General features: G+C 43.5%; 2 protein-coding genes across 2 annotated transcripts; one reads left to right on the forward strand and one right to left on the reverse strand.

Annotated features, from left to right (window-relative positions):
• Nucleotides 1-23,433: 23,433 nt before the first annotated feature.
• CMPK1 (cytidine/uridine monophosphate kinase 1) lies at nucleotides 23,434-37,840 on the reverse strand. Its single transcript, XM_056355237.1, has 6 exons — nucleotides 37,614-37,840; nucleotides 29,331-29,477; nucleotides 28,093-28,245; nucleotides 26,480-26,556; nucleotides 26,301-26,397; nucleotides 23,434-25,822 (listed from the first exon to the last, which is right to left on the reverse strand). Exons 1-6 carry the CDS (start codon nucleotides 37,686-37,688, stop codon nucleotides 25,781-25,783), a joined length of 591 nt encoding a protein of 196 aa, XP_056211212.1. The 5' UTR covers nucleotides 37,689-37,840; the 3' UTR covers nucleotides 23,434-25,780.
• A 232-nt stretch (nucleotides 37,841-38,072) lies between these two features.
• On the forward strand, nucleotides 38,073-59,222 carry STIL (STIL centriolar assembly protein). Its single transcript, XM_056355233.1, is given in 20 exon segments — nucleotides 38,073-38,927; nucleotides 40,026-40,133; nucleotides 41,785-41,900; nucleotides 42,002-42,189; nucleotides 43,124-43,371; nucleotides 44,147-44,230; nucleotides 44,355-44,441; nucleotides 46,097-46,244; nucleotides 47,440-47,549; nucleotides 48,335-48,449; nucleotides 49,285-50,337; nucleotides 51,720-51,888; nucleotides 52,642-52,867; nucleotides 54,817-55,009; nucleotides 55,606-55,834; nucleotides 55,837-55,858; nucleotides 57,692-57,743; nucleotides 57,746-58,355; nucleotides 58,358-58,428; nucleotides 58,430-59,222. Coding segments are annotated over 20 exon segments (3,942 nt in total). The 5' UTR covers nucleotides 38,073-38,904; the 3' UTR covers nucleotides 58,520-59,222.
• Nucleotides 59,223-60,948: the final 1,726 nt, after the last annotated feature.

Genomic DNA, 60,948 nt, shown 5'->3' on the forward strand with positions numbered 1-60,948 from the left:
ATATTGAAAAGCGTTCATCGTCTGCCTCAGAGGTGTGTTGCAAGGGTTAACTCATTAACCTGCCCATCCGAAATGGTACAGGGAGCATGAAGAACATCCCTGCCCCGTGTCAGCACCATTTACTGAATCACACCTGAACTTCTGGACCAAGAGTCTGGGAAGCAACAGAAAAAAACCACGGCGAGGTACCACTGCCAGCCTACACCAACAGTGCCAGACCAGAGCACAAGCGGTCACATCACCACTGGCCTGGGCTTCACGTGTCACTGATTGACTCAAATTTTAATTATGCCCAAATATCTCCACGTCTCCCAAAACACAAAGCTTTCAGCCAGGCAGTTCCTGCCAGCCGAAATTTCATAAAGAGCAGCTAGTGACTAAGACAGCCCAACCTTCAAGTCAGATGTTAACAGCTTTGGACAAGTGTGGGATTTTTACACCCCTATCTGCAGGAAAATCTGATGTTTAGTGCCCTGACTGCGAGCGGGTCACTCTTAAACCCCTGAACATCCCAGGCAAAAAAAAAAAAAAAAAAAGAAAAGAAAAGAAAAAAAAAAGGAAAAAAAAAAAAGAAAAAAGCGCCTGAGGGGAATTGTACTGGCTCTAATCCCTTCTGCCATTCTGCATATTCATGGAACATTGTCATAACACATCAGCGGGACAAAAGGTCTGTCGGCACCTCCTCCTCATTCCTTTGATAAACCACGAGACAAATGCTGAGTAAACACTTGGAATCCATTCACTGCACTATTCTCATCGGGATGAGAAAGGGCTCCTCTTTCTTGCAGGCCCAGAGCTGCTCAGCCTAATAAAGTACGGCCCACGGCCCGTGAAAAGAGAGGCCTATGGATGATGAAAACATGGATTATCTCATTTCACCCTCCTTGTATCAGACCCTGCTCACATTCTGAGTGCACTTGGTCTGACACGCAATTACACACACAAAAAAATAATAATAATAAAATTAAAAAAAAAAGCGCCAGGGGAAGGGAGTGTTTGGCGAATGGAGGGACTGTCCGTGAAATTTCACAGATGACCTTTCCCTAGTGGGAAAGTAATTTGTTTCTGCCCCAGCCATCGCCAGGAGCTTTTTCATCAATACCAGCATTCCCTCGAATATTGCAGTTGGTGGGAGAAGAGATAACACTTCAGACACAAGCTTTGCAGGTCACTTTAATGGCTGGCGCTGAGCCCCCCGAGAAGTCAAAGGGAATTGTTCCTGGGCACCCCGTAAAGAGCTCCCTGGCCGCACCGCTGCCTCGGCTCTCTGTTGCCTGTTTGGCAGCGGCTGTAGGCAAAGCCTCGTTCTCCTTGCACTTGCATGGCTGTAAATCAAGAGTCCTGAGGTCAGCCAAGTGCCTGGAGAAGGAGGAGTGACTTCTGCGCCTGTGGAGGGATGCAAGCACCTCAGCGGTTTGGGACCTCTGGGTGAAAAGCGTGATGCGAGCCAAGTGGATCAGGGCATGAGATCTCCTGTGCTGGAGGTCAACGAGCTCCAGTATGGAGGTGAAACCATCCAGTTCCCTCAGTCAGGCTTGGAGCCCACCAGAGCACAGAGCAGACTGGTGGGGCTGGGACCAACACAGCTCCTTCAGCCTTTATTCACACCCCACAGGCAGGCAGAGACACTAGAGACATGTTGTCATACATCTAATAACCCCGAAAAAATCAGCATAAAGGTCCTCCTTACCATTAGGCGTCCAGTGACTTGACCAAGGACGTTGATCACTGAAGTCACCCCCAAGAGCTTTCTGACACCTACAGCAGCCTCCTCCATTGCCCAACTTTCTGGAAGCTGAGCTAAAAACGCCTGCAATAAACCAGAAAAAAACCTCACTTTAATAACCCAAAACAAGGCAAGGAACTGGTTCTTTAAAAAACAATCATCTGAAGGAAATATTTTCCACTTAAATATGATCCTTTATTTGGAAAAATATGAGCAGTTTTCAAAGTGAAAATTAATTTCAGAGGTAGTACACAGGGAATGAGCATACTTAATGCAATTGTGCCCACAATAGAAGACAAGACACAGTTATGGATTGCTGACATGATTAAGAAACAATAAATAGACTGCTGATTAACTAGGGTCTCTTATAAATAAATGTTTCCAAAACCTGTCCACTAACCCAGGGATGAGCGTACTGGTTGTAAACAGTGTATTCCATGCTTTTGTCTCTGACAAATCCTTAAGTTCATCCTTAAGTTTCAAACAACCAACAAAAAACACAAGCAGTTGTTCCTCATGGAACGTTGCTATTCAAATATTTACATTTTACAAGGTGTTTGTTACAAAACCTCCCAGAGGACTCGGCACAGTCTCACAGCAGCTCCAGTTGCTTGAGTAAAACCCATGTGAGCCCCCAGCCAAGCAGGCGATGCTGTCTGTTTGTTTTCCCCAAGCGGGTGACTCCTCTCCCTAAGCAACCAAGACGCAAAAGCAAGTGTGAAACTTGCAGGACTTCCAAAAGGCTGTTTATTTTGCTGCCCGAAAGCAATTTTCAGGCTAAACTGTATTTGCACAACGTAACAGCCACATTGCTCTGCCCCAGAATGGGTAACGAGCAGGCTGCTGCCAGCCACCTACAAACACCTACATGTAACCTGCACAGCACTTCATTAAAAGAGTATATTAATGCAATGATTTCCTTCCTTGGATGATGCTTTCATTTCCCAGTCACTGCATTTTAAATATAAAATAATAATAATACTAAAAAAAAAATATCAGCCATGCTGTTAAGCCCAGGACCTCTGGGATTAATTAGGCACACAACTCCCATTCATGTCCAAATGATCCCAACAGTCTTTGGGATATGAGCCTCAGGGAGCTCATCGCTCAATATTTCTTGTAGACATAAGACTCCATGCAGTTACTCTGCCTGCCCAACAGCAGCTCCAGCCTGCAGGGCTTTGGGGCTCTGAATTCAGCCCCAAGGGATAAATATTGGTTTTGAGCATGCAAAGATGCAGAGCAATCTCCCTTCTCCCCTGCAGCCACCGCCAGCAGCCACTGGTACCAGCCACCCTTGGCTCCCTTCCCCAACTGGGTCCCAGCTGGTGGAGGACAGATCAGTTATGAGGGGGAGCAGGAACAACCCTCAGCCTGTTCTGGGCTTTTCCAGGGGCTCTCATATACTTTGCACCAGGTCCCACAGCTTCTGCACTGTTCACCAGTGTCAGGATGCAGGCAGCTGCACTCCAAACAAGTCACCTGGGGTTTACATTCAACCCAGGGCTGCTCCGAGGATGCTCGGTGCTTGGCCAGGTAGGGGGGTTCATACATCTCACCCCAGCCCGTTGCTCTCCATAGCTGGCTCTGACACCCTGAAGAGCTGCCAGGCCCTGGGGAAGGGTCAGAATTTGGCCCTGAAGATTGATGGCGAGTTTTTCCATCGACTCCTGCAAAAGCAGCTTTGGTACCTGTTGCGTCCTGTCAGTAGCTCTTGGTTTAGAGCATCCAGCCTTAAATCGACAACGTTCCTCTCAAAACCCGATAAGTAATTGGGGGATCTGCTAATAAGGCTTGTCAAAATCAATTGGGGTTAAACACCTTTAGCTACAATAACAGTCATCTGACCCCGGGCTCCAGAAACCGCTGGGCTCAGAGGAACCCTGGGGGGTTATTCCTGGCTTCCCATTGCTTTGAGACAGATAAAAGAGCAGACGATGCAGAGCTGGGTAATCCGTTCAGCCCATCCCAGCCATGCACTGAAGTGACAGCTCCCAGAGTTTCTGCAGAGCTGGCTCCTCCTGGGAATTGTGTGTGGAGGGGCCAATTTGCTCAACAAAACCTGGGCAACCAGAGTTTTCTTAAATTCAATTGCCTGAAGGAGAAGGCAAATAGCATTTAAGCAGAGGAAAGTGCATTAAAACCACATCTTTGATACAATGGCTGATACACCCCATGCTGCCAACGCCTGAAATGATAATATTTTTTTTCTTAAATAAATAGCTCAGCAGCAGGATCCCAGCCTCCCCTAGCACAGGGAGGCTTCACGCTGCAGCAAGCCGCATTTCCAGCCCTCCAGGCCAAACTGCTTCAATGCTTCCTCTCTTTGCTGGGCTCATTACCAAGGGTGGACCAGCTCAGGAGGGACTGACAGCAATGCCCATGCTGTGCTGAGGATTCACACATCCAGAGGGCACTTTCAGCTTATGTTTCCCACCAGCTCCCAGGAGGCAGATGGAGGAACATCAGTTAGCACGGACATCCTTCCTGGAGTGGTATGAAGGGCTCTTCCTGCCCTTGGGAACTTACTGCCTTTAGAGAGCTGCCAGCCCTCGTCACAGAGGAAGGCAAAGCAGGGTGGGTCAGAAAGTGAAAGAAATATTCAGGGTTGGGGGCACTTCCATAACCCAATGGGCCTCTTGCTGTTCCTCCAGTTATGGGATGCACCACCACCACCTCCTCCCCAGGAGCTTTTCACCTGTGCCTTCCTCCCTCCTCCATCTGGGAAGCGCCTGTGACTGTGGGGGTATTGGGGACCTCAGGAGAGGGTCTTTGGGTATCCCAGGGGAGGCTGCCTGGGGACCCGAGACCCTGGGCTAGACAGAAGCTGCGCAGGGGAAAGGGACACAGCTCTTGCGCTGCGCCCCAGGCAGGATGCTCAGTGGCTGGCTGTCCCTTTGCACAGCAGCAGCTAACTTCATCCTTAAGCACAACATGTGATATTTGAGTGAAGTCAAGCCTATAATGAGGGATTTCAAATTGTCCTGTCTGGTCTCAAAACTTCTGTGAAAGTACAAGACAGTCAAAAAAAGCATCCCTTGCCATGCCTCCACAAACTGTAGCGAAAGCTGCCTTCAGGTTTCCCTCCCTGGAGATTTCAGTTTCTCCTGCTTCTGCAAGGATCCTAACAAGGTTGTCTCTGCCACACTGGTCAGTTAAAACTTCTTATCTTGGCTGGGGCCCAAAAATCCAATGCCAAGGTGAAGAATAACAGTACAGAGAGAAAACAGTTATGCCAACATTTCCAAACAGATGCATGTGAAGGCAAAGGGAGGGCAGCAACAAAACCTGAACAGAAGAGGAGATGAAGGGGGTGATAAGAGGGAATACCAGCAGGGAAAATGGGAAGGAACTAACTAAATAAAATCTTTCCTTCAACACTAGGGAAGAGCTTGCATCTGTGAAGGATGTCACGCCAGGGACATCTGCATTGTCACCAAGAATCAGCTCCTGGCTTCCCCTAAGCCACTCTCTGCCTCTCTCCTGTGAGCCCAGCCCCAGCCAGCAGAGACCAGACACTCGCATGTGGGACCCCAGCACGTAAAACCTTCACTCCTGAAAAGTGATTATGGTCCCAGTGGAGAAAAAGAAGCTTTTCATAGGAATCTGAGAAGGGAAGCATGGGTTGTGATTCAACACAAAAATCAGCTGAGAAAAACCTGGGGAAGGCCAGCATGGAAGGTGCTGACCCCGGGGAACAGCAATACTTGGTCCTTCCTGGGGATGGGATGCAGCCAGGACCACCCATGAAGTCCTAACAGCCCTCAATGTGTATATTTATCTGCAAGCCCAACAAAAGAATTTAAAAAATAAAATCTCAAGATCTCCCTGCATCCAGAATCATCTCCCCAGAGCTACTGCAGGACAGCTGTACCACCTGTCCAAAGCATGTGTGTGCTGCTGTAAATCAGGGGTTACAACCACCCGCACAGCAGATGACATTATTCTGCTGAGATGGCTTAGCTCCTTGGGTGACATCAGAGGGGATCAGGCTTCAGGCAGCATCCCTTGGATGCTCCTGGCTGTGTAGATAGGGGCAGCCAGGGTGAACATCAGCTGCTGGGTTCCCCTTTTCGCCCACCCTCAGGGTGCAGGAGGACAGCTCCGGGGCTTGATCCTCTCACTCTGGGTCTGCACAAGGGAAGGGGAAGGACTTCTAGTCCCTAGCCCTCTCCTGAGCAGCTGCTGAAGGGGATGCGTGTGTCCCTGTGTGGGAAGGAAAAGGCTCAGTGGGTATTGGGGAAAGGCAACACCAGCCACACCACTGCTTGGGACAGATGTCAGCTCACGTGTGTCACATTTTATAAATCAGAAGTGAATCCACGCAGTCCAACACACTTCTGGTGCCAGCAGCAAGACCCTCTGCAGGGACACTAACTTGCACCTTCATCTGGGCTCTTTTTTACTAAAACCCCAGAAATACTAAATGTGAAGGGAAATTCAGAGCAAGCTGAAGGACTCTGCACAGCTCCACTCGAAGGAGACTAATTTCTAAAGAGAGTCTAAACCAACTGTCATCGGCTGAGGGGCACATTGTCCCTCAGAGCAGTGGCTGGTGCCATATAGGAGGTATTCAGTCTAAATTAACTCTCTCCCTAATACCTGAGCAAACATTTTCAGCTTGAGACTTAATATCCCTGGACATGTCTGCTGTCTCCCAGGTGAATCCCCAAATAAACAAGGTCAGCTCAGCTCTAATGCGGCTGTAAAAAGCTGTCAGTCAGCCCAGGAGGTCTGGTTGCAAGGTCAAACCAGTTCTGAAGGTTGCTGGGGCCAAACCTGGCCTGTCGCTCATTTTAAGTGCGGGAAGGTTTGTTTTCTCATTACGATGTCAGGTATCCCAAATTTAGGATTAGCTGTCGGCCGCCACAACATTGTTCTTAAAAAAAAAAAAAAAAAACAAAAAAAACCCCACACCAAACCAACAAAACCCCCACATGCACACACACATCCCCAGCCCCAAATAAATCTGTGTGCCGAGCCTGCCTGCAGCTGGGAGCTGAAAAGAAACCTGCCCTTCAAGGAAAGGGAGGAGGGATGTTCTCACACATTGTGTGACTGTTTCTGGCACAAAAGAACCCACAGTAGCACAGAGCAACATCCTTCAGTCAAAATACACACTTGAATTATGGTTTCTCCACCAGAATAATCCACTCCCTTTGCCCAGCACATGGGGAGTGAGGCAGGGCACTCTCCATCTCAAGGGTAACACGTGGAAGCTGTCCCAGGCCAGCTGCGGGCACAACAACTTTGCATGGGATGGATGCTTGGTGCCACATGGGAAACGAATGCATCATCTTCCCCACACCTCACCAGCTATTTAAGAGTGCAAACCAGTTTGCCTCTCTGCACCCTTTCTCCCAGCTACACGTCACTGTGACCAGATGATGCTCTGGGAACAATGGCCAAACCAAACAACCCACCAGAGTCCAGTCCAGCCTCAGCTCGGTCCTCCCACCCGCCTTGCGATACCAGCAGCACGTCACAGGGATAACATTCACAGGCTGGGGGATGAAAGGGAACATACAGATGTGGTCCTCAGGAAAAAGACCTCCATGGTGCTCCCCAACCACAACACTGTTTAAGCAGGGAGAGGTAGTCTGTCTGGGGTGGATACTATGGAAATAAGTCCACAGGGAGAGATTTATTAAAAGATCTCTTAGGGTAGCTCATCCCTTTCATAAATCATGGAATCATTTAGGATGGAAAAGACCTTTGAGATCATCAAGTCCAACTGTTAACCCAGGACTGCCAAGTCCATCACTAAACCATGCCCCCAAGCACCCTAAGCATCTACGTGTTTTTTAAACACCTCAGTCAAGAAATTTTTCCTAATACCCAATCTAAACATCCCCTGGTGTAACATGAGGCCGTTCCATCTTCTCCTGTCGCTTGTTATCTAGGAAATCAGACCTACCCCCACCTGCCTACAGCCTCCTTTCGGGGACTTGTGGAAAGCGATAAGGTCTCCCCTCTGAGTTTCCTCCTCTCCAGACCAAACAGCCCCAGTTCCCTCAGCTGCTCCTCATAAGACTCGTGCTCCAGACCCTTCACCAGCTCCATTGCCAACCTCCACCATAAAACTCACTTGAGCTTTCATCTCCCACCAGCTCCTACGTTAACTGGCTTCAGCACTTCACCTTCTCCTGCTAAAAGCAGCATAAATTGATCCACGGCCAGTTTAATCCCTTCTTGGGGAGCCTAAGCAGCCCTCCTCCTCCTCCTCTCCCTTGGTGTTAAGGCACAGTTTGCTCCTGCTGGTGTTTGGATGTGGTGTTCCTGCTGGCACAGGAGGCTGGCTGGGCAGGGACTGTCCAGGGCAGCCCAAGGCATGTGCCAGGGACCCCGTCCACAGTTGAAGAGGAGGGGGATTTTTCATCCTGTGTCTCAGGAGGGAAGGATGGGGAGCAGGGAGCTGCCCTGGCCCCTCAGCAAGAGAAAGAAAAGACAAATAAGCTCCTTGGAGGAGGAATTACCAGACTGCACACAAAGAGGCAGACTTGAAGAGACTTGTGCCAGGAATGCCTGGAGTGAGACAGGCTGACGACTGACAGCAGCACCCTCCCTCCACAGCAGGCGTTGAGGCGAGCCTGTGGCAAAGAGCTGGAGAGGCACGTTCCCCTCAGCCCCTGGTGTCCCCACACACCAGGAGAGGCTTGGTGTCTTGATGTCCCAGCGCACAGCTTGTGCTGTCACACTCCAGCCGTTATGGAGATGAATGAACCAAGTGGACTTTTGCTGTGATACCTCAAAGAGGTCCATCAGCACCCACCCCCATACTAAGCAGATTCAGTGGAGGTTCTCCAAATCCCCCAAGAACCCAGCCAGTGTTCCCAGGGCAGTAGAGAGGGCAGGTAACCTTCAGCTCTCTGGGGCACACAACTGTGCTCGCCGAGGCTGTCAAAAGACCCCCTTCACCTGCAGCGCACCTCTAGGTTTTGCTACTAAGCAGCTATTTCAGCACGTACATGACCGAGGAAAGCATCTCAGCTGCTGGGATGATTTATGGGGAGACATCATCTGGACGGCTGAACATTCATGTGTAACTATATAAAACCTTGGGTCCCAAGTCACGACCAGATTAAGAAATTGCCATCCTCCATGCCTGCAGCTGAGCTACAGTTCATTGCCACACCTCCAAAAGGGATCAGTTTTTAACCCAGACCATTTGGTTACCCAGCTAAATGCTCAGCCATGTAAAACAGTTACAACTGCACAGCACATGGGATGGGGAACTGGGGCATTGCTGGAAGAGCAGTTGGGCCAGGGAAAAGGTCATTTTCAACAGAATCAAGTGAATCATCTGCAACTTAAATGAAACTGAGTTGACGCTATCTGCTGCCTAACCCGCAGCAAACTTCCAAAATTATATCTCATGGTGAAAGAAACCTTCAGAAAGCAGACAGACAACAAAACCCTGTAGAATGCCTAGGGTGACCATTCATCACCTGCAGGGCTACAGTGTTTCCCCAGAAAGCTTCTTCAAGCTGTCCATCCTACAGACAGTTAACAATATCCAATACTGTTGCTTTTTCCCCTTCTTTCAATTTTCAAGGTACGTTAATTTCAAAACTAAGAACAGTTCTTGTTTCTTTAACATCCCCAGTATTTCAAGTGCAACTTTGTTTCAACATCCCCAGAACTGTGTTTTTTCAACAATTAATACCATTCATCTTTTTCAGATCCACTCAGGACCTTACCTAGATTTAATATTTATCTTCCTGATCTCAAAGCCAAGGAGAAAAACGGGAATTTCTGTCTTCTGCTCCTATAAGACAATACTGTTGCAGCATTTGCTGCCACTTCCAACCCAGGCTATCAATGCATTCAGACTTCAAGCTTAACTCATGTTGCAACTCAGCCTAAAATACCTGATTCTCCGTTTCATCCCATTACATCACACTCTCAACATCCTTAAAGAAATCCAAAAAACCACCCACCTAACCAGAAATTCACTTCTTGCTGAGGACTGCGAGACACTCCCTCTCCCAGACTGCCCCAGAGATGTCTCCAGAGCTGCTGTCACAAGCTCCTTGCTCTGCTGGAGGTCACTGCATCCACTGAGGAAGGGAAACGATCCACCCAGACACCCACTGCTTAGCCTAACTCATCACCACTTGACCATCAGAGCCTTTACTCATTCCTACAGCAGCTTACATGTAGGTGCTGCTCCATCTTCTCTCCTCACTTCTCCACGAGTTTCAGCTGAATCCACCTTCCAGCACAGGCACTGGTACACCGCAGCAGTAGAGAAACTTTGACCAAACACCAGTTCTCTTCCCTTTCCCAAAAGGCATCATTCCCAATTCTGGAGCATAGCATGATGGATGTTTTCACCACTATCAACAAACACAACACATGATGAAACCAAATGCTCTCACAGTTTACAAAGCGTGTTCCTCCCCTCTCCTCCTGCCTTCCCTGCTTGAATTCAGAGATGGCCAACAACTATTAAACACATCAATGTAAATGTTAGTAGATGGCTTCTAATAGGAAACAAAAATGTTTTGAGCAAAGCTAATTGCCGGGAAATAAGGTCGTTCCAATATTTCAGTGGGGGGTTATAAATCTCTTCGTTCCTGCCTCCTCCCAATGTTAAGGTTTTACAGATGTTGCTGTCAGAGGGAGAAGAATGATTTCAGATGCTTGTTTCCACTTTACATAAAAAAAAGGCATAAATGCATGCAGCAAATTGCTGTGCGAGTTTTCTTTCTTGTAGAAAAAAACCCCACAAAAGTCTCAACAAAATACAGAAAATCTGCACTGGGACTCCTAAAATCTTATAATGGTATAAAATATTCAACACACCAACAACTAGCAAACTTTAACACATAATGCAACTTGTTCAGTTGTGTTGACTGCTGAAACGCTTCTTCCAGTCCTATGCTCCTTTTTACCCTTCTCCACCATCAAGTGTTCTCTGGAGGGACCCTCTAGCCCCACAAGGAGATCAGGAACCAGGCAAGTTCTTCCTGGGCTGAAAGAGGAAGAGGAGAAGGGGCTCAGCAGCCATGTAGGAGAGAGCTCTCTCTGCCAAAGCTAGATCTAGACCCAAATCCAAATGCTAAGAGGATGGAGAGAGGGAAGAAAGCCTCTATTTAGTACAAGAGGATGGTTAGATAAGAGGAGGAGACCTGGTGGCTGTCTCCGAGTTGACTGGACAGAGGAATTCACCATTTCCACAGGAAATATCCATCAGCAAAGGGCCTGGCTCAGCTTGTTGCCCCTGGCACAGCACGGCTGATGAGCTCTTGTGAGCCCCCAGGACCCCCAGGATTAGCCCCGCAGCCCCGTGCTGACACCCCACGGCACACACCGTGCATGGACACACAGCGTGCTTTCTTCAGAAACCATTCCTCAAGCAGCAAAATCTTGTTGAGAAAAATGAAAACAAGGCCTACAAAAATAAAGCACTCAGCTGCACAAACAAATCTCTCCCTGGGAAATCAGCAGACACATGGAGAGGACCAAAGGCAGACCACCACAGACCAGGGGTTAGTCCCCGCAGGAAGGTGCCCAGCGAGTTTCTCACCATTGTGTTAACTGGGGTAGTGCAGGCATTAAACAGGAGGATTATGCCGTGGTTCCTGCTTAGCACCACCACAGGACCTCAACCACCTCCCCAGCCTAGCTGGTGTCCATGCTGTCAGCCATGTCTGCAGCCAGCATCCAAACAAAGACTTGAGGGGGCTTTGGATGTCCACATCCAAAACTGCCTCCGCAAAACCCAAGGTAGCTCAAATTGCGATGGAGACACATACACAAAGGCATACCAGTTTGCTCAGCTTTGACTCAATGAGATGATTTAACACTCACAGGTGTCGGTGTCACACATTGCAGTGTGTTAATGTGACCCTTTTTCCCAGCAAAGCTTAATCCATTATTCTCCTTCAACTTCATTTACCTTTAACTCCTTGATACCACCCAAAGGAGGGGAGGGCTCTGCTTTTGCCATGCCTTCCACCCCCAGCAACCTCTTTGGAGCTTACTGGTATCCCTCCCAATGCACCAGGCTTGCTCCAAACATGCCTGATACAAGCCAAGGGGCCAGGACCTCTCACACGAAGCATTTGGGCTGCTCTATTTTTCCATTCCAGCAGAAGCTGTACCTCTCCTGCTGAGAAGCCTGGAGCCGGCACTGAAGATGATGGGTCTGTTCCAGATTTACACTATTTTTCCTTACTCTCAGAGATCACCGCTGAGCTGTCTCTCATCCTGCTTTGGCATCTTCTCGCATTTTAAACTGCAATCATACCCCACAGAAAAACACATATCCAGGCAAGGGAGCATCCAGCTCAGCTCCTCCTACATTCCCAGGACAGCAGTATGACTTCTCCAACCAATGGTGGGGTTACACTTTGGATCCAATTTCCACGAGACCCAAGTGGCACCCCTAAAATATATGCCAAGCCAGAAATAACCCACTGGGACAGAAGAGTCGAAGTCCAACATCTCTCTCATTCAAAGAGGGATCACATCTCTCCCAGAAACCAGACAGCCACCACACATGAAGCAGGAGGTACAAGTCTATCTTAAAATCTCCCGATACAAGTGGCTGGCCCCCGGCAAGGAGGGGGCTGTACAGGGGTGTGCTCCTGCAGCTTGTGTGGCTGTGCTTCTCATTTCCCACCACATGGACTACTCTGCAAGACCCACAAGTGGGGGGCCAGCTGGACCTGGGACCAATACCTGCATTTGCGGAAGAGAGATAATAGAATGGCCCATTTCAGGATCAGCTTGTTAGATTGCAGAGGCCAGCATGGCACCCCCAGGCATCCCTGCATGGCAGGTCAGCACCTCCTGAGCCATGAGCTCAGGAAACCCACCGTGAAGGAGAAGCCCCACCACCTCCATGCAGGGAATGGCTCCAGGTCCTTGCAGGAGAGGTGGCACAGCCACCAGGTGTGCACCCCAGCGTGCCTGTTTTGGGAAGGCTCCTCCGCCCCAGCTATAAATACCAGTCCTGACTGCACGATCCCCAGAGGCTCGCTGTGTTCTTCCAGCAGATGTGCCAAGACAAGCCGACGTGAGGCTCCGTAATCGGCAGTTTGTTGGTCTCCTGGGGCTAGCGAAAGCCCAGATTAGACTTTACAGCTGACTCGAACGCGCAAGCAACCAAGCTCTGTTAGGGCCACAAGCAACAGTGGAATGATTTAGGAGATGGGACCTTGAAGTTGCCAATTATTTATCTAGTTGATGACTCAGACAAGCAGTTTTACTGTCCAAACCTTGAGGGAAAACATGTGGAACTAATCAGGCTACGCTGAAAAAAAAAAAGTTCAAATTAATATAAAATAAATTGAACAATGCACACAATACCAAACCTGATTTTTCCTTCCAAATAGGCATTGTATCTAAGAGAGATGCTTTTTCTTGCTCATTTATTATTCTTTTGCTTTTAAAGGGCAATGCACGGCAGCAGAAGTCATTTCTGCAAGCACAACAAAACATAATCTCTTCACAAAGAAAGGCAATGGCTGTTTATTCAGCAGGTCCTTTCTATTCATGACGTTGCCATCTGAAAATAAGAATGTCATTGAAAATAATAATAAACCAATGTATTTTTGTGATTACCCTGGAAATACACCAATTTCAGTGTTAAACCAACCCATAAAAGCAAGGTTTTATGCTTAATAGGTACTGTGAGTTTGTTGCCTGTTAATGTAGACTAAAGAGGGAGACAAGATGTTTTAGTAGTTTAATGTTGGCTGGATGATTTGAGGTCCTCTATCTTTTGTGCCCCAGAGCTCTTGAGAAAGTCACTTCAGCTCAGGCATCCAGCTCCTGATGAGTTCACTCGCACAGAGATGCACATTTTGGGATCTTGCGGGATTTGGGGCCACCGTGCTGCATAGTGATGTCCAGAGCCCTCACCCTTGCCCAGCCAGGATGTATGCCGTGTTAATCTCTAATTTCAAAGGTGCACATATGGCTAAACACTGAAACTTTTCTTAAAAATTATAAGTTTTGCTGAAAATTCATTCCTGAAGAGGGAGACTCAAGTACCAACCACATTAAAACAAGATGCTTAGAAACAGAATTGAAAACTATTGCACCCAGCATCAGAGAGGGCATAGATAAAGATGAGTCGGCTTAAACCCGACTCAGCCAAGCCAGCACTCAGCCTCCCACCAGCTCTCCTCTAACCCCTCGCATCCCTCCCCAGCACAGGCAAAGCCCTTCCCCCCTCCCATCAGGCACCCCCCACCTGGGGACCCCAGGGCTTGACTCCTAGCCAGAGGCTCCCGCTTGCCTGCCTGTTTCCCTGCCTCCTCCTCAACACGAAGCCTCCCAGATAACATCAGGCCAGGGCAATTATGTCCTCCCCAGGCCAGCAAACTAGATTTTCTGAATGACCTGCCCAGATCACATCTCATCAGCCTCACGCATCGGTCGGTGCCAGGACTCTTCCTCTGCGCAAGTTGCCAAGTATTGTCCTGGAGCCAGACGGTTTCCCCCTCCTCGTGTTCACCAGAAGACTGACCATGTCATTGCTGGAGCCATTCATTTCGTGCACGCTCCAGTGACTCGTGTCCCCACCCCTGCCCCAGGTCACTCTGAAACTTGCCCTGCCACCATGCCCTTCTCATTTGCCTTCTCCTCTCCACCACCCCTTGACTGACTTGCTTGAAGATGCCCCTGCCAAGTGGGCTGTGGTCGGGAGTTGGGAAGGGAAAAGCCCACAGGTCAGCAGGGGAAGGTACCTGCTGCGAGAGCTCAATTCATCCCTGGCAGAGGGATTGTGTCTCACCCGAGATATGTCTCCCTCTCAGATCAGCCCAGCGTTCTCCAGAGAGGGCTCAGCAGTGAACATCCCGCTGCTGGTCCATCCCCAGCAGCTTCCTGGCAGCTGCTGGTGGTTTGTCTCGCTTAGGATGGTATTTCAAGCCATTTCACGATTGTGTTTTCTATCAAAGAGCAGCAAGAGCCCAATTGCTGCCTGCCTCACCCTCCTCCAGCCCACAGCCGTGCTTTCACCCAGGAGACAAGGGGTGACCTCAGGGGCTCCTCTCGCCTGCAGAGAGAGGGGACCAGCAGGCATCCCGGGTGCCTACTGTCCACCTCCTCCCTACCAACGGGTGCCGGATTTAAGATACAACAACGGCCTCAAAAACAAGTCTGTTGACAGACCTGCTGGCCCTGCCACCTTTCCCTGCTGTCACTAAACCAAACCTTTCATCAAGAACGTGCCTTCACTCAAGCCACATGACAGAGGAAACCAGGCAAACACTGAACAGCGAGCAAAGAGCACACCTTAAAACAGGGCAATGGCCTCGTGCAGCAGCCTAGAGACTTTTTATTAAGGAAGAGAGCTAACCAGCACTCAGGCCAACTTAAAAGATTGTGCAGCATGATGGCAGCTCCCGTTTCAAGGGAGAAAAGCAGAGGGAGAGGGGATTTGGAGTCAGACTAAACCCTTGCGGCAGGTACCCATCAACACGTACCCCAAGGTCACACGTGGGAGGCAGCTTCTTTAAAATAGCAAGACAGCTTGGGGCTTTATTTACATTCAGAAAGGCTTTTTCACTCTGCTAGTGGTAGCTTCACCCCCAGGGACCTCATAGGTTGCTGGTAGTTTCACTCCTAAAGAAGCAGGTTTTGGGGACTGCCACACCCATGCAGAGCCCAGACAGAGGTCCCATGTCCCCATGTCCCCCCACCTGACAAACCCATGCCCAGACAGGCTCTCACCACTACAACACACAGCCCAGTGTTGTCACCCCACTGGCGTCCTGTCCCTCGAGCGTACATATCCTAAAGGTGGGGGTCAGGCTGATGCAGCCTCTGCCTGTGGCAGCCAGCAGCAGCACACCTTTCCACCTCCACGCAGCCACTACTCACAGGCACATTCTGATGGATGCCTAATTTTAAACACACCAGCAGCTCATTTCCTCTGCTCAAACCATCACAGGCTTAAAAACACAAGCCTGGGATTGTGAGTTTGCTGGGGAATGGTGGGTCTGTCCCCACAGCCGGCCACAGCAGCAGACTGGGGAGCCAGCAGCAGCTCAATGTGGTGGCACGCAGTTCTCATCTCTACCCTGCCTCTCGAGTGTTAAAACCACCTTTTTGAGGCAGAAGAGCCACAAAGGCATCACCTGCACATGAGCCAGAGAGCAGGGCTGGTGGGGTCACGGCCTTTGTGTCCCAGCTCTGTTGCCTGCAGAGGAAGGGTCAGGGTTTACTCACGCAGTTCACTTGCCCATTGCTTAGAGCTTGCTCTGACTTAAAACTGAGTCATAAAAAGACCAAGTAACTCAACTCCCCAGCATCACAGACGCTGATCTGTGGGCAGGGCTGAGCCCTGGCAGGCAGAGCTTGACTCCAGCCTGATAAACCAGGGCAGCTCTTCCAGCAGGTTTGCTGTGCTAAGGAGCTGCAGGTGCCCGGCAATGCATTTAACCTTCAGCATTTCTCTTTCTCCCCTCATCCTTTGCTCATTTTCTCAGTTTAAATTTAAGGTCTGTGGTATAAAAACAGCATGCAAAATTTTCCAGATACTACACAGTGAGTGGAGCTAGCAATGCTTCCTTAAAGCTTATAATACAGGAGTTAGAGAGAGTTGGGTAGAATTTTTTTTTTCCTTTCACTAAAGCTCCAGGAGGTGATACAGAAATCCAGTCTGCTTTAAAAAGAAAAAACCCAAACGTTTGTATTCCTTGCGGCTACTGGAAAGAAAAAAAACAAACGAAAAAAAAAAAAAGGGAAATCAGAAAACAAAGAAAAAAAAATACAAGCTTCAGATGATTTCTAAGCAAATTTCATGCTCTCTGAGTGCCTGGCAGGCTTTCCAGTCACGCAGGCTTTGGGGCACCAAAGTCCCCTTGACTAACATCAAGCTTCTCAGCAGCTTGGGAGTTTTGGGACATTTACTGGCGGGGAAAGGGACCCGCAGGGTCACACAGGACAGACCTGTGCCCAACAGAGACCTCTGGCCAAGGGATCCCAGATTCTTGTGCTCAGGTGGCCACTCTGCCTCCAGCAACACCCAATGCAATACAAAGAAACTACTCAGCCACACGTCCTCGGCACTGCCGAAACCCACCCCCAGCACCTCCCCCTGGCACAACCCAGCCCCTCTCAGACAGTCCAAAGGAGCCAGCAACTTTTCCCCTGAGCAAGCCAATGCAGTAATAATTAAATCCAGATCTCTTACCTCTGCTCCTACCCTGGACCCCAAAGCAGGGGCTGCAGCACCACCATTTTCCTCCCTGGGCGTGAGCGTCCTGGGCTCCGCTCAACAATTCTGCACCAACTTCTGGGGGCCGCAGGAGCCCAGTTAGCAAGTGCCTGTCCTTACCCATCTAGGCTGTGTTCCCTTTCCCTGCTGGAACCAATTAGACCAATTAGTAGCACATCAGGGTTACTCTGTGTTTGCACCAAGGACCGACACCTGTGGGTATTTGCCAAAGATATTACCCATTTCTGCACCCTTTAGCCTCGCCTTGGCTGTTTGTGGGGGCTCTCATCTCCCTATTTTTATCCTTTTCCCCAGAGCTCGTATTTTTATGGGACTGCGCAGTCCAGAGAGGACAGCAGGGTAGATAAGGCAGGAGTTAATTAATTTCTCATGATGGAAGCATAACAACCAAGCTAATTAAGGCTATTCATATGCCTCCTGTCCTTAGCTGCTGTGGTGATCCTGCACCTACTCAGCGAAACCTACCTGCTCTCCCAACAGGACTTAAAATCTCCCTTCTCCCCATCACAGTGTCAATTAATAGATCAGTCATTTTTTCACTAATTTTCAAAATTAAGATTATGATTTCTTACTATTATCACTAAGGTAACTCATGCCTTATAATTTTAATTAACTGATCTTCTTAAATTTTAAAAACACACGTTATCTGAAGCGTAATGATCTAGTCTTTTATTCTACAGCAGAGATGGATGTTAGCAGGTTGGATGCAACTGCTGAGAGATGTCACATCCTTCGTGGAGGACAGGACTCCCAAACAGGTCCTAGTTCTCAGACTCAGCCCACAACTATGTTAACTTGTTCTTGAGGCACTTCTCTATGAGCATCAGAAGGTGCCCTAAAAAAATTGCACTGATGAATTTCCCTGAATAAAATACCTCCTCTCAATACTTTGGACAAACAACAGACCTTGTTTAACATCCTGACCTAAACACCAGGAATAACTCTGGGGGTAAATGACTCTTAACTCGTTGCACTGATGCAGTGAATTCTTCTAAACCACAGTAAGCCTGACCTTCCTAAGGGACCTTGTCCTGTTAACTGCACTGAGTTAGCAGCTAGCGTGGTCAAATCTGAGCAGCTTCTCTTTGTAAGCAAAGGCTATTTCACCTTTTGCCACCCATTTGGGCTGTGTTTCTGCTGCGTTTCCGAGTCCCTTTGTGCAGTAATCTCCCCATCTGCAATGCAGGTTGCTTAGAAAATGGGAACACATCTAAGCACAGAGGAATAGATTTACTGTGAAGGGGCTGCAAAGCCATCAGTGCTCAGTCCCCAAGGGTTCTGCTCTGCTGTCTGCCAGTGAAGTGACAGAAGACCCAGGTGTCACCGGAATAGCAGGACACGCTGGGCCTACATAGGGGGCTGCTGCTGGTGCTGGTACTGCTCACACCCTGTGCTCAGAACTGCTGGCCCCAGCACAAGGCTTTGTCATTGTAACCCTGCCAGCACCTCCAGGCCCCTCTCCTCCACCCTCCACCAGCCAAGATGCCAGCCCCATCCTGCCTCTTCCCATTGCCCTACCCTGAGCTCCTCTTGGGAAGCACAAGGCTGTTACTGCTGGAGGATCCCCAGGTAGTATCTGCACAGCTGTGGCTGAAGAAGTAAACTAGTCCACGCTTTTCCATCAAAGCCCTTTGGAAGGAATAACAGGATGGAAGGGCAATTAGGAGATTTTGCCAAAACCCATCAATCAACAGACAAAACTCTTTAGGTTTTTGACTGTGTAGCTACAGTTGTTTCCCTCTAAAATTCCCCAGTGAAAGGGAATGCAGTGCTTACCCCTCCGCTTTTCCCAGCAGCTTCACTTTTAGCGCTCCCTCTGCCAGCCCAGGACAGATGTCACTCCTGAGGCACCCTGGGATGGAGCAAGACCAGGAATACTTCTCTGTTGCGGTACCAGGTATGCGACTCCTTTGCTAATGGAAAGCTCTCACCCAAGCCAATCTCGGAAAGTTGCCTAGTTGGTTCAGGATGGGAATGACAAACCTATCACGAATGTAGTGGCACAGAACAGCCACAATAATTAAGTTGGCCCCATCTAGTTGTTCTCATTAGATGCAATTAAATAAACTGACAATAAAGCATGACGTTCACCGTTGCCAAGTTACCAATATAGCAGATCTCAGCGCAACAAAATAATCCATGCAAAAAGAACTGTTTCTTTGTGGGGACTTTTAAAAAATGTTACGCCAGTTAAAGAAAAGCCGTCTTTTTTTTTTTTTATTAGAAATCAGCCCTTTCAGCATAGGGGAAACACTGTGCAGCCTGAGAACGACGCTTGGAAGCTGCATCCTCCTCTCCGCGAGCCTTGCACCCCTCCTCGTGGTCGGCTGCAGCAACTGTCGTGTGAGCGAAATCCTCTGCTGGGCTTTGGCTTCCAAAAAGAGCGCAGCTAAATAAATGTCCGAGACACGCTTCCAGCTCTGGCACCGAGTATCGCCTTCTCCAGGTTGCGAACATCTCCGAGCTAGAGATGTAAACAACTTCTCCTTCTCACTAGACGTTAACTATAAGCATGCGTTTCGAACGTAATTAAACTGGAGGGTGTAGATATGTGTGACACATTGGAACAGTTACACTACCCAATCTTAATGTTTGTTTAAAGGTTACTCTTGGATGAAAGCTGGTTAGAGAATAAATAGCAGATGCTGAAGGCATCCATTATGTATTTTTGCAATTAGCAGAAAATCTTGGTACTTTTCTTAAAGAACATACATAATTTTGTGGGATGTTTATTGCTGGAAGCAATCTGCTCTCGCTAGCAGGAACAGCATCCAAGAGCCCAGGGAAGCGTCACAAGAAGTCACACATGGTAAGCCAAATGCAATGCTTGCTTCAGGAACAGCACTTAAAATCCTGAGCTCTCTGTCTCAAGGAAGTGGTCAAATGCACTTTCTTTCCGCAGAAAATTTTAAATTAGAAAGAACATGGTAAAATTATCCCCATTTCTGTTTTCCATGGACATTTTGACTACCCAGCAAAAATGTGGCTGCTGATTATGCTTTCATTTTAAAAATGCATCCAGGTCGTTTCATGCCATTGTCTTCTATGCCCATGGGCTTCTCCCATGGTCCGGCTACCATCTTCCCTCTTGGGGTAGGGAGATACTACTATACTCTGGAAAATCTTGTCCATCCAGGATGCATGGCCTGGAAAGCAAAATGGAAGTAAGGAAGCCACTACAGCTCCCAGAGAGCATCTCCCTCTCACAGAAGTTTGTGTGTGTGTGGAGTATGAGGTGAGGGAGCAGCTTAACTTTGGACTGTGCCAGTCCCTCCCCTGAAATAAAGGCAGCGATGAGTTCCATCATATCCAAATGAAACCAGAGGAAGTATTCAGCCAAGGACCGAGGTATTTGGGTGAGAACATAACATGGACCTCAAGACACCTGGTCACCACAGCTGGAGGCTTCAGCTGGTTCTGCTTTAAGAAGACAGTGGTATTAATGCCCCAAACAGCAACCTAAATAGCTCTCTGCTCAGTCAGGAAAGAGGACCACCACATATTACACCCTCCCAATCCTCTGACAGATCCTGATAGTGCCTGAAGACCTCCACGAGAGATTAAGTTTCACTCCTAAGACTTGATCCAATTGAGAATCAATTCTAAAATCTCTTCTCACATCTTATGGTACTAAACAAAAATGCATGCTGAGCACAAAAAGTTGTACAAGATACCATTTCCACGTACCATCCATACTCACACTTCAGTAGTTGCACAGCTATCTTTGCCATTTCTTACCATGAAGAAACTGCATTGTCCTAAAAAGCCCTCCAGAAGAAAGCAGATAGTATCTTTTGGGATGGCGCCTTGTATTTTCCAAGAGCTGTCTCACTGCAGCATCTATTAGAAGAAACTGAACCAAACCCTCCTATTTGTAAATTAGAAAGAAAAAGCGCAACTCGGACTGAATGGTTCGCACTGTGCTTGAGAAGCATTTTAGACAAAAGCAAGCTTTCTGCCAAACATTTGAGGGGGAAAAGAAAATTTCTGCTTTGCTGTCTGAATGCAGTTATAAACCAGGATGACAAAATAGTCTGGCATTGCTGCCCACAATGAAATAAGCTGTGCATCTCATCCTTTGCAAGCACAACTCAATTTGTCTTCATCCTGCCCTGTTTAGCTTCTACAGCTTCACCCTGAAGACAAATTCTTTTCTCCACAAACCCTGGAATTCAAGGTGGCAGAGTCAATGAAGGGAGACAGGCAACCTCTAGGCAGGGAGTGCTTTTGCATGCATTTCTAGACAGCATAATCATGAAATAGCTACACTAAATGCAAGCATTGTTGCTGTGTGGAACAGATATCTATCTAAAGCTCAAGTCTGACTAGCAAAGCAGAATTGACCGAGCTTCTTTAAGCGTCTTTGCTCCCCTCCTTAATCATCTCACTTGCTTCCATTGAAGCAGAACAAGTCATTGCTAGTTTAACACCTAGTGACTGAGGAGGTTTTTTCATCCAGCTGCTGCTAAGCACTGTGCTGAAGCCAGCCAGACACATCTGATCTCACTCATAGAAAAGAGCACAGGTACTACGCTGAGATTTTCTGTAGCCGGGAGAGAAAAAAAAAAAGCAAAGCACAATGTGTTTGACGTCAGTTTTGCAACAGATTATGTACCAAGCTCATTGGCAGAAACAGGTTCCGATTGCTTCAGCGGAAGGTATTTAAAGATTTTGTTCCTTTTGCAAGGCACATAGAGATTGGTAAGAGCACCCCCTTCCCCATCCCAAAGAGCATCTGCAATTCAGAAAGGTAAGGAAAAGACATCAAAAGGCAGAAAGCAAAAGAGGATCAAGAATACATCAGCTGAGCAGATTAGAAGGCTCAATAAAGACGCCTATTGTTACCATCAGAAATACTCCACAGACCACAGGCTGAAAACCACCATCTTACACTAAGCAATCTTTGAAAAATAGCAGAGCACTGCAAAATTAAATTCATCTATGCCCCCCTGTCTCCACCGAGAGATTTATAAAGGTCTGCAGATCAAGAGTGTGAGAACTGCTGCTGGATGAAACCAAAATTTTGAGAATTTTGTTGCTGCCTCCTTTGTTACCTGATTAGCCGAATCCTCTTTGCATCATCTCGCAGCCTTCCGTTATTAGCAGTTAACCCCGGGATCTTTGGACTGTGGCAAGCACACAGCACCAGGTGCCCCGTCTCCGAGTCCTCTGCACTGTGTCTCGAAGAAATAACCTGACTGTGCCAATGGGCCCGGTGTTGCCCCCCCCCAGCAGAAGGCCAGCCGATAGCCACACATCATAGCTTTCAGATAATCTGTATCACAACAGGCACCGAACTGGTATTGAACTTTAAGCAGAACAGTAATCCCCTAAGCTGCTACTTTCCTAAATGCTGGCGGCTAGAAACTGCCAACCAGTAACAACAGCTGGCAGCTCCAGTCTGAATGGGGAGGTTTTTCCATTTAACTCTCCCATTCTCCCCAGTTCAGCCCGGGTAGCAGCACACAGATGTCCCCACTGTTGTAAGACACATCCTTCTGCACAAGACCTTGGCACTTCATCATGAACCGTCTCTGCTTATTAAGGACAAATGTTTCTAGCAGGGAGCATCTTACACCAAGGCAATCCTCAACCGTGTACTTGCGGTCTCCACCCGCTCCCACTCCATCAAATTGGCACCTTTTGGGCAGGGCTTTTCTGTTCAACTTCCCCACTTGTGGGAGTGGGAAGCTTGCTTTGGGGCAAGCTGGCAGAGCCTTGCCGCTGTCAGCCAGCCCTTGAAGAGACACCACAACCTCCGGGGGAGGTTTTAGCAAACCAGTTTGGGCTATGTAGTTTTACCAGCAGAAAGATACCTACCACTGCTGGAAAATCCCCTGCTTCCCCCAGCCCTTGCAGGCCAGCTCTGCAAATCTTTTTTTAGAGTAAGGTTTCAAGTTAAACATGCTGTTTACTGGAAACCTGCACATGAATTAAACAGCCCATTTTGGGACAAACCTTTACACAAAATGTGAAGTCTTACTTAAAAAAAAAAAAAAGCCTGGCAACCTCTGTTTGTATTATAAAGAGTCTTATGCTGTGCCAATCTCCTTTAAGGACACAGTCTGGAGCACAGCACATAGGCACGTGCTGCAACGCAGCAGAACGACATTCAGGAAATCAGCTGGTGACTGAGCAAGGAAGCATGAGAAATTAAGACAAAAAGCATCTCCAACAGCAGCTGCGCAATAGGTTTGCATTTCCTAGTCCACTTTCCTTCACAGATGTGCCAAATGAATTGTCACCGCACAACTATATGACTAGAATAATTTGATAAACCTATATAATCGAGAAAAGGTCCCAGTTCCACAGGCATTTGCCTGAGATCTTATCCTGTGCCTAACAGGGTCTTCAGGACTTCAGTTTTGATGGTGAAAACTGAACTTTTATACACATACCTGTGTGTATGCGGCCACACAAGCTATCTACACTAAGAAATACACACTTTATATAGATAGATATGAAAAATATCCTGTGACAGATAACTGCAAGCCAAGCACTCATATTAAGCCACAAAACAAAGTTTATTGGATCTCCTCAAATTCTTTGTACAGTTTTGCTGCTAAATAGACAACACATTGGCATATCACCTTTAATCTTTATTTCAATCAGAAGTCCAACTTGAAAGAACCGGTAACACATTTAATGGCATCTTCAATAAATAAAATGACAAAAAAAATCTATAGTCTTTGCACAGACACATTACAATCCACTCCAAATTCAGTATTGCCAAAACACTGGGTTTTTTCTAAAAACTTGCTTCAAAATGTTTTTTTTTCTCTTTGTTTCAGCACTTAAATACACGGGAAAGTATATCATGAGAGAAAACAGATACTCCATTCTGAACAGAACTTGTAAAAACCAGTAACTTAAAAACAAAAGATAATTGAATCTCTCTAATTAGATTAAATAATCCTGTTTGAAGCCTTTTGGGAAAAACCCTGATTCTAACCTTCATATCAAAACATGCAGTTTCACTGGATCCTATCCTATGTCAGCATACTTATACAATAAGAATTAAATTCCATGATTTCTTGTTTTTTTTAAAGGGGAGATTGGTAAAGCAGAAGCATTAGCCTACCACACACACAAAAGTAGTCATGGTCCATATATTCTGCAGCAGTAAACAGCTATTTGTACTCGGTCCATTGCTTGAACTCCTACCGCACTGGAAAAGATACTGTAGTTTACCCCTCGTTTCTGTACTCGTCTCTTCCCCAGTCCAGCAGCCTCAAGAGCCTCAGTGAGATGAAGATACATGCAAATACAAATCTGCCTGCGCAGATCAGATTGCAGGATGAGGACCAACACATCTGACTCTAATTAGAAGCTAGGCCTAATTTAAAGCTTTTCCTAAAGAGAGAAAGCCATCAATAAAGAAAAGCTGAACCCCAAGATTTCCAAATTGCAATTCCCTGTAATTTGCAACACCTATTAGCATATCACAAACCAATTACAGTGTCAGTTAATGTAGGTAGAACCACTCTATCACTAAAATTAGTTAAAAGACTCATCTTCAAGCCTTCTGGAGCCTTCTTCAGCGAAGGCTTAGGGCATGCAAGGAATGCATGGCTGGGCCCCCACCGACCTATGCATACTATATAGGGAGAGAAAAGGTTACTTTAAACAAAAGGCAGAATTACACCACATCTGTGCAAACATTTAAACCAGTTTGTTTCAACCAGTTATTTGCTTATCCCAACTACTGCTGCTGACTATACTCGGCTAGTTCAAGAGAACATGATAAAGCAGGGCCCAATTTGTTTAACAGAACAAAACTTTTTTCCTGCAGGTATCTCCCTGTCAGCTAACATCATAACAGAAGTGCAATAATTTACAATATTTTCGAACAGTTATTAAAATGATACAATTTTAGGGAAACAAATTCACTAGTTTAACCATAAAAATATTTCCCCAGGTAACAAATCTTAAAGCATTCAGTAACACAGTATTTCAATAATAATAATAATAATAATACAGAAAATCCCTTCCAATTCTTAGAAAAGACAGAACTCTTAGATTTTTCTTCTTGTACACTATTTAGGAGTTTTGCCACCTTGTGAAGACCATGCTGTAATTAAGAATATAACTACCATTTAAAAGAAGTGAGAATGGAAATACTGACCTGACTTTGAAATTATATTCTTAACCTTTTGCAAATGAAGACAAGGTAAAGCCCAGAGCCATGTCATCCAGGTACTCAAGAACTTACAAGACAGTTTACATCCAGAGTCATAAGAAAGCACCACTTTCCATAAAGTACTTTGTATGTCTATTGCTGAACAGCATATTAAATAATTCTGCGAGAACTGCTAAAACAGATTCTCATACTAACGGGAGCTTGAATTACAGAATTCAGGTTTGGGGATAACAGGGAACTTTGTGACAAAATTAAACTCTGATAAAATATCTGCTAAATTTGGTCCAGGCATCCAAAAAACAAACAAGGGCACATGGGTCTCTCATTGCTTAATGCTGTTCAGTTGATCCTTTAAATAATAATAAAAAAAAATTATATGGCAATAAGGAATAAGAAGGGCTGCCCACAACAGGCACAGAACTGTGACACAATAAATAGTCTCTTCAGAGAGATGTTTTAACTGTGGCTTTGCCATGTGAATAACTGAACTTGTACTAATGGAGAACTCTGAAATTTGTGTACCATACCCACAAAGAAATGATTTCCTATTTAAAAAACAGATCCATTTGTAATTAACTGCTTTTCCAATCATCATTAGATATGTGAAAAACAATTTAAAAAAATCTTTTAAAACAATTACAAGAGTGGACTGCAGTAGCAGCTATTCAAGCAAGATTCAAGCACAGGTTTAAACGAACTTTCAAGACAGGAATTAGCCTTCTTTGTCAAAAATTTGTACAACTTTTTCAAAAACCTGAAAAGAGAGAGAAGAATATTAATTTCATTAAGTGTTAGTCAAACAGGTAGTTCAAGTTAAGCCAGCACACACGATAATTGACAGTATTTTTTAAAACATGTAGATTTTTCTTAGAACATTCACAGTAACTCATTATTAGTGAAACTGGCATCAGTTCCAGGAAACTGAGACAGAGTAGCAATACTACTTCAGAAAAGCAAAAGCTCATGAAAGAGACAAGACACTGTAGAACACAGAAACATTGAAAATTTGTTTAGTCCAGCTCATGTTCAAGCAGAACTAACTGATTTCTTAAAGTTATTCACATCTTAATCAGTTCTTCAAGAGTCAAAATGACAGTTCCACAACCTCCCTCAGTAATACACATCAGTACTTAATTAGCACACTAACCACATGCACACACATCTCGGAAAAATGCCAAAAATATGTACCCTGCCACTGTCATCCTCATGGCTTTTTTGGCTTATATACTTACTTCATCAACAGATTTAGAGGCATCCACTTTTCTGACTTTTCCCATTCTCTCATACAAATCTATTATAGGCTTAGTAGACTGGAGATATGTATGAATTCTAGGAGAAAGCACAGGGGGAAAAAAAGCATTACATAGTAAAATATAAACAGAAGGGAACTGAAAAGTTTTGAAGATAGTACCTCTTTTCCAGACTCTCCCGATTATCATCACTTCTACCACTGCTCTTGCCTCTTTCAAGACAGCGGTCAATACATATCTACAAAAAAACATGAAAAGAATGATCACAACCAAGAACACAAGGTGCTATCTTGAAAGCAGGAACAAAACAAAAATCCTGAAAACCTAAATAGGCCCGACGCACAAAATACTGTCCAGATATGGCGGATGTAACCAGAATTCACGTGGAAAGCTAGATTCGTCCAGAGAAAAAGGATGATAGCTTTACAGTTCATCAGTTTACAGAAATGTGGGCTCTTCAAATGGGATTGAGGTCAGTGGAAGTAAAAGCAACGTCAAGCTCTGTAGTTCGACTGGGTCTCTGCAACTTGAGACGTTTAAAGAAGAAAATTACCCGATTTTCAAGGGTGTGTTCAGACTTTCTGAAAAGAGGCATGTCAAATTAGGCTACTAACACATGCCTGCACTGAAGGAAAGTCACTGTATGTTCTCTGAAGAATTTTTTAAGGCTACGTACTAAGTTATTGTAAGTTAAAGCGTTCTTACTTGACGTTGCTATAACAGACTTAAAAATCAAAATTTAAGTAAAAACTGAAGAACTAACCATAGTTAAAAGCTACCCAATGAACTAAGTTTTAAAACCTAAAGTAAGGAACACTGATCCATGTCACTTCATGAATACATTTACCCTACTTGTGCAAGAGGACAATGGTTAACAATTTTTTCCTACAAAGTACACCCATAATAAAAAAAAATAATATTTAAAAATCCAGAAAATCTTGTAGGCATTTGTCTATTTGTAGATCTAGTAAAAAATTAGAAACCCAAAATTAACACCCCACCAAGTGAAAAAAATTAAATTTTATTTAAGTTTTTAAATAGAAAAAAATCTACCTCACTTGCTCTTTGAGCATAAAAGATAATGGCAATTAAGTTAAAAAAAAAAAAAAAAGGTTAAAAAACCTCTTACAGAATTGGGAAAAACAGTAAAAGGAAGAAAGTCAGCTTAAGGTGCTGGGATTCTCAGTTTTTATGCTTCAAGGGCACTGACATACTAAAAAGACAGCATATCATGGCACTTGTTAAATGAATGCAATGTATCACTGTCAAAATGCCCTTGTAATCTAATGGCTTGCTGAATAAAACGTTAATTACTGGCTATCCTACAGCACAGCTCACAACTATGAAAATAAAGACTGCTGCTGCCAGCACTTTAGAATTAAAGCAGACATTGCTATCAAGTTCATTTTGGACTAAACAACAGTTACTAAGAGTAAACAGAGTAACATGTTCTGAAAATTAACCAAATCATTTTCTAGAATGTATTTAAAGTTTTTATAAATTTTCCTTAAAAATGCAATTGCCTGAAGTACTTCTTCAATATCATTTATTTGTACATGATTATACCCAAGGGCAAGTAGCTGCCTGCTATTTCAAAAACATGCAGTTTTTCACCTGCAAAAACAGGTTGCGAGAAAATCCTTGAAATTCACGGGCGAAGTTTTTCTTCTACTCTTACACTAGTCCATTCACTGCCCACCAGTTTCATTGTTGTTCTTGAATGATTCTCACAAAAAAGCAAGAAAGGAAATTATAGAATAACACACTTTGTTACCTCATTGTCACAATCAAAAAACAGAACAAAAGAAACATCCGCCTTTCCATCCATAGTCTTATTCCAGCCTTGAAGATTATCTTCATTCCTGGGAAATCCATCAATCAAGAACTTGTTCTTCTGGGAATTGGCAGCCATTGTTTGATCCATAGCCTGATAAAAGAGAATTCAATTCATGATCTCCTGCACATACAACCATTTATCTACTTATTAAATTAACCCCAACAAGTTGACATGCTAAGTTGAGAACCATTTATCTTGGGATTATGCAATTTTACAAAGTGTAATTTTGTCTCTCAGAATCACAGAATGGTCAGGGTTGGAAGGGATCTCTGGAGATCCAATCCCCTGCTAAAGCAGGTTCATCTAGAGTCTGCCTCTCTTGACCTGGGGAGCCCAGCACAGCACTCCAGGTGCAGCCTCACCAGGGCAGAGCAGAGTGGGAGGATAACCTCCCTCAATCTGCTGGCCACGCTCCTGCTAATGCACTCCAGGATACCATTCACCTTCAGTGTATGCTAATTCCTTCACTGATGCACCATCTTTCAAACTGAAATCAGTGTTTCATAAAGCTCAAAGTCTCGTGACTCACAATCCCAGCTTTAAAGTTGATTTTCTACAGGATACTGGAAAGCGCTGTTACACAGTAAGATGTTAAAACATCCCTGATCTAGAGTTAATTCTAACAGAAAAATGCCAGATCAATTTAGTGCCATGAGCAACAGAAGCCTTTTCTGTCTTAAAGGAGATACTGTGGTTGTTTTCCTGAACATCTAATGAAGGCCAGTGCATTTCCTTCCACAGGAACATTAGCAGGTGCACTTCTTCACCTGGCTATCTGCTTTGATAAAACTTACAGAAACTTAGTGCCTTTAAGGCCCCTACCCTCCGGTCAAATATGACTGAGCTTATCAAGACGTCCAAAAGCTAGTTAAGGGAAATAAGAAACAGAGAGTTTCACCGATTCCCTACAGCTACTGAAAAAATAAATAAATAAATAAATAAAACCCCCATTCTCACAGATCCCCAGGTATCAGAGGCCATCACCTACTGTCCACCAACCAGCCAGAAAAACATGAGTAATTGCCAAGAGAAGTTCAGTACACAGTGCACACACCTACGTGTCTGCCATTTCATAAGAGTCATACTGAAGGAAGGGCAATTCATCCCGAACGCAGCCACTGCTTTGTCACTTAGTCTGCAAGAGTGAACCAGCAAGGAAACAGCTCGCTCCTTACCCTCTTCAGCAAGCTGATTGTTATTTCAACTGGTACAATTTCCCCTTCCTTAATGTAGTTCTCAATGAGTTCTCCATACTGTGAGCCTGGCCTTTTTCGTTCATCCCGAAGGAGGTCACCAGCAGAAAGGTGCGTGTACCCGTATTTCTGAAACATACAGAACAAACAGGCGTAGATTCCCATGAATTAGTACACGTGCAAAATTAACATCAGTCAACAGTGTCAACCACATTTATCTTCGCATTACAACATAAAAATGCAGGGAATAGCATCTTGCTGGTGATGAATCTATTCAGTCTTCAGCACAAACTCTTGACAACTCAGCATACTCTGTATACACAGAAAGCACAGCAGTACAGTGTCCTGGGTAAAACGCTCAATGGGGTTTTGGTCAGGTATTCGTGTACTGTTTTCAAAGACAATTTTGTCATGTTTGGAAACGAGACCATCTCAAAGTCCCCAAGGCACTTCCTAATAAGTTACACTGTGCAATGAGATGTTTAACAACCACCAAATTTGATACAAACTATATTCCACCCTAACAGTTCAACTACTTGAAAATTGTAAGTGGTTATCAGCTACAAAGTCTTGATTTACAAAGTGAAGAAGTTGAGATAGCGCCTTTCCTTGCTATGTTTACACAATAGGTTTGTAATTTTATCTAATTACCTGGTTAAAGAAAAGCACACAAAGTGATTCCAGGTCCTTTGGAGCTGGAGGACTGTTTCAAGCACAGCACAAGCCAGAAATTCTACGTTCCTGTTGCAGTTCTGGCACAAACTTCCCGCTCTACCTCAGTCAAATAATTTATAACTCTGTGTCTAACACTGCAGCTACACAAACAGTCCTACACATGCATTCCTCCAAACCCAGCCCTGCATGCCTGCCCCTGCGACCTCCTTCCTTGGGATGAGCGTGACAACTTGGAGGGCAGCCCTCGGGTGAGGCTGGTGCCTTCTCCTAAGGATGATGTGGCAGATGAAGGTAAACAGTTACACTGGTGCCACCCTATGTCACGCCACGTACAGTAAACAAAAAGAGAGATCAGGGCCAAATCTATCAGCCAAATCTATCAATTAGATATCAGTACGCAGGAAAACAGCAAACACTATTACTCTCTTCCTTCACCTCAACCTACACCTAAAAAAAGTTGCTAATGCAAAAACCCTATGAAAAGTACCTATTACACTTGAATTTCTCAGGCATTTACCATCATAAATAGACAACTAGTGCAAACATACAAATACGCTATGACCAAAGAGAAATGCATTGCTGTAATGGAGGCTTCAGAGCACAAAACAACCATTTTCTCAGCTCATTTAACACCACAAGAAAACTAACCAAACGTACTATGCAAATATAGGCATAAAAACAGGCAATAAAGACAACTCTTCAGTTATTACCTAAGCTAGCTATACATCCAAAACAGAGTATACCTATACATACTCATCCTAAAGTTTTTAAACAACACAAAGGCAGCAGCAAAAAACTTCAAGGTTATCAGCTTGGTTACAGCAACACCCAAAACAAATTTTAAAAAAGGTGTCTGAGCAGCATAACAATGTGACTGCACACTTTTTAAGTCTGTGAACTTGGGATTTAAAAACTTGGCTACTGGACTAAGTACAACAGATATATTACACAAGCCACTAAATGACTTTAAAACCATTTCAGTTGCTTTCCAATTTCACCCACAAAAGCGTGGAAAGTTAGTTCTGCCATAGTCATAATTTAAGAAGGGATATAATTACCTAAATCTCCAAAAGTCTACACAGCTGGCAAAAAAAATGGAAGCAAGATCTTGCTCTAAATAACTGTGAAGAAAAAGCTCCACAGACATCCTCTATAAGCTCACTGTACTCCTGCTTTAATGTGCATTGCATTTGGATATGCCTATTTAATTGCAAATCTAAATATTAACTATGAACTACAGAAGCTGTACACCAGAATAAATCTTTCCTTATAAGCAAGAAACCTTACTCTGCTAAACCCTAAATTAACATGTAGTAGTTCTTGCTAAAGTTAAAGAATGATGATATTTTTAACATCAACTTTCTACAAAGGAGAAAACAGGAGGAAAATATAATCCCTTCGGTTTTAGAGGATTACTAAACCATTTAATTTTCCTTGGCATTTCCCTTTTCATGCATGAAAACGAAATGGAGTCAGACAATTTTTGGAATTCTTGGTCTTTTGCAACAGCAAACTACAATACTTTTTAACAGCTGAGCAGAAAAGTAAAAGATAGAAGTGTTTTAAAGTGCTGTTGTATAAATAGACTTGGTTTAGATAATAGTAAATTGTATTCTACAGTAACCTTCAGAATGGATTAACCAGGCAATAAGAAAAACAAACCTCTCCTGCAGGGGCAAAAACATCTATTTGTTAACTGTACTGAGTCAAGAGCCAAAGAAAACATGTCAGTTTAAACAATGCAAACAAGCACAGAGAAAGGCCTGGCTGCTGCTCCATACACCGAAGGCTTCAGAGATGCAGCGTTCACACTACTCTTGCCAGTTTTAATCAATGCGTACAGGGCACGAAGTTTTCTTTCATCTCAGGCAAGATAAACCCTCAGCAAGTGTCCTGAACTGCAGCAAATCACATCTTCAAGAACTCACTAAAAAGACTGTGATGTAACTGCACGAAAAAAAGGGGGCAAAACACTCTCACGCCTTGCCAAGGTCTGCATTGTGCCAGCATGACTTTCCAGCAGTGCCAAGTACATCTTGATGCAATCCCCAGAACAAGACTTGCTGCAACTACTGCCTAATTCTTCTCCTCCGAAATCAGAAAGGGCGCAGGACAGTGGCTGCCAAACAATGAAAAAGCAGTTTCACCAGTTCTCAAAGGACGATATATGCTAGATTCGGAATATCAGACTGAAAGGAAGACCTGAAATAGAAACTAGGTTAAAGAAAAATTCCCAAATAATTGGATGCCAAGCACCTAAAATCTGGACATATTTTTAGATTACACAGAAGAAAATAGAATTAACTATTCTAAAACTTATTTCAGAGGTACTGTTTTCTGCTATGCTAGCAGACTGGTGTGACGTTCTATAAGAAGAAAAAAAAGATTAAATTGGTCAATTGCTATTACACAAGTTCTCATTATTTTAATAACTATTTTTATATTTGGAGAACCATAATCCAAGTTTCTTGCAAAAATTAACTGTGAACGAAAAAGGTAAAAATCAGCTGTCTTCGGTACCACTGTAGACAGCTTCCTCCTTTGCTTTCAAGAAAACCTACCAAAAAAATAATCCCAGTGACGCGGCAAGGCAAGCTCAAGTTTCCATCAGTCCCACCGTAGAGGTGTTTCTCAGAACAGCACTTAGCAGGACTGAATAGAGCAAAGCAAAACATTTCTCGCTGGCCGGGTAAATCGGCCCCCATTCAGCAGGACAATCTGGGACATGCAAGCTGTACGTTCCACATCTCCAAATTACAACCCAAGCCTGCAGCCTCCCTGGAGTGCCCTTCTCTCCCCTGTCCTACAGCCACTCGTAGCTTCCTTCTGTCAGCCAGGATTTGCAGCTTCCACTCCACAGACAGAACATGGTTTGTTTTCAGTAAATACAATAAATAGATTAATACAACTAAAACACATGAGTCATATCCGTGTCACGCTTGAGTAAGGTGGAGTCTACCCTAACAATCTTCTCAAGGCAGTAAGAAAGGATCAGCAGCAGGCAGCAGCTGCTGCTGGGACGCCTTACACAGCCGGCTTTTGAGGGGCACAAGGTTTATTTCTGATTCAGCCCTGTGTGGTCCAACAACACATCTCTCCGCTAAACACACAGCTTGAGACTTCCTTAAGTAAGCAGAAGCCAAGTGAAAGCAAGAGAAACACAAATTACTACTTTGACCTTGACTCCTATCTTGGCTTATCATTGTTACTCTGAAAATGAAAGTCACAGGGCTTAAGATCTAAACAAATAAAACACACTTTTATTGCCCTAGTTCTGACCTGTCATATCTTGGGCAACATTAATAAACAACTGAAATTTGCTGTATACACAATTCAAGAACTAGTTAAAATAAAAATAGAACCATGTAAAGCCTGCAGCTTTTGTTGGCGTTTTTTTAATAACCTAAAAAGCTTTTGTCTGTCCTATTGGCAATTAGCACATCGAATTAGAACTTTGGGGTACAAACTATAGTTTGTATAGTTTATTATAGTTACAAACAGTAACAGACCTTGTGTCTTCTTATTCCAATTAAAAAAAAAAAATTGAAGACATTTTCTTAGTTTGAAACATGTTCTTGCCTCTGGGGGAGGAAAAACAAGCAAAAAGCCACATTAGCAAAACCGAATGCACAAGGGTATCCCACAGAGAGTGCCCCCAGGGAAGTGGGGAGCAAACGGAACACCCCAGGGCTTCAAGAACACTGAGCTCAATAAAAGGCACTGAGTATGTTTGGGAAAGTCCAAATTTCATTGTCCAGTGTTCTGCAAAATGGAAGCATGTAGAGATAAATCTTCAGGGGGTAGATTTAAACAATCACTCATCATGTCTTAAAAAAAACAAAGTTCAGAAATACACACTTATATTCCAAAAAACAACTATGAGAACATAAGGCTAAGCAGAATACTAATACTTGACACTCTTGAAAGAGATTTCAGAAATTGAGCTTAAAGCAAACAATTTTAAAAATGTTTTTATTTCAAGGAAGTTAATGCTGTCTCTCAGCAGACTTCCAGAAGACAATTAATACACGACAGCAAAACCAAAATCCACTGCTGCTTTCAAAGGAGCGTTTCTGATACAATAAGTTCTTCTTTGCATTGTTTTCTTCACCCTAGGAAATTTCCTTATCATATATCCCAAAGCAACTTAACAGCTTTTTCCACTTGGATATTAATTTATGCTTTTACAAAAGGAGAAGGCTCAGCATCCCACCTTGCTGAATTAAGTTTAGATTTAACCACAAACATATAGAACAGGGCTGTGGTGGAGGTGCATTTCAGGCAAAGGTTGTAAGGATTTCAAATTTAAGTACATGAAAGCATATTTTGTGCAGATTTGAAGAACATTTTTTTCCTTGACTTTACCACAACCATTTTATAAGCAAAGTTCAGAAGTCAGCAATACAACCCATTCATTTTGTCCTACACGCACATCGTAATATCACAGTCACAGAACTCACTGTAGAAACCATGAAGATTATTACAAGAACCTGCATTCAAATGACATCATTCAGCTACCTGCTCAAATATTCTGCCTCACACAACAGCTACGCAACAGTCCCAGATGATGGCAAGCTCCAGCTAACAGAGCTGTGGGAGGTTTCAGGGGTTAATCTGCAGAGCTGGAAGGGAAAGGGCAAGAACTTTAGAGGGAATTCTGCTTTATCCTTTCCTAAATAGGACGAACTGGTCCAGAGCAGCAGTTCTGCTGCATTTGCACTTCAGCGAGAATTCTGTGAGTTTGTGGAACATACAGGAGTTGTCCCTCAGTACTGAAGAAAACCAGCTTGGTTCAGTTGTCTCCTCCAACCTTATCTGTGAAGATAAGGAAACCTAATCTCTTACCTGCTGTTCCCTTTCGAACACTGTGTCAATACCCATTTCCGCTTGTTATTCTGTCTTCTTCCCTCAAATAATGTCTCCATTTTAGTCCAAACTTAGCATGAATACATGCCTTCTCCAGAAGGAAGGACTCCAGCACACACACATATTGAACAGTTATGATTTAGGCTAGCATTTAACAAATATGTATTTTGCCTACATCATGTGATAGGCATCACCCTTTTCTGGGAATGTAAACCATAGACAGCAAAACAATTACAACACCACTTTGAGAAATCATTCCCAGGTAGTACATAATACCCTCCTTACTCCATAAAACACAGCTACCCTTGGTTTTTTAATGAAAATCATATAATGCTAAAATCATACAAGATCTCACCTCAGTAAAGTGAGACTTCTTCCACACGTGATGTGCTCTGTCCCAAATATCTAGTATGAATAGCAACCAAGAAATATTTATAGCTTACACTGACTTTCTGTTCAGCATAAACTTCAGATTTACAGCAAGATACTGGGTCAGATTCATTCCAAATGTAAACCAATATTATTCAGTCCATTTACAACAGGATGAATGAGGTTTATTATTACTCCGTTACAGCCCCCCTTCTCTGTGGCAAGCCGCCAACAGGACTTAAAATCCAAACAAAAATACACCTTCAGCTTAAAGGTTGCATTGACTGCACACAGGCTATTCAACAGCCTGTATTCAACCAGCGCTCTCTGGGGGGCTGCCAGGGGCCAGGCCAAAGATGCCTGCTTAAAAAGGTGTTGCTCTCTAGTACCTCTGCTGCATTTCATCCACACTTCCCTGTTCACGTCCCATTTTTCTAAAGATCTCCAAGCAGGCTCGTATCAGTCCAACTCCCCCTTCAGCCACCTCAGACCCTCTCTCCCTCAAAGTTTTGCCAACAGCTCCTGCAGAGGTGTCTGAACAAGCAGGAATGCCATCCATTGCAGTCAGCAGGTCCGAGTGCTTTCTACTGTCAGCCCGCTGACCTCAATACTTCTTCCCATGCAGTGAACAGGATTAGCAGAATTAAAGCAAGTTTACATTTATTAATATTTGGACTTCTCTTTCTGGGCTTAGAAAAGAAAATACATACTATACAAGCAAAGTTAACTTTCTTCTTTCATTTTTAGCTGCAAATACAATTTGAGTAGCAATGACTCATTTGAACTCCTAACAAAGTGGTCTTCATCCAATTATATTAGTCTATCAAGCCAAAGGTATTTATACTTCTAAACACAGGCCAGCAGCCATACAAGATACTTCGGCCCTGAGGCTACATTAATGGTTTGGTGAAAGCCATTAATGACAGCCTATAAGATTCCCCTACAGTTTAAGCTCATTTGTTTGCTGTGTGCCAGGGGCAGGATTTGACCTTACCGAAAAGGCTTTATGAGCGCTATGAACCTTTCATTCCACAATTTAATTTCATGAATAAGCCGGTTTGAATGAGAGTCTGTAATTTGAGGTTAAAATCCTTCAGAACTAAAGTTATAACTGCATTTTCCAGTCTGGACCACATTCGCATAACTTAGTTATACAACACAGAGAACTAGGATATAATGGCAGCGTGGATAAACTGTAACAGTACTGCCAGGGCACCACCAGAATAGATGACACACAAAACGTGCCTGTGGCAGGAGTGGCAGGGATTTTTTTCCACCAACGGCTTTAGAAAGATGGGCTTTGCTACAGTTCTTAATCGTGTCTTTCAGTGTAAGTATGAATAAAATTTGATCCTACGTGGCTTTCAATAAGAAAGATATATAAAATTGCAGGGGGCGGGGAAAAGTTGTTTCAAACCCTACATATACATCTCGGGAAGTATTCATCCTTAACTACTGCTGTAATCATCCACTTGGATACACTGCAATTATCCCTGCCTCTTTGGGTTTCTAAAGGGACAGTACTACACCATGCAGCTTTCACCGTTCTTTCTTAGATACTTATTCTATTGCAAAGGGCTGTAAAAATGTGTTTGGAAAACTGAAAATGTCAATGTTCTAGCAGAAAGTCCTAACTTTTACTGCCAGTTTCGGGCTCTTTGAAAAGAGAGACCAAGATTAACCATCTAGGGGGTCAGGCCATCCTTTGACCTCTGTCGTGTTCTGCCACAGAACACAATTCTGCCACAATTCTAGTTCAGTTTTTTAACATTTGACTTTCACAACTTACAGAGGTGGCACCAGCTCAGAAAGCCAACGCCCTACGGTACCAGCCCTTACGCCTATAGAGCAGGCCTGAGCCACCACGGGCCTGGAGCCCACACACTGGAGACCAACCCGTTCCCATCCACCCTAAACCACCGTCGCCGTCCTCCCCGGGCCACACACCCGGCCGCCCGGGGCGGGCAACCCCGCAGCCCCCACCGTCACACCGGCCACACCGGCCAGGCTGGCCGGGGCCTCTGGAGCGCCGCGCTGCCGCCCCCCTGCCGAGCCCTGGCGGGTGTCCCACAGCCCGGGGCGGGACCGTGGCGGGGGGTGCGGTGGTGGGTGGGGAGGGCGGCGGGGCAGGAGAAGGGGACAGGCCGGCCCCCGGCTAGGCCACCTGGCAAGGGCTGCGCGGCGGGACCCTCCCGGGGAGTGGGGACAGGCTGCCCCAAAGGCGACCACGCCAAGGGCAGGCACGGACTCCCGGGGGGGGTCTACAACCTCCTGAGTGTCCCGCACGCCCAAGCCACCCGCCGGGATGCGTAGTCCCGTACCCCCCCGCCCCGGCAGCGGGTGCGCGGCCCTCACCTCCACGATGCGAGCGCACTGCGTCCCCTTGCCCGCCCCAGGCCCGCCGAGGACGAAGACGACAACAGGCTTCATGAGGAGAAGGAGGCGGCGGCGGAGCAGCAGCAGGACAGCGGCGGCAGGGCGGCGGCCAGAGGGCGGCCGTGGAGCGGGCGGGGAGCGGCGGGCACCGAGGCCAGGGCTGGGGCGGGGGGGTTAGGGCTGAGGCACAGCAGCCGCCGCGCACCCGCTGCTGAGCTGTCCCCGCCGAGGGAAAGTGCTTCCGGGTTCCCGGCGGCGCGCGCCGACCGGGAGGGGCGGGGCTGGCACGTGCGCGCGGGGACGGCAGTGGGCCCCGGCAGTGCGGCTGCTTTCCGGTGCGCCGAGCTGCCAGCCGCCCTGCGGCGAGCCCTTCTCCCGGCCCCCGTGTGCAGCGTGCCCTGCGCCGGCCTCCGGGCACTGGCCCCGAACACAGCGTGCCCGCCGGGACCGGGGAGAGGCGGCCGGGCTGTGCCGCTGCCGCGGGGGCTGCTCCTGAGGGGACGGCCGCGCCCCCCGGCCGGGCACCGAGCCCCGGCGGCTGTCACAGGCCTGTGCCTGGGTGCAGGCCCTGACCGAGCCGCGAGCGCTGTGGGTGGCTCACGCCGCGGGACACCGGCTGGGAAAGGCCGGGGCCGGAGCGACGCTTTAGCATGACCGGGCTCTGTTGTGTCGGTTTATTTTGAAGCCGCCGGCAGCCGCCGCCATTCTTTCCCCCAGGCCCGGCGATGGCGGCGCCCCGCGCTGCCATGGCAACCCGCCGCACTGCGCCTGCGCGCCCCCGCCCTCCCGCTGACCGTTTATGACGCTGCTGGTAGTTTTAAATCCCCTGCGCGCGCGCTGGCAGTTGGTTCCCCCCGGGTCCGCTTTGATTGGTCAAGCGAGCCGTTTCCCACCGCGCGTCGATTGGGTCGCAACAGGGAGTGGGGGCGGGAGCTGAGGCGGTTGTGCCTTTTGATTGGCTGGCGCGGTTGGCGGCGGGGAACGAAGGGTCGGTTGTGCGCTGAGGCACGCGCCGAAGTGGGGCGGGACGGGCCCTGCCGCGGCGGGAGGCCTGGCGGTTGCTGGTGCCTCCCCGCAGGCAGTGCGGCGGCAGTTGGGCCTTGGGGAGGGGGTGTCACTGGCTGCTCCCCGCCTCCCTCAGGAGACGCTGGCAGCCCCCTTCGGGTGCCCGGCGGAAGGAGGGGCGGTTGCGGCCAGGCCCTGGGCTCAGCCCCGCGCCGGCGCCTCTTGGCAGGGCGGAGAGGAGGGGTCAGAGCTGCGGTCGCCCTGCATGGACCCCGGCCCGGATCTGAGGTACCCGCTCGGCGCCGGGGAAGCGGCTCTGGGAGGGTCCGCCGTGCCCTTCCTTGCGGGATGAGGGGGTGGGCATCGCCCCCCGCCCGTCGGGGCACACGCCAGGCCCGGTGCTGCGCTGCGGCTCTGGTTATAAAGAACCGTGGGTGTGGGGGTGTGTTTCTGACCCGTGCTTGACAAAACCTAGTGAAAATAGTGAGGCTTGAAAAAAGTTTCCCCTTTTTACAAGCCTAGATTTGGGACTTATGTTTTTGGGCATTGGCCTTTTAATGACAATTAGTTACCTGTTGCTGAAAACATGAGAGCTGCCTAGAGTACTGCCTTAAAAATGAAGTTCTGTCCTGGGAACTTAAGGAAATGCAAAGAAAGAAGCTTGGCAAAGTTTGACGCTTCAAATAACTACAAAGGAAGTTCTTGTTTATTTGTTAATAACTGCTGAGATATTTGCTGAATGATACAGACTGTCAAATGTTTTGTATTTTACTTAAACGTGGTTTAGGCAGCTCTTTAAAAATGTAACACTGCTTGTGTAAATAAGTTGGTTTGATTATATACTAATTTCTTAAGGCCTCTTTGAAGTCTAATTGCAAGTTTTGCACTATATTATTTTAGTTAAGCCAAGGCTTTGTTTTCGAAGTCTTCAAAGCCTAAGTGGATTGAATGCTGGCTTTAAAAAGTGACTTAAACAGGGCTTTTGGGAGCTGATCTAATGTTTGCTAAACCAAGATTTTCTGAGTGCCATGGGAGTTTCTAATGACTGATAACCTTTTCCTTTCCTACAGTATATCCAGAATGCTTTTTCTTGAGCTTTATCTGCAAACTTGTATTTTAGCCTACACATTTTCCAAGACTACATAAAGGAACTGACAGGTGGCAAATGAAAATTTTGTGTTGACTTTGTAGTTCATATCCTTGACATCTTCAAAGGACAAAGTTGCTACTTTGTTGGCCTGGACTTGAAGCAAAAAAAGTACCAATGGTTTATAGATCCTATTTGTTGTTTTTCTTACAGCGTCACCCCTTCGTTGCTTCTTACAAAGTATGTTTGGAGGTACTAAACTAATCCATTTTTCTTTTTTATCTGTGTGATCTTCCCAGATTTGCTCCCGAAAGGATGGTCCCTTTCAGTTTCCCTTTGACTAAGTGTGCACTTTGGGACCCAGTCCCTATGGGTAATGTCATTGGCTCACATATTACCTATTACAGGTATGAATAACTTTTTTTAAGTAGCTAAAGGTTAAAATAAATTAAGAATTATATGATATGAAGCCACATTTTATATTTTGAGTCTAGTGTGTGACAAGGCACAAAGGAAAAAGAAACGGCTCGTGTGTTTCTTTTATCGGGATTTTCATCAGAAAGATCTGAGTTTCCCTTTCTGTGGTGTAACACAGTGAACTGGGTTGTGAAGGTGCCTCAGTCAAAAGTAACTTAGAATTTCTTTCCATTTCCTTCGCATATGGAAACATGTAAAATTAACTGCGTATTTGTAGTTTTCTTTAACATGTTTTTCCTGGTCTTTAAGTATTTGCAGAGAAAAACTGTTTTCACTAAACTGGATATGGATAGTGTGCTTTAACTAAAATTTAAAACTAAGTATTTTGGTTGCTTCAGGAATCTGGATTAAAATGCAAAAAGTTCTGTTCATTTTTTTTTGGTTTAGAATGAGTTTAGAGGCAAATCTGAAGCACTTGTGAATTTCTAGGGTAAGATATTCCAAATCTGATTTGTAAAACAAATGGAGGGTAAAAATAGATCCGTATTACTTAAATGGGTAACTTTTGTGTCAATATTACAAAAATCTTACTGTAGTTATTTGAGCAAGTGTATGCATATATGTGCATATAAGGGTGGACAGCCCTTACGGGTTAGAGAGGCCTCTACTTGTACTTGCCATATAATGTTCTTTGAGTTAATATTAAAACCTCCAAGTTTTAACAGAGTTTAAAATAAATTACTTTTATTTTTATGGAGGCATGTAGTTAATCTTGAGCAGGTAGGGTATGTGCCATCATCACAGTATTCACATACACCAGTAGCTTTGCTTTCAAATTTGACCTCTTTCTAAGTCAAAATCCGATAAGCTATCTCAATCTAAAATAATGTTAATGTATTTACTGCCCTAGATTCCAAACTTGCTTTTTTTGACTAAATGGTGATTTTATAATTGCCTCATCTTTCTGCATACTTGCATTCCTGTGTCACTGAGCCCAGTCTGCTGCTACTTTAAGCATCCACACTGAATATCGTGCTAAAATGAGAGAATACTACATCAAAATTAGTTAGACTTTTTGGCCTATTCTACTCTTTAAACTTAGGAGACTTTTTAAGAGTTTCTGTGATTTGGTCTTAGTGTTTCTAACTTCTTCCTCCTGCTATTAAAATAATTCCCTTGTGTTCATCTCTAGTTCTTGTGACAACGTTGTGCTTCAGATGAAGAAGCTTTTCTCCCTCCTTACTTATTCTCCATAGAAAAGAGCTCTTCTCTCTCCTTGCTATTTATTCTCTATAATAAAAAAATGTTTCTCCTCAGGTGTTCGTTTGCTGGGCTAGTCAAGCCAAAATATTCTTGTTGAGATGATCACACGGAGCATTCTGTGGAGCTGCTTCAGTTAAAATATGGCTTTCTTGAATATGAATAGTTGGGGTGATGCACAGACCAGGAGCTAAACTTCCATTGGCATTTTATACGATGTTGTTAATTCTTACCTTTTTATTCTTTAGGGCTTTGGGCTATTTCTGTATATTTTCTTTTTAAAGGACAAAAAAACCTCTGGACACTATTACAATATAACAAATACTTTTTTGAAAAGCATTAAAAATAATTTAGGTCCTAAAATTGCTTGTCTCTTTTTAGAAACCCAAAGTTATCTATGATGGAGAAAACCTTGCGACTTGCCTATCGCCATGCTAAGCAGAATGAGAAGAAATTATTTTCCTGTTTTTTGCTTGGGACTCTTGTGGTAGATGAAGGTAACTTTAAACATCAGATAGACAATATTGGTTGGTTGGTTAAGCTGTTATCAAGGAGCCTGAGTTGTTGCTTGTGGACTCTAACTTTATTTATTTTAAAGATGGGGAAGGCGTAACACTAACAATAGACCGCTTTGATCCTGGTCGAGAAGTTGCTGGTGGATCGGGCAAAATTCCAACTGCATCTGTCCCTGGAGACTTTTTGATTCCATGTACAATTAATGCCTGGGGACCTTCTTCAGATAACATTATAGTTCACAGTGCTGAAGATATCAGCATGGCGTTCAAGGTAGGCAGCTCTTGGCAACTTCTGGGCCTCTTAAGCAATAAACTGTCTTCTATGCAGGAGACTGGACCATGCACAGGGCTTGATTTCCAACAACCATAAATTTCAAACACAGCAAAGTTGTGGCTGAAGCTAGACTAGTTGATTGTGTGAAATGAGCTGCTCGTGTGTCATTGAAAAGTGTATCGGAAATAATATCAGTTAGTCTTCACAGGTGTTTAGGCATCACACAGTCTTTAATCTTGAACTAAAATCTTGCTGTCTGACCAAAGTTTTTTGGTTGGTCTGCAAACATTTTTTTCTTTCAAATCTATCATGAGTAAGTTGCAGTATTTGCATAGCTGTTGATCAAGTATCACTAGGCAAGTGACTTGCAAGAAAGCATGTAAAGTCTATGTAGGTTAGTAGTTACAGCTGAAACATGTGCCTGTCGCTTCTGTGCTCTGCTGTAGACATACAACCTGGTAAAAACACCTTCCATTCCTGTAAATGTTTGCCTGTAGTTGTTTTTTTGTGTATTTTATAATATGAATGACGTTTGCTTCGCATCTAAACTTTCTCATGATGGTACATCCAGATGTTAAAATATAAATTTCTTGAATGCAAGTAAGAAAACTTGACAGATCACCTTGAGCCTTCTAGTTGCCTGTTATTTTATTAATTTTTATACAATTTGAGTAACCCAGGTGTTTTAATACATTCTAAATCAATACTAAGATATGCATAGCTTAATTTCGTGTGTATTCTACATTATTCATTGTATTCAGTATAGCCATGAGCTTTGACGACCTGGGTTAATAGCTTTTTACACAGTGCCTACGGCAATAGTAGCTATAATGGAATTATTTGAGTTCCTAGTGTAATACAACTTGAATCATGGTAGCCATATGAAGACAATTTAGCGTATTTAACTTCTTTCTCTTTTCCCTACTTCTAGGGCGTGCAGCACAGCCTGTGCAGTAAAGAATCACTGGATCTTTCTAAACTGCTCACTGTTAGAGCTCACATTGTTTTCACAGAAAACCTGGATAATCTACATTTTACTTTTCACTGGGCTTCTATTACCACAGCAAATATCTTGGAATACACCCCTGTGAAGTCTGTCCCAATTATTCCCACAGCCCTAGCAAGAAATTTGAACAGTCCTATGAATATTGCACAGGTTCAAGGAACTTATAAATGTGGGTGAGTAAAGGGTGATGCTAAAACTATCAAAGTACCTCGTGGTTTGTTGCATTTCCTAAAGCAAGTTGGTAGGCAAGATCTCAGCTAGTGCTTTGCTTTTCAGTAAAATAACTGGCATAAAAATAACATAACTTCTTGTATTTGGAGTAAGTTAAAACATTATAAACAAGAAATGTGGGTGGGGCAAAAAACTAGTTCAGTAGTTCTTGCTTTTGACTTCAGTAGAAGGATCTTCCTACTGGGGCAGGGGACACACCTCTAATTAATGTAATAAATATAAACAGCATCCAACTTTTTAAATCGTATCAGTGCTTGCCCTAGAATGAAAATCAGATTAATATGAACCAAAGCTTTTTCTGTTAATCATGCTTATAAGATGGTATTAGGGAATCGTCATTCTGATTGATAACTCATTTAGTGAACTATGGATGGATCAGGGGAATAATTTGAAGCAACTGAATATCATTTTGTTTGGAGAGAGACTTTATGAATGCTTCTCACAAATTACTCTTCAACTTTAACATGCGTTGCACTTCTGGATTTGTTGTGAATACCATAGTACTAAGTAAATTTTGTCCTTGATTATTCTTGGATATGAATGGAATTGAAAAGCTGAGGAGTTGCTGTAAGAGTAGAGGAAAAACGTTTTTGAATTTTTTTTCTGACCTTTTTTACTTAACAGTATTTTCTGAACTTGTATTTGTGTCTCCAGGATTTTTTCTGAAAGACTGCTGTGCAAAAGACTAATAAAATGCCACCCTCTGCTTTCTTTCAGCTACCTTACTATGGACCAGACACGAAAATTGCTTTTGCTGCTTGAGTCTGATCCTAAGGCTTATGCTCTGCCATTAGTTGGAGTGTAAGTGTTTGGCTCAGTTTGTACGGATTAATACACTTAGTGATTTATGATGTATTTGAGGGATTACGTGGTGGAAGTTTGGTAACAGAACTGTCTCTAATAGGACATTTCTTTTCACTTCTAGTTGGCTGAGTGGGGTTACCCATATCTGTAGTCCTCAAGTCTGGGCCTGTTGCTTGCGATATTTATTCAGTTCTTCAATTCAAGAAAGGTAAGTCACTTTTATCTGTAACATATAGAAGCTATTGGCTGACTAAAAATGTATTCCACAGAAATGCATGGCAACATGGGCTCTGTTCAAACATATTTGAGGGATTTCAGTGATTTGTATGTTATACAGGAGGTAAGGCTGTCTGTTTTAAATGTTCTTTCTGGTTTTGACTTGTGTCTTGCAATTTTTCTATGACTGAAGTGTTAGAAAGCTGGGCTGGTATCTCAAAGACAGAAGAGGGTAAACATTATCATTAAGGTCGCTGTATTTTAGCTTAAATAAGAAGCAGGAAATAGCAGTTTAAACAGTGGTGGGGTTTTGGTTTTGAACTTTTCTTATGGGTGCTTTCTTTGACATAAGCTTTCTCCGTGGTTGTATCTGACCAACATATTGAAGCATATTGATTTGAAGCTAATACTGTCGTCTTATGACTTCCTGCTAAATATTCTGGGTTTATAATTTTTGCATTCTGATTTTTTTTCTTTTTATTGTGATGTTAGTAAGTAATCATTCCTCATTCTCTAAATCTTTTCACTTTTTTAACATTTGCCAAGTTGTATTTATATGGAAGCTGGAAGGGAGTTCAGGTGTTTATAATTTAAAACTGCTCTTCAGGTAAATGAAACTTCAAAATATGCTGTATGCATAAGAATTTCTTCTGCTTGGCCACACTTGCTTTTAAATTATTAAATAAAACCCCATTTGGTGAACAAATGGGTCTGTAATTACAGAATAGACTTTTTTTCCCTTAACAATTTGAATATGCCCAAGATAAGAGCCCAATTAGATTATTAGATAGGCAAGTTAGATGCTTGACTCTCATTAACTTTCCCTGACTCCATCTTGGAAGTGTATTAGGCAGATTTGATGAACCATGCAAACAAAATTAACCTCTGCAGACTAACTGCTTGATCTGTGCATCAGACGTTTTAAACTCTTAAGTTGTAAGTATAATTTTGAAGTTACGTGTGAATACATTTTTCAAGCATCTTGTTTCTACTGCTTTCTCTATCACATCTATTATTTAAACAAAAAACAAACACACACACACCCCAAACAAGCACATTACAAGTGCTATAAAAAGAAAAATTGTTTTGAAATAGTACTGCCTCTTCCTGGAAATGTACATTATTTTCGTTATCCTTGATCTTTTGTGCTAAATGTTAACTGTTGTTACTCACTGTTCTCAACCTATGGAAAAAAAAAGTTATAATTTTTCTTAAAAAAAAAATATCTTTTTGCTCATGAGCATTTCTTGTTTATGCTCGTGAGCATGGAATGTTTAGGGGTAACTGAAGCAATAAGTGTCTCTATAATACATCTTCAATTGAATGGAAAAAAATCACAGTATCATTTTTACAGATGTTTTCTTCTATGCTTTGATTGATGTCTTCCAGGAATTCATTTAAAGTACTAAGTGATCTAGAAAGTAGACAAATTATTCCCTTTGCTCTACTTTGATTTGATTCTTGCATGTGGCATCAGTCATAAGTTTGTCTGCTCTATCTATAGCACAGTACCACTCAAAATGCAGTGATTCACCAGTTTGCTAAGCTGTGGGATAGCCTGCTCAGTATGTTGAGAAACTAGGGCCTTCTTCCTATTTCTTGTTTGTTGGTTCTTTTTTTAAGATGTGGGTTTTTTCTCTATTTTAGGGTTTTTTCAGAAGCTGGGAGTTTTCTTATTGTGCTTTATTCATTGACACACAAGGAACCTGAGTTTTATCAGTGCATTCCATGTAGTGGACAGACTGAACTGGGGTTTCGGATCTTAACTTGCAGTGAAACAGTACACCTCTTCAAAGTAAGTGGCTTGGTTTCCTACTGCATCATGGTACTTTAAAATTTGACTATTAGTGTAAGTACTTCAATCAAAACAAATTATAGTGACTCCTTCTTTAAGGAGTTTGAAAATGATGTAGCTCTAGAAAGCTACCTTTTTACAGTGATTACTGAAAATTCCGTTTGGCTCTCAAATTGAGATGTGACCTCCAAAGTCAGCAACTGGGCCCTTTTCTGCTAGCACTAAGAATTTGCCTTTTAAAATGTAAAAGTGCCGTGTTGGACTTGATTTAGTGCTCTTTCTTACCAGTGACCTTTTAACTTTATGAGCAGAGATTCTAATTTCCTGTAGTGTTTGTTAATCTGGTATGCTGTGTGCATGCTGGACACATCTAACAGCTGGGATGGGTGGTGCACCTTGGTGCTTTCTGGAGAGCGAAACCAGGTGTTTGTGCTTTGCTTGAGCTTGAATGCAAAAGCGAATTCAGTGGTTAACTGATCTGCAGATCTCTTGCTGCACCATAGTAAGAAAGCAGGAACAATTTTATCTTTTGTACAAAGTAACTATTTGAAAGAATTTGATGATAGAATGCCTGGGAGATAACTAAGGAGGTTTGAGGAAATCCTAGGAAATCTGGGTTCCTTACATGTACAAGCCTAGGAAAACAGAACCTGAAGTTGAATTGTTAATTGCTTGATAAATGCTCCTGTGCTCTGGCAGAGAAGCAGCTAGTGTAATGTGTCCTGTGCTGTTTACTCCGTTCTCTTTCCAATTACATTTCCCTGTTCAGGGGTGCCTTCCACCTTTCACCTAGGTACAGCTTAGCTTTCTGAAGATTACGCCTCTTGACAGGGGCTCACTTCTCTTGTCTCCAAGACTTGCCCAGCTGTGGTGTGAAACAGTATAAAAACAGTTGCTGTTTCCGATAGTGGTGGAGGCTTGTGGAAGAGTATCTAAGCAGTTACAGCAAGGAAGCATCTGCTCATGGCTATAAATAGGCCAGCTACTTTACAGAGTAGCAGGGGGAACAGTGTTAAACAGGAAGGGAAGTTACATACCTCCTTGTAGTGGTGAAAGATTTGAGAGTTGAAAGTAGAGGACAAGAAACAAATCATCAGATATAACCATCCTTAAAACACATGTCCTTGGGAGTAGTGCCTCGGTGATTAAAAGTTGAAAGTTTCATGCTTCACAAATGCAGAAAATTCCATTCCAGAATGTTGAACCTTCAGACAAGAGCTCTATCCAGTTTGAGTTGAGTGCAGAAAACCAAAATGCAGAAACTGAGTTCTTCAGCAGAATTTGCAAGAAACTACCTATCGGAAGGTAAATCTTTCAGATGTCATTTATATGCAAAAATTAAATATTTATTGGATGAGGGTTTTTTGATCTCTACTGTGCCAGGTGTCAGTTCTTGCATTAAAACCTTTGTTTCTGCTTTTGTTTATTTCTAGAGTTAATAGTCTTCAAGTAAGACAACCAAGCTGACCATATTCTAAGAGAAAGTTCTCGTAGTTCTACTCTTGATACTGGTGGTTGTAATTTATGCAGTGGGTGTTTCTAAAAAGGCTTCCTTACTGATGGAGCTTAGTTCACTGTATTAAGCTTTCTTTGAGATCTGTCCTTTGAAGCAAATCTCTAATTGAAATCTAATTAAGTTGCTAAAAATTCCTTTTTCCTTCTAACTTTTCAGAACTGTGAGACCTAAATAGGTTGAAACTTAATGATTTTTAAGAACCTTATTCACCAAATTTTTATCAATGACTATAATGGCCTTTATTTTCCTTCAAATGATATTACGATCTTTACTGTAGCACTCCCTGTCTTTCTAATATAAATCAGTGCTTTGCTGTTAGAATGTCACTTACAAGGTGTGTATGTCTGGGGGTGTGGGGAGGGTTAGTATCTCTGCCTAAAAGCAGCATTCGTATTTTCACTCTTTGATTTTAGAACCATATGCTGTGTGAGCTCCCTAGCTAACAAGGGAGGAGATGTATAGCAACTGCTACTTGACAAAATTATGCTGATACTACACTGTAGATGGCACAGTGAAAATACTGCTGCCAAATCTGACGAGCAATCATTTTTAGTTTGATTTCTGTTGGTTTTAGTTCTCCCCTAGGCTGTTCACCCAGCAAGTTGTCAGCCAGCGATCATGACTCTGGTGTAGAAGATGAGGATTTATCCCCCAGACCAATTCCAAGTCCTCACCCAGTGAGTCAACAGGTAACTAAGTAAATAATTGTTTTGGGCATCTCAGATGTGACACTTAGAGCAGCAAAAATCGTTGTAAGGGGACTGGAGAGCATAAAGTTTCTGTCTCAAAGTGCTAGCAGGGGAAAACAGAACTGAAGAAATGGACCAAGAGTCATAACTCCTGCTCTGGTTAACCTGCCTTTTTTCCAGGGTTATAGACATAAGGATTATAGACACTTCAAATCCTGTATATGCTAGCATTTGGGAACAGAGATAGTGGTTCTCCTTGGGGAATCTTACTGCCATTAAATGGAAGAGCCACGGTGTTGTGAGGCAAAGACAGAGGCACCAAACTTTCTTATGTATTTCTGGGTAAATCAAATAAAGATCTGCTGGTCTGTCCTTTTATACTGAGGCATATACAAATATAATGAAATAGTAGCCCTCATACAGCATAGATCTAGAAGGATGTGACAGTTGTGGATTATAAAATAGGTTCTGTTGCACATTATCTAAAGGGTCAGGAATAAACAGAGAGAACACACAGTCTACTTCCTGAAGGGGAAAGATCCATACTCTGAAATGTGCACCAGGATGACATGGAGCATTCATTTGATAGACATGGCTATTATGCTGTATGAAAGCAATTTTGTCTTCTAGGAGTGATCCCAGCGATCTTGCTGCTTTTTCTATATCCGGATTCTCCAATTTTTAGGAAAGTATTCAATGTGTAGTTGGTTTGGCATTAGTAATGGTCATATATTGATTTTTAATTAAAACATTTTCTTTGAAATTCTGCATGTGAAGAGCTGGAAGACAGTATTTTAAAATTATCTTAAACTTGCCTGTGTAATTGTTCCTTCAGATTACCAGGATCTTTCCTTCAGTTCCTGAACTGTCACTTGTTTTGGACGGGAGTTTCATAGAATCAGGACAAACCTCTAAGCCTATGGGGACTTCAAATGTTAAAAGTTTACCCTCGACGCTACATCAGCCTATTAAAAAGAAGTGGTGCTCAGGATCTACCTGTCACCCCACTCAGCACTCTGAACACAAGCACAACTTTTCTGCTAATATGGGAGACCCCTCTTTGAGGCAAATACCAAGCCATTTAAACCAGAAACTTCTGACTTCAAGGCCTTCCAAAGGAAAGCAAACTCTACTACAGCAACAGATGCACTGTAAGAAAGCTTGCCCGCAATCAAGAAAAAGTTCTGGATCTTCTTCTCCATCAACCCCTTGTAGTGGACCTTCCCCGGATACATCTGTGCATCACCCCAGAAAGCCATCAGAAGGACTTGTATTAAAGCCTGATGGAATCGCACAGCAGGGAGAGCCTCCAATTAGAAGAACGTCAATAACCAGTTCCAAGCAGCTTCCTGCCGTTACACAGCCAGTCCTTTACAACTCTGCTTTTTCACCACAGAGCTGCAGAAGACCACCGGAACTGCAGGTGCCAGTTCAAGTGCCACCTTGCTGTCCAGCCAGCGCATGCAGCTGTCAGTTTCCTGCTTCTGTCCAATATAATCTGATAAACTCCTGGCAAGGAATTGGTAAAATAAGCCCCAAACATGGAGTGGAAATCCAATCAGAGATGGCTCAACAGAATCCATGTGCAGTGCTCCATCAAAATATCATTTGCCCAAATATTTGCTGCAATCCAGGATATACCACAAGCAGCCCTATGAGATATCATGGGGAAATGGGAAGCTGTTCTCTTGACAATAGCTTATCACCTGGAATAAGACTGCCTTCAAGTGCAAGCCCCTCTAGTCCGCAGTTTTGTGCAGCCCACTCACCGTGCCTCCACATGCCTGCTTCTAAAGCAGGATCAGATAATGGAATGATGGGATTATCTCCAGATGCATACCGGGTTCTTACAGAACAAGATAGACAACTCAAATTACTTCAGGCTCAGGTTTGTGGAAATGGCAGCTTTCTTCTCTGCCCTCTTAGTGATTATGCTTTGATAGTTCCCCTGCCAAAGGAATTAAATTAGCTGTTGTTTATCCTGGTTGGAACAAGAGAGCCTATCATGCCAGCTGCAGTTTGGGGATGGAGGGGAATCCTGATTAGTTCTGCTAATTGGTGTCCCTTAAATTAAAACTATTTGATTCTTGCCTAATTAAATTTTGCATTCATTTTTAATGTATTTCCATAACATGAAGATTTCCCTTTTAGCAGACTGTTTTAGAATGCAAACTTATACACCTTCTATATAAATGTTTTCATATGTATGTGTGTGTGTATATATATGCGTGTCTATGTCAAAGAAAAAAAAATTAATTGCTTCATAGGCTATATATTTTGGAATTATTGTAAGCATACAGGTGAAGGTGAAGCACAGGACATTGTTGTGTGTTGCTTTGTCCACCTTCAAGCCTGCAGCTTCCTGAGCTATTGAGGCTGTTGCTTTGAAAACTTCAGTTGTCTGTCTGCGGCACGCTAGCAGGATTCATCAGGTGTTTGTTGCTGCACTGGAAAATTGGGCTTTGGTGATCTCGCTAAATTTTGTTTTGATACCAAGTTTCTCCAAAGTACTGACCTCTTGAGTTACACTGCTGGCCTGGTGTTTTGCAGCGTATGATTTGGGGCTGGAGAGCCAGAGTTTACATTTTGCTGCTGGTGATGAGTAATAGGAATGGGATAGTTGCTCATAGTACAAATTTTTCCTGCTTAAGCTAGAAAATTATAACTAAAATATGCTCTAGCTATAGTTCCTGTATGTAAAATCAAGCTCTCAAAGCATGGGTTGTGCATAAGAGAGGGAAACCTCTCTTTATTGCATAAATACAGCATTCACCGTTGCAGCCTTTCTCCACGGAGCTGTGAACTACTCGGTGAACAGGGTGGGTACAAACACTGAAGATTGCCTGGGCAACCTTAATTTTATCATTTAAGTGCTTAGTTTTGCAATTTAATATAAACTTGTTTTAGCATGGTGTAGGGACAGTTGGCATATAAATGCTTGGCTGGTAAGTCGGTAATAGGCTTTGTATCTGAATGAAAGGGACAGAGAACACTTCCAACAAATGCAGTGCAAATAGGCTTTACTCAGGTTGTCTTGGTGTAGTTCTGCCAGCGTGCTCCTCTTCTTTTCTGGCTCTGCCAACATCAAAATTGATGTTCTGATTTATGCTGCATGCACTGCTGAGAACTGGAAGGTTATCAGATTTCTGTGGCAACGCAGCCTGGATTTGAGTCCAGATCTTAGAGGAGCCCAATTTAGTAATTCACTTTTGCCTATTATACTTTTATATTTTATTGTACAAATTACAACATTCTGATAACCGTTAACAGATCCAACGCTTGTTGGAAGCACAGGCTCGTCAGGCTTGTTCCTCTGAACCCGCCGCTGCAGTTAGCCGTGCTCTACAGCCTGAGAAGCAAGGGGACCTTGTTTCTATGGAAACACAGTCCTCGCCAGGTTCACACGTGAGGAAAAGTGTGAGCGTTGCTGTGAGCACAGGTAATGTTTTATTCTTTAAAAAATAGAATGGCGTCACTTTTTCTGCATGGTTTCCGTGATTTGTTTGGGCACGGAGGGAATGTTTTGCAGAAATGCTGAATATATGCAAGCATGCACCTGGATACAAAAACCAGTTAAGTTCTCTAGTTGTTACTTGCAAGTTTAGGCTGGAGCTACTTTTGTCTGCGGGCTGCAATGGCAGTGATTGCCATCACTAGAATTGTTTTTACAAAAGCTTTGGAAGGTCTTCTAGTTTAAATTGTGCTTTCCTGAAAGAAAAAATACACTACTTTTTTCTTTTTTTTTTTTAATTAATACTTTTCAAAACAGTGTAATAGCTTCTGTCCCATCTGGTATTCTATTAAATATATTATTGATGTTTTTCATAAGCCCTGCATTTACATGCATGGAGAAGAGCCTGTGTTTGCTTGATTTCTAGCAAGTTACGCAGCTGTGTCTGTAAAGTTACATATTGATGTATTGGTTCCTGTTAAATCCATGGAAATATTGTGGTTAGTCTGGAGGAAATTTTCAAACTGGCTCAAGGTCAATGCATTAAAATGCTTTAATACAACCATTTACTTTCATCAAGTATGCTTTGGAAGAAAGTAGGACTTGAACAATGTTTTGGCAACTCTTAGCTGAAAAAAAACTGAGTGTGAGGAAACTATTCCTCTAGCTTTACAAAGCCAAGGGGTCTCAGAAGATAGTAATGACTTTCATGAAACAGGTAAATCTCTAATTCACTTCTAGGTGCTAGCCTATTTTGGAATACAGCCTCAGAAAAACAAGATGACTCCATACCACAAGGAAAAAAAGAGGATGAAGAGATTTCCAAGGAAGACATAAGCATTTCAATTAATGCTGAGCAAGATACAAGTAGTACAAGTATTGCTTCTTCCTTAAAGGTGGTTGACATGCCCAGCTTTGTAGACAGTATTCATCTTGTGGAAGAGGGAACTAATCAGAACACTCTCCAGTAAGTAATAAGAAATGTCTTGTGTTCACATAATAAGCTAAACTGCCTTTCATAAGTTACTACTGGCACAATTATTTTTTTCAGGAATTATAAATAGTCACCTGACTTCAGTTGTTGTGTTCTTTCCCTTCTTTGTTTTTTTAATTATGCTTTGAATTGTACAGCTCACCAGATGACAATTGCCTTTTAGAGTATGCATTTATCAGTCATGCACGTTTAGCTAGCCTACCTATCAGCAGGAGCTGATGGCAAAAGCCTTTAACTTGGAAAGCATGTACGGTGCTGGCAGCACTCCCTTTCTTACCTTAAATCCTGAGGGGGAAAGGGGACGCTGCTGTAGTCAGTTGTTTTCCTACAGTGGCTTTTACCTGTCAGCATTCAGAACCCTTTCAATTCTGAGAGGCTTAGGATGAAGGGTTTATGATTATGTGACTGTTCCTTGAATTTCACTACATTTTACACCTAATTACTTTGTGTGTAGTGAATACAGGTACTAACTTCACTGCTGTTAATATAATTATTTTTAAGAACAGATTCTTTATAGTGCAATGACTAATCTCAAACTAATTTGGGAAGCAACTCTAAAAATATTTTTAATTATCTATATGGATGTTGTTTTTACACAGGCAATAGCTCAACAATTTAACACTTTTAACGACCTAATATTCTCTTCAGTATAAAAAGCAGAAGAAGGCAGAATACCCTTCCAGTTAAATTAGGTTTTGAAAATAATCATATTGGGAAAGATGATGGTAATTAAGCTATAACTTAAATATTCATAGTCCTTGACTGAAGTATTATCTGCAAACGTATACTGCTACTGTAAATGTTACTGATTCAAATCAGTGTTTTGAACATTGTACTTTAGAGACATGCCATCTTAAGGTTCTCTCCAACTTGGATTCATAAACCTTTAAAATAGCTGTATAAGTACCTTATAGTGAGAATGTAGAGCATCACCCAGATTTCTTTGAGGAGGAGGGGAACATTTTTAGGAATGATGAATAATTGCTAGTGTAACAGTAACTGATAACCTACATTGGCTATCTAGTATGTGACGTGATTTAAATCTTATCGCTTTCAACACAGGCAATTGATCAGTTGAGTTCTGAAATTCCCTTATCTTACACTTGTCTCCTGAGGAGGAGCAGGAAGGGAGAGGAGGGTTGCTTAGGGATCTTTTGGGGATGATAGTACTACTGATATGTCTGGTCTCAAAAGGTTTATGCGATGCACACACCAGCTGGTTGAAGGGGATGCAGAGCATCACGTTGTAACTCATTCTAAAATATTTACCCTTTTTATCTGGAAACTTCAAGATAGATTATGGTTCCTCTTTCACATCTGCTATTGAGAAATATTTCAACTAAGTGTTTGTTCTGAGTTCATATACTCAGTGTGCATTGCATATGTGCGTACTTGTAACAGTGTCTTTGAGAAGTTTTTAAACTACCACAGAAGTCTTGCTATCCGTTACCTTGGTAAAAATGGCTTTTTGAATAACTTGTGTTTCAGAACATGTGGAAGATACTTATTCCTGAAGGCTTTTAAGTGTCCATAAGTGTCCACAAAAACAGAAGACCAACTCCAAATTTTGATTAACTTCATCTGATTTAAGCTTAAGTCACAGAGAATTACTGAATTTTGACTAGTCCAGAGAAGCCATGGCCATTTCCACATCATCATTTCAAAAAATACTTTGAAAAAAGTAGTTTCACGCTGTGAGGTATATTTTGTCAGTCCTCAAATGACTTTTGAAAGGAAATGACTGCAGAAAGGAGCAAAGCCTCAAGCAGTAGACAATAACTGCTTGAGAAATGTTAGGATCTGTTTCCATTACTCGATTTTTGGCCTCTTCTGGTGTTCTTGAAAAGATGAAGTGCATGCAGTGATACTTGTGCTTCTCCTGTTTGAAGAAAATACCTAGCTATCTCGGTGTTCTCTTCCAGAAATGGAAACGTTTCCCAAGCGCTTGTTGGCAGCTCGTCCTTGGGAGGGAGCATTAGCATGTCTTTACAGACCGAGCCAACGGAGGGAGCCAGCAACCCAGCGGTGGTAACAAGTGAGCAAAACCCGGAGCCACCCACCTCCTTGCTGCCTCCGCATCCATCAGAGGATCAGAAGCTTTACCAGGACTTACTGGTAATTCATGTAAATTGGATATTCTGCACCAAATGCAACAGTCAAAACGGTACACTGCTGAAGTCATTTGGTATTGGCACGAATGAAAATTGCGTGCAGTTTTCGAGTTCCTGTGTTAAGCTCTACAGAAAAGCTCTAAGTTTGTGGCTCCTCATTTGTTTTTTTAAAGTTTAAGTGGTTATTCTGTACTTCACTCTTCCAAGCATACATGAAGTACTGTCAAATAATAATTCTTTAGTTCAAAGATAATGTCAGTTGATAAATTCCCAAATTAGTGCCCTTTAAAATAGCACAGCATTTTACCTTCAAGTCCCTTAAAGGGAAGATACTTTAATCTCAGTATGTGATGTGTTTAAATTCAGAACGGACTCTTACAGAAAGCTTGAAATGTAAGATATTCCAGCGTTTGACTACATGGCTGTGAGTTTACGTGATTGCATCTGAATGAATCTGATTTTGCTGCTTTGTTAGAATAAGCTCTTGACCTATAGCTGAATTTTAATTTCATAAGAATAAACCAGGATTTCGGGTCTTGACAACACTTGCATGTCATGATGTCTTTGTCCATGTGGTCTCTCCCTGCCTTTTTTCTGTAGGGCCAAGTAAATCACTTCCTAAAGTCCTCAGAAGAGCAAGATCGCTTGCCTGTAAAATCAGGATTTGTTAATGGTGATAGTCCTAAGTATCAGGGTATTAATGATACAACAGAAATGGCTTCAGAGACAGACACGGGAGTGGTGGATAAAGAGAGTGTGATTAGTGCGACACTCAAACAACTGAAGAGTCTTGGAGTGACACTTGATTCACCAGGCAAAATGAAGAAAAATACCACAAAGTGGAGAATGCCAGGTAAAATAGTGGCTGGTTTGAGTACTAATTTGCAGATTCAACCAAAAATGAAGATTGGCTCAATGATTAAAGAGGTGGGACTGTGTTCACTGCCACTGGGCAGTGTTTGGCAGCTTGATCCACATTTCCTGCAAAGATGAAACGCTGGCTCATGCTATGGGTATTTCTTATATTATGGGTTCAAGAGCTCTGCTAGCAAAACTCAGATTATTTTAAATATAATGCAAGTAGCTCTAGCTCTTGGAGCACCTGGTGATTCTTAAAGTATTTTGCATGCAGTAGCACACAGTTCCCTAGAATAATAACGAAACTACTTGAGTAATTTCAGTCCTTTGGGCTATGTCAAAGTATTCCAAAGAAACAATGGACTTGGGTGGGTGAATGTTAAGCAGCTGTGTATTTTGTCACTGCTGCTTAACCCTTGTCTTGCACTTCACCAGTGTAAGTGAAATTATCATGGCTTTGATATATAATCAAAACTGGTTCTGTCCTAATTGCTAGTTATTGTGAGTGCTTTGACTTGAAACGGAAGGATAAGCAGACGTAATTTTTGAAGAATGTGTTTGAGGCACAGGAATTTACTTACGTAGCTGCTTAGGCATAGGCTCACTGCCTGGTACAGCTTCACTTTTATTCTTATTGTCATCTTGATGCTAGTGTATAACTGTTAGAGAAGATTAATTAGGTATTTTTTTTGTTTATCTTCAGCTACGTATCAAAAGCTGTTTCCAGTCATACAGTTTCTAAGATCTCTTCTCTCCTCACCTGAATCTCATCAGGCAATTTTCTGGAATGTCTGGGCTACCTTCTTGGCTGGAGAGTCTGTCAGTGTTCTTTGAATGTCAATAATATGCTAATAAGTGAACCCATAAGACAAAACTGGAATTCTTGGGGGTTTTTTTCTTCAGACTTGGGGAGCAGGGTGAGATTCTTCCTTCTGCCATTTTCATGACTAATAAACAACAGAGAAAAGGTCTACAGCTCAGTAGGGAAGGAAACAACAGTGCAACTCTGTAGTGTAATTAGCGATTGTTCATCTGAGCCAGGAGTTTACTCCTCCCTAACTCCAGAATCTGTGCTTGGTGAAACAGGCAGACTCAGCCTTCGAGAGGAGGAGTTTATGTGTATGTACTAAATGCACTGGTTTGTGACCACTACCAGTGTACCAGAGCTTGTCCTTCCAGTCTTTAAACACCTAATATATGCAAGAATTGGTATACCCAAGCAACAGAATGAATGAACATTTCCCTTACTGAAGGATGCCTTCAAAAACTAGAACCTTGCAAGCTTCTGGAAGCAGACAGTACGTCAGAGTTTCTGTGAAACTCCTGGAATTGGCAAGCGTTGGGAAAGAGGAAATTATTTTTGGTCTCTCATTGGGCTTGTATCTTTTATCTAGATAGAAGTTCTGAGTTGGATGGCAGCATCTAGAGTCTTAGGATCAGAGACATATAACGTCACGTTCTCTAGTGAGACTAGACCAAGAGCTCAAACCCTGCTTTAAAACCAAAACCAGCTCTGAAACCTACTAGGGGCCGGTTCTTTTTCATACAGGGTTGTGGTTAGTATTGAATCAGATTTGGGGGGGGGGGGGGGGGGGGGGGTGTATCATGGGTTCTCTAACAGTGTGTAGGTACTGTCGGTGTGAGTAGCTGGAGAGCTGCCTTTTAGTATGTGCAGAATGTATGATCTCAGAACGAAACAGCCTGGTTGAGCCTGTGGTGTTCAGAAAGAAGGAAAAATTGCTAGTGGGCAAAATTAAATTTTCAGATTGTATTGTGAAATGCATACTTTTCCTGTAATGCTAAACTAATTTTTTGATGCTTTATTCAGCATCTTAGCATGCATAAATCCTGAAGCAGTGGTTCCTGGACTAAATTATATGTTCATTTGCCAATGGTCAGCATGTGTGGCTTAACTCCTAACGTTGTTGATTTGAGCATGGAGGCAAACGCTATAGCACTCAAGTATCTCAGTGAAAATCAGTTATCTCGACTTTCTCTCAGCCGCTCAGGCCAAAATCCTCCTGCAGACTTCTCTTTCCAAGATATCTTGCATGCAAATATGGACAAGAGCATGGTGGGTCTAAGCTTAATTTCACCAAACAATATGTCTTTTGCAACTAAGAAGTACATGAAGCGATATGGGTTGATACAGGGCAATGACAGTAGCGAAGATGAAGAACTACAGGTTCAAGATAGCAATTCTGACGTTGTCAAAAGCGAAAGTATGGTGGACAAAAACTGTACCCCTGTGTTGGATGGCTTCAACCACTGGACTGAACTATCCAAAAGAATTGATGGAAGACTTCCCATTCATCTAAAAAGTCACAGCAGAGAGCTGACTACTAAGGTTTCTCCACCAGAATTAAACAGCCCTATATTAAGAAATATTACAAGTGATTTTTTTCCTCCCAGAGCAGATCAAGCAGATAAAAACTCAGTTCAGATTTTGAAGGATTTAAAATCCAAAACCAAATTGTTACCTGGGAGGGTTGAATCACTGAGCAACCTGGCAGGAGGGACAAAGGAGACATTCAGGCCTGCCCTAGAAATCTCCATACTCCCAGCCCTTGAAACGTTAGACCAGTCGAACAGCATGAATTCTGTTGGCACCATTCTTGATGTGAAACAACTCAGGCAGTTGCCAAAGTTGTTCTGAACATCCCCTGAGAGGGCTGACAGCCGCTGTTCAAATCTGAGAGGGACCTCTCTGTAAAAGACTACAGGAAACCAAGGATTAAGCTATCTTGAAGAGGTCGCTCTGTTGTAGCAATGTGAAAACTTTCAGAACTGAGTTTTCAGCCCAGGTTGGGGGCAGCCGCCTCTAAATGTCTGGTTGCGTCAGTGCTGATCAGCATTGAAGTACGTGTGCACTTTTGTTTACAGTTAGGTGTGATTTTAAAGTATCTGAAAGGTGGATGAACTTGAGCCCAAGGTGTACTCTTAATATACTTTTAACGACAAAGGTTATTTAAATGTTCTTCTGTTGACTTTTTTGAAACGCTGACTTTTACATGTTGGTGCCAACTGTGAGCCATCAATACTGTGTGTGGCAGAGCAGGGGTAACAGAGCTAAAGCACTAATTTCTAGAAATTTGCTGAAATTACTGGATTACTGTGTGGGGGCTGTGTCTGGTGGGAAGGGAAGTATAACTGTGGCTTTATTTTGCATAAAATTATTTTGAATTCAGCCAAAATGGCACGTGTAACTGTATCATGAAATCTTGGAAGGAAATTGGAAAAACTAGCACTTTTGAAACTTTTGTGATGTTCTTCATTTTTTTTCTGAATGAATGTTTTGTATTTATTTAAGAAGTACATATTGCTCATAAAGGTCAGAGTTTCCATTAAAAAAAAAAAAAAAAATCTTCAGTTGTCTGTTGTAGCCTTTATTTAAAGCATATGCCACGGGGAAGTGTGAGGGTGTCACTTGCTACTGAACTCTTCAAGAATTCCAATACTGGGTGGTGGGGTAATAACGAATATTTTATTTCCTTTGTTCTGTATTAACATAAAAATATTCTTTCATTGAGCACTACAGTCTATTTATTTAGTGAAACTGCCCTTTTCCCTAACCCTGTGATAACTGAATTCTTCAACGTGTGGAATACTGTCATTTATTGTTTAACAATTCCATTTCTGCTAAGGTTTTGTTTTCTGATCAGATGTTAGGTGTAGTAGGTGGTTTTGTTTCCTGTGTGTTGTCAGTTCTGTAGTAACCCACTGGTGCTGGAAACCCCAGATATACCCAGTGCTGGCCAGGACAGTGCTGCTGCCTTCGGCGCGGACATCCGCAGACAGGGCTCAGCCAGCGTGACACCTCTGCCCTGACCTCCTGGTCTTGGAAATGAGACACCAGCGCTGGAAGTGACAGTTTATTCCCGTTCCCACTGCTCGTGACAGGAGGACAGTGTGGAATGACAGTTGAGCCATCTGTTTTCTCACTGGCCCATAGAGAGAGCATCAGCATGCTTTAACAGGAGTTTGAACAAACTTTGTTTCAGTGATGGCATTGTCTCAGCAGTTCAGCTGATGGCGCTGACCTTGTCTTTCCTGCTCCAGGAGTGTTAAACCAGAGATTAAAACGCCCCACGCTGAAGTCCCAAGCCTTTCCCGTTCAAAACCAAAGGACTCCGCTGTTATTTTGTGGTTTGTTTGAGTAGGCGCTAATTGCTAATTAATTTATTACAGAATTGGGGGTGAGATAAGCCATTTGGTATGTCATGGAACTAGTACAGAGAGAGGAAGGCAGCAGCTCCCTTTGAGCCGCGTCAGAATTTCTCTCATGCAGCCTCTTCCATCAACAAGAATATTTGCTTCCTTCCAGGAAAGGTGCTGCTTTGCTGTGCTGAAAAATAAAACCTTTCTCAGTCCCTGAATCTCCCCTGGATCAGGCACAAGCTTATTATCTGGCAGCACATTTTCTGCTGAATCAGTCAAAAAATAGTTAATGTTTTTGAACATTCCAGTGAGATGAATGAGGCAATTCATACCTCTGAGCTATTGTTGTAGGGGTTTGTTCTTTGTTTCCTATTGTAAAATGTCTGGAAACACAGGAAGATGACAGTCGTATCGGTTAATATTTTAAAGGCTTTCTTCAAATGCTCGAGGGCTAGAAACAATTTGAAAACAAAAGCCAAACTACTTGCATGCAGCTCAGGACAAGGGTGTGGTGTTAGGTTAAGTTACACAAATCATCTGTGACTGGATGGCAAACCTCTGAGGGAGCAAAACATTAATTTACTTGACCAGAACAACAAAAAAACCACCCTTCCCTACAGCGGGGTTTGCCTTTCGTTGCTTGTTCTTGAACTTGCTGTAGTTCAATTTCAAGATGCCTGGATTTTTTTCCTGAAGCATCTACTGCAGCTTGAAGCCAAAAATACGTGGCAGCCAGGTCTGGCTTTGTTAGCGCCGAGCAGTGGGAAGTGCTGCTGGATCCCTGGTCAGGCAGTGGCACGCGTGGAGGGGCAGCCAGCGCGGGTTCAGGGTTTATTGTTGGGGTTTCTTCCTCTTTTTTTTTTTTTTTCCTTTTCTTTTTTGCTTCTGCTGTTTCTAGCTCTCTTTTATTCCAATTAAAGGTAGATA

The sequence above is a fragment of the Falco biarmicus genome, chromosome 11 (genome assembly GCF_023638135.1).
Source record: "Falco biarmicus isolate bFalBia1 chromosome 11, bFalBia1.pri, whole genome shotgun sequence".
NCBI classification, from domain to species: domain Eukaryota; kingdom Metazoa; phylum Chordata; class Aves; order Falconiformes; family Falconidae; genus Falco; species Falco biarmicus.

What these genes read in the sequence shown, in the direction of transcription:
- CMPK1 (XM_056355237.1), bottom strand. Translation starts at nt 37,688, where the DNA reads ATGAAGCCTGTTGTCGTCTTCGTCCTCGGCGGGCCTGGGGCGGGCAAG. An exon ending in AGTGCGCTCGCATCGTGGAG is followed by an intron (nt 29,478 to 37,613) that starts GTGAGGGCCGCG and finishes TGTATGTTTCAG; the next exon opens with AAATACGGGTACACGCACCT. An exon ending in TTTTTGATTGTGACAATGAG is followed by an intron (nt 26,557 to 28,092) that starts GTAACAAAGTGT and finishes GTTTTTTTGTAG; the next exon opens with ATATGTATTGACCGCTGTCT.